The sequence below is a fragment of the Monodon monoceros genome, unplaced genomic scaffold (assembly GCF_005190385.1).
Source record: "Monodon monoceros isolate NGI ecotype Baffin Bay Population unplaced genomic scaffold, NGI_Narwhal_1 Super_Scaffold_19, whole genome shotgun sequence".
In the NCBI taxonomy this organism is placed as follows: Eukaryota; Metazoa; Chordata; class Mammalia; order Artiodactyla; family Monodontidae; genus Monodon; species Monodon monoceros.
In genome coordinates this window covers 65,950,197-66,022,285 of record NW_021703775.1, presented here as the reverse complement: position 1 = coordinate 66,022,285, position 72,089 = coordinate 65,950,197, and the positions used below count along the sequence as shown (strand labels likewise).

The 72,089-nt window shown below is 38.8% G+C and overlaps 1 protein-coding gene and 2 pseudogenes across 4 annotated transcripts; 1 reads left to right on the top strand and 2 right to left on the bottom strand.

Moving 5' to 3' along the window:
- Positions 1-22,757: 22,757 nt before the first annotated feature.
- LOC114900615 lies at positions 22,758-23,044 on the bottom strand (annotated as a pseudogene). The gene has a single exon (XR_003794892.1). The product of XR_003794892.1 is annotated as a ubiquitin-fold modifier 1 pseudogene (transcript).
- A 5,480-nt stretch (positions 23,045-28,524) lies between these two features.
- On the top strand, positions 28,525-66,148 carry PPP1CB (protein phosphatase 1 catalytic subunit beta). Of its 3 annotated transcripts, none has more exons than XM_029231515.1 (9): positions 28,525-28,594; positions 28,847-28,986; positions 47,155-47,286; positions 49,830-50,060; positions 51,927-52,031; positions 53,811-53,882; positions 58,305-58,456; positions 61,230-61,364; positions 64,323-66,148. In XM_029231515.1, the coding sequence occupies exons 2-9, from the start codon at positions 28,935-28,937 to the stop codon at positions 64,425-64,427; spliced, it is 984 nt and encodes a 327-aa protein (XP_029087348.1). In that variant the 5' UTR covers positions 28,525-28,594; positions 28,847-28,934; the 3' UTR covers positions 64,428-66,148. The 3 variants fall into 3 exon arrangements, with proteins under 3 accessions (XP_029087348.1, XP_029087345.1, XP_029087346.1); XM_029231512.1 differs by having other exon boundaries at positions 28,535-28,631; XM_029231513.1 differs by lacking the exon at positions 28,525-28,594 and adding an exon at positions 28,617-28,673.
- A 2,116-nt stretch (positions 66,149-68,264) lies between these two features.
- LOC114900996 lies at positions 68,265-71,630 on the bottom strand (annotated as a pseudogene).
- Between the last annotated feature and the right edge of the window lie 459 nt (positions 71,631-72,089).

Below are 72,089 nucleotides of genomic sequence, written 5' to 3'. Positions count from 1 at the left end.
CTTTAATTTTAATAGATAATACAAATATTTTAAAGCAATAACTTTTTGAAAATATTCAAAGTAATTATAATTTAAAATGTACATTCACTTAACTTACATTTTGATAAAAATATACTCAAATTTTAAACATTTTGAATATAATTACTTTATATTTACTTTGTTATTACTGTCGATTGAATATATTACATGAAAATCTTTAAGAACATAATCAGTGATTTTGCTGAAATGAAGGAAATGTTGTGGAATAAATGATTTATGAATTATTTAAGTCTTTTGTCACTCATACAAAATATCATTAGCTCATCCAAACATGTGCAACAATTAAATTCAGCCAGCTTGGATATTTTGCTAACTTTCTTCATATTGAGACTATAGCTTTATCAGTGTTTTGGGATTTTGTCATTGATTTGTCAAGATAGAAGGATAGGATAATCTTATTTAACAGTTTTTAGCCTTTTTTTTTTTTTTAACAGCTTTTAAATATGTGGACATAGGGTACACGGGTCTCCATTGGTGCCCTTGCCCAGTCTACTTCCTTTCCTTGACCCTACCAGGCACTAGCCTTTACAGTTACTTAGAATTTTTCAGGACTTTGGGTGGGTAGTCTCTCTATAAATCCAAATTACTAGGCTTTATTAAACGTTTTACATGCCAAAGCAGACAAACGACATACATTTTTTAAACACCCACATTTGAAAATTCTTCTAGGTATAATCCGTTGTAACGTACAGCCAGCAAAGCAACCATGACATTCCCTCATTTTCCTGACTAAATTTAGAAGCAAATATTTTCAGAATACGAAATTAAATTACAAAGGTCATAGGACAATGAATAATATGCCATGTGTGGTTAATTACACTTAGTTCTTTAAAAAAAGAAAGTCATCTTAGCCTCTATATAAAAACTGTGTGTATGGTTATTTCACTTTGAAATGTCAAAGGGTTACTTGGTTTCAAAAAGAAAATGGAAAAGCACAAAGATATTTATGTAATACTGAAAGAAAGTCTTTCTTAAGAGAACGTAATGTTTAATTCTTTATGGCTTCCCTTTGTCCTGTGGCTAGCTTACAACTATGCAGTGCACAATACTTTGTGCCATTGAAATTAAGGGTTCATGTATTTTTAGTCTTTTCAGAGAAAAGAATCAAATAATTAAGATACAGAAAAGATATGATTGTTTCCCTACAGTTACTAAATCTGATGAACCATTATAATCATAAGGTACATAGAATTACATTTAATCTATTTCCATGAGGAGATAACCTGTACTTTTAACTTCAAACGAGAGGCTGTTTCTTTCTACCCTTAATACTTCAGACTTCAAAAGTAAAACAGTTCTGAGATACTTGAATCAAAGGCAATTGTCTGCCTAATTTTTATTTCTGCCATAATTAAAGCAGGGAACTTAATTGTCAGTGAACTCATTCTAATACTCCAATAAGACAAAATAAGCAAGCCATGTTGTTAATGGCAATGATGGAAGTGATAGCTCTGGGCAGTCTAGCAAATGCTTACCTGTGACTTGGAGTGTTCACCTAAAAAAAGACACACTGAGGTCACGCTCACTTTTGGGTTTTTGGGTAATTTTGCCCTGCCATGCCCTGGGAGATCAGAGAAAGATTTTTCCTCTCAATTTTTTTTTCTTCCCTCTGTTGCCCTAGGACTTATACTCTTGTTTATTCTGATTGGTTTAACAAGTATCAGTGGACACTTACTGTCAGACACTGTGCTTGATGTTAGGAATTCAAAGATGAAGAATACAGTCTTTGGGGTCAAGAAGCCCAGTCTAGAGAATTCAGACAATGGGAATACCGTGTGATATATGCTCTCTGCTAGAGGCATGCATGAGGTTCCTGTTCCAGCCCAGCCCACGGATTTTGAGTCCAGAGGAGATTCAGTTTCTTCATCTGAATAACTTCTCTATGGTCCATTCAAACTGTAAAATGTACATGATTCTAGTTTTTTTTTGTTGCTGTTGGAGTATAGTTGACTTACAATGTTGTGTTAGTTTCAGGTATACAGCAAAGTGAATCAGTTATACATATACATATATCCACTCTTTTTCAGATTTTCTTTCCCGTATAGCCCATGACAGAGTATTGAGCAGAGTTCCCTGTGCTATACAGTAGGTCCTTATTAGTTATCTATTTTATATATAGTAGTGTGTATATGTCAATCCCAATCTCTCAAATATTCCTCCTCCGCTGCCCCTTTACTACCCACCCCCCGCCCGGTAACCATAAATTTGTTTTCTACATCTGGCTGATGACTCTAGGTTTCATATTATTTCAGATGAAGTGTTTAACAGCTACACTGATGCAGCTATAGACTTTCTCCAATGCTGATGCCAGGATCAGTCTGTCTCTTCCAGGCTTCTCTTAATGTTTTCCTTATGTTATTAACCTACGTAAAGTCCCACAGTTACATTTTATCCATGGGGGCTGGGGGGTTGGTATGCGTGTGTTTTGAAAGTGCAGCACCCCTTCAATTCACCCTCATTTGGTGGAGAATGGTTTTGTCATCTTACTCAAGTTACTTTCCACAGATTCAAATTCTAAAAGAATTTGTCTTTGATCCTTTTGAAACGAATACAAGTCTGAGACATACTCCTCTCTTCTGTTTTGGAAAAGAGAGGCCTTAAAATGGTTGTATCTCGTGATTTATTGCCAGTGTACAAGGCTGATCCCAGGCACAGGCTCTTGGCTTGTATCATCCAAGCTCATAGGGTTTTGCTGATTCAGGAATCATTCTGTTCTTTACAGCTCTTCTGCTGGCCACTTCTACATAAGGAGAACCATCTTCCAGCTTGAGTTGTAAAACTCATGTTTTGTTTTGCTTTTTTGAAGAGGTTTCAAGAAGACCCAAGGTAAAATGAGATGAATTGTAGGTCAGTGAATTTCAAGTGGGAGGGATAAGAGCTTTTTCAAACAACACAGTGCCCCTCTGCCCATCCCTATCCATCACAGCATTTGAGAATCACTGCTGTAGGGAGTCTCAATAGGAGATTAGAACCTGGAGACCAAGCTCCACTTACTTTTCTGTCACCAGCTCCCCAGCTGTTCTGTGATCCTGGTTCACCTTCTAGTCAATACACTAATCTGTTCATCTGTGTACTTTGAATTTAAATACATAAAAATTTAAAGTGATTTAAATCCCAAAGAATGAAATATATAATGAAAAAGCTATCATAGAAAAAAATATATTTAGACTGCCTACTATACTTACCCGAAAACAGCAAAGTTGGTTAAACTGGGTTCTTTCAGTAAGTCTTGTTTACCCCTCAACGAAACAGACATTCAATTGTAGCTAAAGGATCCAGTTTCAAAATGATGCCCGTTCATTCCCTGGGATGCAATTTAGGTATATTATCCAAACTCCAGGGGCAGATCCCTTTATCTAGACGAATGATAGAGCACTGACAGGACCCAGCAGAGCCAGGCAGTTACAGACCCACTGGGGGTAAGTATGTAGCTTGGAGACCTGTATGAGATGTCTCAGAGAGCCCTTGGATCTGGTACTTCCCACCGGTTACCTGAGCTCATCTCATTCCTGGCTAAAGGCATTTTCTCCTTAGCTTTCTCTAAAAGTCTCACCTTGCCCTGCCTCCCCCTCTGCTTTAGTTCTAAAAACCCCTGTTCTCCCAAGTGTCCTAGGAGGCAATAGCTCCTGTCTGGCCCCTCCAGTCCCTGTTCCCCTCTTGGACTTACCTATCTCTGTGGTTAGCAAAACCTAATGTATTTATTATCTGGCCATTTACAGAAAACATCTGTCAAACCGTGGACTAAAGTACCCATGGCTCCTCTGTTGGGGATGCGTCCAGCATAATCACTCCTGGCCTCTCATCTTCCCCTCACTCAACATCCCCTCAGGAAGTCATGTGAATTATACGACTGTTGAACTTGGGAGAAGGAACTGAGCTTAGATCAGCCCTTATCTTCTCAGAGCTAGCCTGTGTGGTCCACTCTCTGCCATGCAGTACGGAGCCAACAAGTCACTCTGCTCTAGAACTTTATCTCAGGGGTAGACTCACACTAACCCAAGCTCGCAGAGACAGCCATATAGCCAGAATAATAATTTATTCCATTTTAATGATAAATGCAACCAGCTAGCCAGTGGGCCCTCACATCAGCAGATCAGGGCATTTGCTCCCTGTAGACAGGGAAAAAAGTGATTTAAATTCTGTATTTAGAGCATCAAATCTGCATAAGGAGAAGTAGGGAGATGATTTATCAAAGGATACATTTGCTACAGAGACCTAAGAGCTCAAGTCCTTGAGCCAAGGCCCCTTCTCCCATGAACACTATTTGGGAAGCTGCTATCAACTTCTGGCTTCTTAGCTCGGGTTGTTTTTTTTTTTTGTTCGTTTTTGTTTTTGCTGTACGTGGGCCTCTCACTGTTGTGGCCTCTCCCGTTGCAGAGCACAGGCTCCAGACGCGCAGGCTCAGCGGCCATGGTTCATGGGCCCAGCCGCTCCGCGGCATGTGGGATCTTCCCGGACCGGGGCACGAACCCACGTCCCCTGCATCGGCAGGCGGACTCTCAACCACTGCGCCACCAGGGAAGCCCTTAGCTTGGGTTTTCTATGCTATAGGCTAACAGCGGCTCTGCCCACCTCCGCTGTTCATCCAGGCTTTCTCCAAACAATCAATTACCTTTACACTTGTTAAATTCACAGTCACATTCCAGTGCTTGCCATCCTGAGATTGCCCCCAAGTCACCTTGGCTGAATTTATAGGTGTTTCCAGTCACACACTGGTTATCTATCAGTTTACTCCTTCAGTTGACTTACCATATCTGTGTGTGTGTGTATATTTGTGTGTGCCTTACCCATTTAACTCCCAGAAGGAAACCTCGTTTCCTACTTCCAGTTTTCTTTGGAAGCCATTACCCCATCTACTGCTAACAAAGGCATTTTTGAGCTCTTTGGAAAGAAAACTTTCAGTATAACTTTTTATTATACTTTAAAACTTAACTACCTGAGTTCAAGCACGTAAGCAGTTTTTGCTGATTTCATATTGTAATAATTTATGAGACTGAGCTAATGATGACAAATACCTTGTGAAGACTCTCAGTGTAAGTCATCTGGTCTTTAGCCACTGTTAGTCTTACGCAATAAACTCAACACATCTTTAATATCTCTGATTTGTTTCCAAAGGAGGTGGATAAAAGTATTTGACTCTTAAGCAAAGAAATAGCTAGCTGGATGCCTTGGACAACCAGAATCAGTCTCAGATCAGAACCAGTCTTTCCCCACTGTCTTCCTTTTTCTCCTCCCCAAACCTCTCTCCTGTGTGAGGCATAGTTTGGGGCACTGTAGCTATAACCGTGAAAATATGACATAACAGATGATTCTTGACCTAATGGGGCTTATGTTCTAGTTGAGGGAGACAGACTATAAACAAACAAACAAGAAGAACATCAGCAGCTAGTTGAGTGCTACAGAAAACAAAACAGAATAACGTAATAGATGGAGGTCATCAGTTTAAGCTAAGACCTGAACAAAAAGTAGGAGCCAATTATAGGAATATGAGGGTAAAGAACATTACAGTAGAGAAGGCCTGGGACATGCCCCAAAGGAGGATTAGGCTTAATGAGCGAGGGAAGAGAAAGAAGGCTAGAGGGTGGCTGGCAGGGAAGAGAGCAGGAATAAGAATAAGTCTTCCATCCACAGCATGGGATGTGGAATGTGTGCAGGGGCAAATACGTTGACAATTTCCTCATTTAGAGGGACTGTAGAAACTGTAAAATGTTTTTTTTGCCTGCTTCATGTTTTTGTTCTATTTTAAAAATATGTAATAAGGAAAGGTGGGTGTGTAATATGGGTTGGTTCAGTCTCCGTAGCATTGTCTCTGGCCAAACTCATCTGTAAGTCTTTTCCAGATTTACCAGGTGATACCATGTTCCAAATCAATCAAATGACATTTGAGAAGAGCAAAAGGGCAAGGATGTTAAAAATTCATCACCGTGCCCCTCAAGATCTCAGAGGTCACAGGTGTTTAAAAGCCAAGGAAGGAAGACTAAGGCCCAAGTGAATGACTTTTTATGAATTGTTTTATTATATTTGATAAACTTACCCCTTTGGAGGGATGGAGATGTCAGGATTCTGGGTCTCAAAATGTGTCTTCCAGCTCAGTGATACTAAGGAAAGGATAAATCAGGCCTCAAAATGTACATTGGCCCTGAAGTTTGCAGGTTCATAAAGTCATTGTTCTCAGTGCATTCGGGAGAGAGCTGGCTCTGGGGAAGTGATTCACATTAATCAGATTTATAGTAGACTAATAAAGTACAATGCCATTTATTCATTACCTGTGAGAGTTACAACTACTGACTGAAATTCATGTTTTTGGTCAGCACACACTCTGGCTGGTAGGAAAACATATTTAAGAAATCAGATTAAAGTCAGATGGTTAAATGTTAAACATGGAAGTTGAACAAATCAAGTTCGATGTTTGGAAAGGCTATATTCATTAAGCAGTCTTTCTTTTCATTGCAAGGACATACAGCCTCGGGTGGGCAAATGATCTACTATTCAGCTGGACAGGGAAGGCCAGTGCTGGAGAAACATTGGCAAATTTTTACTCCTCGCCTCTCCTTTTTTCTAGAACTGGGTCACTGATTCCCAGAGGGTGGTCTGAAGGTCACCTACAGTAAATGTTCCTTGGTTATTTATTAAAAATGCATTTTTTCAGGCCCTGTCCCACTCTTCTGAATCAAAATCTATGGTGTTGGGCTGGGAATATTGATTTAAATTATTTTTCTGGGGAACTGTAAGCACACCAAAGTTGGTTTCTTTTTTTAATTTATTTTATTAAAAAAATTTTGGGGGGTGCGTTGGGTCTTCGTTGCTGCGTGTGGGCTTTCTCCGGTTGCGGCAAGCGGGTTTCTCATTGCAGTGGCTTCTCTAGTTGCAGAGCACAGGCTGTAGGCGTAAGGGATTCAGTAGCTGTGGCACGCAGGGTCAGTAGTTGCAGCTCGCGGGCTCTAGAGTGCAGGCTCAGTAGTTGTGGCACACGGGCTTAGTTGCTCCACGGCATGTGGGATCTTCCCGGACCAGGGCTTGAACCCGTGTCCCCTGCATTGGCAGGCGGATTCTTTACTTATTATTTTTTTAAATTTTATTTATTTATTTTTGGCTGAACTGGGTCTTTGTTGCTGTGCATGGGCTTTCTCTAGTTGTCGTGAGTGGGGGCTACTCTTCGTTGGGGTGCGCGGGCTTCTCATTGCGGTGGCTTTTCTTGTTGTGGAGCATGGGCTCTAGGCGCGCGGGCTTCAGTAGTTGTGGCTCGCGGGCTCTAGAGTGCAGGCTCAGTAGTTGTGGCTCAAGGGCTTAGTTGTTCTGTGGCACGTGGGATCTTCCTGGACCAGGGCTGGAAACTGTGTCCCCTGCATTGGCAGGCAGATTCTTTTTTTTTTTTTTTGCGGTACGAGGGCCTCTCACTGTTGCGGCCTCTCCCGTTGCAGAGCACAGGCTCCGGACGCGCAGGCCCAGCGGCCATGGCTCACAGGCCCAGCCGCTCCGTGGCATGTGGGTTCCTCGCAGACCGGGGCACGAACCCGTGTCCCCTGCATCAGCAGGCGGACTCTCAATCACTGCGCCACCAGGGAAGCCCAGGATTCGTTACTTATTATTTTTTTAAATTTTATTTATTTATTTATTTTTGGCTGAACTCAGTCTTTGTTGCTGTGCATGGGCTTTCTCTAGTTGTCGTGAGTAGGGGCTACTCTTCGTTGGGGTGCGCGGGCTTCTCACTGCAGTGGCTTCTCTTGTTGTGGAGCGTGGGCTCTAGGTGCGCGGGCTTCAGTAGTTGTGGCTCACGAGCTTAGCTGTTCTGCTGCACGTGGGATCTTCCTGGACCAGGGCTGGAACCCGTGTCCCCTGCATTGGCAGGCAGATTCTTTTTTTTTGCATTACGTGGGCCTCTCACTGCTGTGGCCTCTCCCGTTGCAGAGCACAGGCTCCGGACGCACAGGCCCAGCGGCCATGGCTCACGGGCCCAGCCGCTCTGCAGCATGTGGGATCTTCCCGGACCGGAGCACGAACCCGCATCCCCTGCATCGGCAGGCGGACTCTCAACCACTGCGCCACCAGGGAAGCCCAATTGGCAGGCAGATTCTTAACCACTGCGCCACGAGGGTAGTCCCTCAATATCTTGTAATAACCTGTAACCTGAATTTAGAAGGGAAAACTCAACAACACTGCCGAATGATAGCCCAGTTTCACAGGGTAGCTTCCTTGACTTTATAACGAGCAGTATTTTCATTCATCATTATTATGGTGACTCATTTTCTCATCTAATAAATGATGGCTCTTTCATTTCCTTCATAAATGTTGATGAATTTGTTTCAATATCATCATCAGTACTTATTCTTGTAAAAATCTGTTCAGCAATTCTGAAGGAAGCATATTCTGCTGCAACATATGATCCTCCAAACTCCGGAACTCCACACTCCAGAGGCCCTCCTTTGGATATGCTCAGCAGGTGGATTCTTAACCACTGTGCCACCAGGGAAGTCCCCACACCAAAGTTTTGAAAGCCGCTGCTAAGCTATATAACCTTAGGCAAGTTAGTTACTTAACTTCTCCAAGCCTTAGTTTGTTTGTCTGTAAAACAGGGATAATAATAGGTCTTATCTTCCTGGGCTACTACAGGGATCATGTAAAGCCCTTAGAAGAGTGTCTGGCACCTAGTAAGCCCTCAATACCTGCTTCCTGTCATTATTATTACCACCATTATTGTCATCTTCATTGCCATTAATTGGCCCACCGCATTCCTGTTTGCTCACAGATTTCATTTTTTTAATTAAGCAAAGCCAAGTTTATTGGTTACTGTAGGAAGGGAGACCATACCCTTGACAGAGTTTTAGTAGCATCTCCCATATTGTTTTTCATTGATGACATTTTAGGGTTTTTGCTTCTTAAGGCTGGAAAAGATGGTATCCTAAGCCATTTCTAAATCATGAAGCAGGATGGATTTATTTTTAGGAAAGTTTCTAATGGCATCCACAGTGTTTGAATTAAAGCTTACTTTTGATCTCAGAGTTTGGCACATCCTTGTCCCTGCCTTAAAAGTCAGGTTGCATCTTACTTTGGGGCCAAAAGTTCTGTCTACTGACAACAGCAACATATCAAGTTGTTTAAAGTCATTTCTTTAAAAGTTGTCACTCGTTATGAATTACCCTCATATTTACACCTTCCTTTAAAAAATGAACACAATGGGGACTTCCTTGGTGGTCCAGTGGTTAAGACTCCATGCTTCCACTGCAGGGGGCATGGGTTCGATCCCTAGTCCAGGAACTAAAATCCCACATCCGTGTGGCTGGGAAAAAAAAGAAGAAGAACACAATGTAGAAACAGAGTTCTCTCAACTAGTGTTGGTTGAGTGATGGTGATTCTAATTAAATCGGGTGAAATCTTGGAGGTACCATGCTAGTATGTTTGGAACTAGAGTACCACATACCATGTTTGGTAACTTGTCAGTTTGCGAGTAGAACTTAGAGCAGCACCATTCCTATTAACCCTTTCTTCTCTGAATACTTCAGAGTATTCAGAGTGGGTTATTTAATTAAGCCTCAAAACATCTCTGTGACACGGATAATTACACTAGTCATTCCCACATTTTAGACGGGCACATTACAGGAGGAAGAGGTTAAGTGAAGCTAATTCTTCCAGTTAGGCTGATTCAGCAGCAAAACCACTCAGGGAATGTTTAAGCGTTGCAATCTAAGTAGTTCTGCACCTGGTTTCCTTAAGTATAACATTTAAAACTGAGTTGTAATAGTATTGGAAGTCCTAGCCACATCAATCAGACAAGAAAAAGAAATAAAACATATCCAAATTGGAAGGGAAGAGGTAAAATTGTCATTCTTTGCAGATGACATGACATTCTAAATAGAAAACCCTGAAGACTCCACATAAAAACTGTTAGAACTAATAAATGAATTCAGCAAGGTAGCAGGATACAAGATTAATATACAGAAAAGTGTTGCATTTCTTTACACTAACAATTAAATATCAGAAAGAGAAAGTTAAAAAACAATACCATTTAAAATCACTGCAGAAAACAAACAAGCAAACAAAAAACCTAGGAATAAACCTAACCAAGGAGGTGAAAGACACATGATGAAAACTATAAAACACTGATAAAGGAAACTGAAGATGATTCAAAGAAATGGAAAGATATCCCATGCTCATGGATTAGAAGAATTAATATTGTTAAAATGGCCATACTGCCCAAAACAATCAACAGATTTAATGCGATCCCTATCAAATTATCCATAATATTTTTCACAGAACTAGAACAAACAATCCTAAAATTTATATGGAACCACAGAAGACCCAGAATTGTCAAAGCAATCCTGAGGAAAAAGAACAAAGCTGGAGGCATAACCCTCCAGGCTTCAGACAATACTACAAAGTTACAGTAAGTAAGATGTTATGGAAAAAGCCAAAAGAACTGTTTGGCCAACCCAATAGATACAATGGAATATTACTCAGCCACAAAAAAATAATGAAATATTGCCATTTGCAGCAACATGGATGGACCTAGAGAATATCATACTATTTGAAGTAAGTCAGACAGAGATAAACAAATATTACATGATATCACTTTTGTGTGGAATCTAAAAACTAATACAAATGAACCTATATACAAAACAGATATATTATATGATATCACTTTTATGTAAAATCTAAAAAACAATACAAATGAATCTATATACAAAACAGAAACAGACTCAAAGACAAAGAAAACAAACTTATGGTTACCAAAGGTGGCGGGCAGATAAATGCAGAGTATGTAATTAACAAACTACTATACATAAAATAGATAAGCAACAAGGATTTACTGTATAACACAGGGAACAATATTCAATATCTTGTAATAACCTATAATGGGAAATAATCTGAAAAACGTATGTATATAACTGAATCACTTTACTGTATACCTGAAACTAACAGAATATTATATATCAACTATACTTCAATTTAAAAAGATAAAATAGAGTTGTTGAGAAATGAATATATTTTTGCAAAAACAAAAATTGAGTCTAACCTGGTGAAGAAAAAAGGAAGGTACACCTTGGGTTTAGCCAGGGCTTAACTACTCTGACTTCCTTTATGTCCAGTCTCCCAGTGCTGGACCTCTCCCCTTCTAATCAGTATGGATTCTTGTCCCTCCCTCTCATTTCCACTCACCAGTAAACTGTGACCCTACACTACCCACTGGTCTGCAGTGGAGGGAACAGCCTGAGTTACTGACGGCAGGCATGGCTCAAACAGCTTGCTGGGAGTGAGCCATGCCTACCAGATCCACAGCGCTCCACGTGGCTCTCCCCCATTTCACTCACGTGCTGGTTTCTGCTAAACATAGCCCAGTTCCCAGGTCACCAGCTGGCAAAGCTCTGAACTATTTTTAGCTAGGTCCAGGGCTCAGGGCACTAAATCTGGATAGGAAGCTGAGATACCACTCTAGCTTTTAAAAATAATAACGTCTATTTTTCTCTCGTTACGATTTATCATGACTTCATTTTAGACTTTCTGGAAAATATAGCTGAGGAAAAGGTGAGAACATTTAAAACACATAGCACAAAAAAGAAAATTAAAATTTTCTTTAATTTTAGGGTAATACTCTTCTTTGAGGTGCTGTACCTATATCTATCTATATATACAGTAAAGCATACTAATCTTAAATACACATTGTGTAAGTATATACTTGTTTAACCCAAACCTAGATCATCATAATGGATATTCCAACATCCCAGAAAGTTCTCACTTGTCCTTTACAGCCAATATCCTTATGCTCCAGAGGTAAATCCTATCCTTACTTTTACCACTTTTGATTTGTTCTGTTTTTGATTTTAATATAAATGGAATCATATGATATATACTTTGGCAGCACCACATGCAGGATCCTAGTTCCCTGACCAGGGATCGAACCCGTGCCTCCTCAGTAGAAGCTCGGAGCCCTAACCACTGGACTACCAGGGAATGCCCTAGTATATACTTTTTATGTTTTCCTTTTTTTCACTCATTATGTCTGTGAGATTCATGCATGTTGTCACATGTAGCAGTAGATGATTGTTTCGTCTGTTTTTGCTGTATAAAATTCCACCATGTGAATACACTATAATTTATCACTTCTCCTGTTGAAGGATATTTAGTTTGTCTCCAAATTTTGGTTATTAAAAATAAAACTGTCATGAACATTTTGTTTGTGTCTATTAGTGACCACACGCACCCATTTCTGGTGTGGAACTAGGAGTGGAACTGCTAAGTCATAGGGTAGCCTTAGATCTGGCTTTTATAAATGTGCCAGTTTTCCAAACCAATTCTACCAAATTTACATTCCAAGAGCAATGTGTGAGAGTTCTAAAACATACCTTCACTTGATAATTTCAAATCTTTTAACTATTCTAAAGAGGATTAGTTGGGGACTTCCCTGGTGGCGCAGTGGTTGAGAGTCCACCTGCCAATGCAGAGGACGCGGGTTCGTGCCCGGGTCCGGGAAGATCCTACATGCCGCGGAGCGGCTGGGCCAGTGAGCCATGGCCGCTGAGCCTGTGCGTCCGGAGCCTGTGCTCCACAACGGGAGAGGCCACAACAGTGAGAGGCCCGTGTACCGCAAAAAAAAAAAACACCAAAAAAAGCCCAAGAATCTGCCTGCCAATGCAGGGGACATGGGTTTGAGCCCTGGTCCAGGAAGATCCTACATGCCGCAGAACAACTAAGCCTGTGCGTGTGCCACAACTACTGAGCCTGCACTCTAGAGCCCGCAAGCCACAACTACTGAGCCCACGTGCCACAACTACTAAAGCCTGCAGGCCTAGAGCCCATGCTCCACAACAAGAAGCCACCGCAATAAGAAGCCTGCTCCCAGCAATTAAGAGCAGCCCCCGCTCGCCGCAACTAGAGAAAGCCCGCACACAGCAACAAAGACCCAACGCAGCCAAAAGTAAATAAATAAATAAATAAAATTAATAAAGAGTATGAGTTGGTATCTCATTGTGGTTTTCATTTGCATTTCCCTGGTGACTAATGATGTTGAGTACTTTTTCAGACACTTACTGGACATTTGGACAATCTTTTCTATGAAATGCTTCTTTAAATCTTTTGCCCATTTTAAAAATTGGGTTGTTTGCCTTTCTTCTTATTGGTTTATAGGATTCGAGTTATTTGTTGGACCCTCAGATTCCTCATCTATGAAAAGAATAAGGACCATGACATTAAAGTTCTTCCAAGCTCCAGAAGTCTACTATTTTACTCAATGGATGCTTTTGGTAGAGACAAAATAGATGAGTTCAAATAAACAAAACACATAAGAACACAAAATATATACTTAAAGGAAAACACAGAATGAAGAAAATACATGTGCTCAATATATATAAATAGGATCTTCCCATCCAAAATATATTGATAAAAATTGATATAAATATATAGATCCAAATATGTATGGTCAACATCCAACTGTATTCTATAAGTAATTAAGAAAAATGAACCAGAAGTTTGCACATCTGATTATAAATGTAGTAAATCACTATCCAGAAAAATGGAGAGGCTTGTTAAAAATGCAAACTAAGGGCTTCCCCAGTGGCGCAGTGGTTAAGAATCTGCCTGCCAGTGCAGGGGACCTGGGTTCGAGCCCTGGTCCGGGAAGATCCCACATGCCATGGAGCAACTAAGCCCGGGTGCCATGCTACTGAGCTCGCATGCTGCAACTACCGAAGCCCGCATGCCTAGAGCCTGTGTTTTGCAATGAGAGAAGCCACTGCAATGAGAAGCCCGCGCACCACAACGAAGAGCAGCCCCCACTCGCCACAACTAGAGAAAGCCCGCATGCAGCAACGAAGACCCAACACAGCCAAAAATAAATAAACTAAATTAAAAGAGAAAAAATTAAGTAAAAGAGGGAATAATGTCTTTAAAAGGAGATTTACTTAGGTCTTTGTTCAATAAACATTTGAAAGACTAGATCTCTAGTCTCTTCCTTCAAGGAACTCAAACTCAGGGAGATAGATGTAATAATTATAGGCAATGTTTCTGAAGGGCTTCCTACATAGAAGGTACTATTTAAGTGCTTTAGATGTATTAACTCTTTTTTTAAATAAATTTATTTATTTTTATTTTTGGTTGCATTGGGTCTTCGTTGTTGCGCGCGGGCTTTCTCTAGTTGCGGCGAGCGGGGGCTACTCTTGGTTGCCGTGCGAGGGCTTCTCACTGCAGTGGCTTCTCTTGCTGCGGAGCATGGGCTGTAAGCGTGCGGGCTTCAGTAGTTGTGGCCCATGGGCTTAGTTGCTCCGCGGCATGTGGGATCTTCCCAGACCAGGGCTCAAACCTGTGTCCCCTGCGTTGGCAGGCAGGTTCTTAACCACTGTGCCCCCTGGGCAGCCCAGATGTATTAACTCTTAATACTCATGACAACCCTGTGAGGTGGATTTATTATTATTGTCCCCAAAGCACAACGATGAAATAACTTGCTCAAGGTCATGGCATTCCAGTTTAGGGAAGTATCATCGTTTATTTAATTAATCCCTAATCATTAGGCCCAACTGATAAGTAACAGGGCTGGGGTTAGGATGGAGGCTGGGTGGCTCCAGAGACTGAGCTCTGAACCCCTGCACCAAATACCTTGCTCTTTTTACACACAAATAATGGGAGATAAGTTCAGTAGGTACAAACTACCATGGGAGCACAAGGAATAAAACAGTAGACTTGTCAGGGGTGGAGGATGGAGGGTGGGGCCAAAGACGGGGGTAAATCAGGGAGCAGAGTTTACAGAAAAGTAGGCAGAGGCAACGTGGACGCTGCAAGACCTGCTCAGGTGTTTAGATTTTATACTGAAGATGATGTGGCCTGAAGGATATGAGTATAGGCTGGACGATGGGAGGACCGGTTGGGAGGTTTCTAAAACTGTCCAAATGAAAGGAAAGGCACATCTGAACATAGGCAGAGCCAGTGAAGAGGAAGAAGAAGAACAAAATGACCAGGGTGTGTACTCCACCAACACAGAGAAATGTGTGTATGGAATAAGCAGGCTGGGGGAGAGGGAAAGGGGGCCAAAGAGCACAAAATGACATATAGAGTACTGATAACTTCTGAAAATGTGTAGGCACACATACTGAACTCCCAGGGTGTAAACAGAGGGAGAGAATGAACCCAGACTGACGGCTCAGCATGTCCTGAACTAGGTCCTCTATGAGTGTTACTTCATTTAGTGCTCCCAACTCTGCCAGGCAGTATCATTCCCATTCTACTGGCAGGGATACTGAGAGCCCCAGAGATTAGGTGAGCTGTCTGAGGGGCATGGCTTGTCTGTGATGGAGCCACGGTGTGTGCCCTGGATTGTATGACCCCAAGTTCCTGCTCTTGCGACCCTACCATGGAATCTTCCTCATTCTAGTAGAAAACTTCATGATCCATGACGTTTGGATCAGGACAATTGAGGGAGAAATTCAAACTAGGAAAACTAATGTGTGGAAGACTAGCTTGGAATCATCACCCTCCTTCATGCCCCTGTAAATCCTGCACCACCAACTTCTGTTAACCCTGTCTCCAGGACAGTTCTAGATGTTTCCACATTTCCATTCCCAATGTCATCACCGTAGGACAGCCTGGGTCAGCCCAATCCTGCCCAGGCTCATTTACTTGAATGGCATTGTATCCTGCTCTTTCTCTGATCAAACTTTCTTTTTAAGGATTTTTTTTGCGGTACGAGGGCCTCTCACTGTTGTGGCCTCTCCCGTTGCGGAGCACAGGCTCCGGACGCGCAGGCTCAGCGGCCATGGCTCACGGGCCCAGCCGCTCCGCGGCATGTGGGATCTTCCCCGACCGGGGCACGAACCCGTGTCCCCTGCATCGGCAGGCGGACTCTCAACCACTGCACCACCAGGGAAGCCCTGATCAAACCTTTTGAGAAGGAACTCTTCAAGACTTCCTAATGAAGTTGCTTCCTAAATGGTCTTCCTGTTCCCACTCTTGTTTTCCCCACCTTCTGAGGGATTAGGTCATGCCTCTGTCCTCAGCCCTTCATGGGCTCCCATCACACTCAATATAATCCAGTGTCTCCGGCATGGCTCACTCTCTTGGGACCTTCTCTGCTTCTGACTCCTTCTCTCAACCTCTCTGCCAAGGCTATTCTTCATCTATGTCAAGCATGTTTCCACTTCAGGGCCTTTACACGGTATTTCTCTCTGCTAGAAATAACCACCCCTCACCAACCTACTCTGAGATATTTGCACGGCCCTCACTCATTTTATTCAGATTGCTACTCATTTATCATGTTCTCAGAGATCCTCCCTGACCACCCCCTCTAAAAAAGCATTTTTCTTTATCCCCAACTTCTTACCCTGCTTTAGGTTTCTTTATGACCCCTAGTATTACACAGGCATGCATGCACATTCCACCTCCTAGGAAACCAACTATTCTGCTTTGCCCAGGGGGTTCCTGGGCCAAGGCACTTTCAGTGTTAAAACCGCAGAAAGTTGGGACTTCCCTGGCGGTCTAGTGGTTAAGAATCCACCTTCCAATGCAGGGGATGAGGGTTCGATCCCTGGTCATGGAACTAAGATCCCACATGCCATGGGGCTACTGAGCCCACACGTCACAAATAGAGAGAAACCTGCGCACTGCAACGAAAGATCCCGCGTGCCGCAACCAAGACCTGACACAGCCAAAAATAAGTAAATAAATTAATTAATTTTTTAAAAATAATGTTAACTCCCCCCTAAAAAAACCCCAGAAAACAGAAAGTCCCAGGCAAACTGGGATGGACTGATCACCCTACAGTTCCTCTACCAGAATACAAACTTGATGAGCAAACACTTTACTTTGTCCTCTGCCGTATCCCCAGCACAGAACACAGTGCCTGGCACAGAGCAGGTGTTCAATAGATAATCACTGAATGAGAATACATGAACAGTTTCCTGTTTCAAACAGCATCAGGTTTAAACTCTCCTGCCCAGCATTCCAGTTCCTTCTTGACTGCTCATCTTAATCACCCCATCCTATTTCCTACCACTCCCTGCGGACACCCTCTGCCCCAGGCATTCCAGGCCCCTTATACTTTTGCAAACTTCACCAGAAACGATCCCTTCACCGGAAGAGCCCTCCCCTGGCTCTCCTACCTGAGAGTCTCTTTGTTATGTTTTGCTTTATCTTTTGAGATCTATGCCAGTGAAAAATGGAGGAGGGATGCATGTCCCTGTGAGAATTCCCTAGGGCATTGTTTGAAAATATCTACTCGTCTACTCCCAATGCTGAGAATTAGATAGGACTTCCTAAGGGGAGGAAGGGAAATCAAACATTGGTATTTTCCAAAAGTTCCCTAGATGATTCTGACAACAAACACACAGACACTTTATGTGAAAGGCACTGATGTAAACCCCACAATGCTTCACAACCCAGCTCAAGCCCCCTCAGCTGCACCAGTTGTATTATGGCCTCACTGTTCTCTCCCTCAGGAATTCTAAAAAGCTCAGGATCTGAACCACACTCCTGAGCACTACTCCTGCAGGCCTGGCATAAAATATGGACAAATCAGGGTTGCGTAAGTGGGACTGTTGGCCTGGCCCGGGAGCCCTCTCAGGTGTGTGGGGCAGGCATTCCCCACCCTCCCCCTGGCTGTAGGTGTGAATGAACCCTCCTTCCCTCTCATTCCGGAAGTATCTGCCCTACTGAGAAATCACCCAGCTTCTGCCCACTCCCATCCTGCTTTGAGCAAGCTATCCCTGCCATCAAAGCAGATTACAGCCACTGCCAGGGCCCACCCTTCTCCTCACTTCCCACTTCCTCTCACAACAGTGTCCCAGAGCTGGTCCACCGAACCAGCCCCAGTCTCTAAGTTGCGCTGCCTGGCTGTCCCAGCAGGGCTCAGAAATCAGACCAACCTGGTGACTCAAGGCACATCTATGAAAGGGAAAATACTGACCTCACAGGATTTTTAGAGGGATTAAATGTGATAGTCAGTAAAAATTCCCAGCACGTGGTACACTTAGGAACCTCCTGCCAGAAGCCTTCTTTCTGACAAAGGAGCAATGCCTGTCACCTGGGCATTGGGACACTGGCTCTCCCAGCCAGTTTGGGTTCTGTCTTAACAGAAACATCACTACTAGAAGTACCTCAAAGTCACGAGAGTTTGGGATTACTCAGTCTCATTCTCTAGGTGGTTTGTGCCAAACTGGAGAGGAGTCTGAGGGGCTCCTTTCTGGCAACTTAGAAAGTCATTCTTTGAGCTGGTGGCACTGTTAAACCACATACGGGCAAAACAGAAAACTGCTGTGCTGATCGTTGACCAGACTGCCCTGGAAGACCAGAGGATGAAAAATAGGATAAGGATGGGGTGGGGGTAAAGGGTTCTAGGGATTCCTGTGCAGGAAACAGAGGCAGATGAAAAGAGTAGGTTCTTGCACAGCATGACAGCCAGAGGGGAGGGGGAGAGGGGAGGGGAGGGATCTGGGCTAAGAATCATTAGGTCTAGATTCAAATCCTAGTTTTGCTATTAAGTCAGTGCAATGTACCCTTCCTAGATCTCAACTTCCTCAACCACAAAGGGAGTGAGATCAAAAGTAATTGCATCCACCTCATTACAAATAGCTCAATTTCATTCCTTTTTATGTGGATAGACCTAGAGTCTGTCATACAGAGTGAAGTAAGTCAGAAAGAGAGAGACAAATACCGTATGCTAACACATATATATGGAATTTAAGGAAAAAAATGTCATGAAGAACCTAGGGGTAAAACAGGAATAAAGACACAGACTTACTAGAGAATGGACTTGAGGATATGGGGAGGGGGAAGGGTAAGCTGTGACAAAGCAAGAGAGAGGCATGGACATATATACACTACCAAACGTAAGGTAGATAGCTAGTGGGAAGCAGCCGCATAGCACAGGGAGATGAGCTCGGTGCTTTCTGACCGCCTGGAGGGGTGGGATAGGGAGGGTGGGAGGGAGGGAGACGCAAGAGGGAAGAGATATGGGAACATATGTATATATATATAACTGATTCATTTTGTTGTGAAGCAGAAACTAACACACCATTGTAAAGCAATTATACTCCAATAAAAAAAAAAAGTAATTGCATCTTTTCTCTTAAAAGTTTCCAGCACATACATGTTCACTCCCTTTTTTTCCTCCTGCCCTTACATTCCCTATCCTTTGGTTTGGAGCCAACTCCTTCCTGGCAACCAAAACTCCAGACACCATGAACTGTCCTCAGCCACCCTGCCCCCTGCCCCCCTTATGAGATCAGAGGTATCAGAGCCTCACTCTCCATGCTGCCAGTCCAGGCTTTGTTTACCATTTGGGGCCCAGGTCTGCCTGTAAACTAGAACTAGAATTGCTTCATGCCTATTGCTTCAGGTAGTGGAAAAAACACTGATAGATGTTTTCCGCCATACCAAGCTGGAATCCCTCAATGGCTTTTCCCATAAACTTTGTTATACGTAATTGGTGGTTAGAGTCCATATTACCATGGATACTCTTCTACAGTTACATTAAGGATTAAATTGATTTTGCAGACGGATCTAGGATTTAACCACCACTTGTACCACAGTCTCTGTGGGAAAATATATTCTGTGTTCCAAACAATTGACCTTTTGGAGTTGATCCAGTTCCTAAGTTGGGGACAGCCTGTACAATATTATGTTACATTTTGGGTTTCATTTGTGTGTCCTAGAATCAAAGACTTGTTAGAGCTGGAAGAAACTTTGGAGATCATTAATGCAACTAATTTTGTAGGTAATGAAGCCAAGGTTCAGAAAGACAGAGAGATTTGTATAGGGGTATTCAGCTACTTTGGTCTCCCACCTTCAAGCCAATGCTTTTCCCACTATCCAAATCATTTTGTGGTCATTTTCCCAAATAGCCATTAAACCACTTGAAAGTTGGGAAGATCATGTTTTCTTCAGTACAGAATCAAACATACTAAATATTTCATAAATACTGAAACAATTCATTATTCACTTCGCTTTGGAGGTCTATTCGCTATAAGATGTCCTCAAATAATAAGTAACATTAGGGTATTTCAATTAAGAATGTATTTATAGTAGACTAGATTTGGTTTGAATCAAGATTTGAATAACTGAAAAATATTCTATTTAACAAGTGTTTCCTATATAAAAGGGTCTATTAGGGTTGATGTCACTCCAATAAATATTTTTCACAGCTCACAGACACATCTGGTTCTAGTTTTAGGAGATACATGCCATTAATTTTAATGTGGTCTTAGGGGAGAGCCACTCATTTTATAACTACATTTAAAAACTTAATATCCCTTTGTTTGTTTTATTTACCAAAGCCAACTGAAACAGAGACTTATGAAACCATTCAGAAGCAAACCTTCTCCAATTGAAAAGGTGACAAACGTAATTTTGATATACTATATGAGGAGAGCCACCTTCATTAGAAACAAAACACTTAAAACTGTTTCATTTGAAACAAACTTTCCCATTTGGTGTACTTTTCTTCACCAACAAACACATTGAGTTATTTCTTAAATATCTTTGAATGAGAAAGATAGGAGAACACTGAAAAAGAAACAATCTCATATAGGTAGATGACATGGTTTTATTGTAACAAACTAGAGAGTGACCTAAATAGACAGCCCTGTAATCTAATTAGAGGGGGGAAAAAAAAAAAAAAGAGCCACAGATCAACCCTTCAAAAATTAGTCATCCTTTGTGATAGCTGCCCTCCAACTTTAATTGTCTTATAGTTAACAGTTATACAGTTAACTCCTTCAATTATTAGGCATTTATTTTTTTTATGGTATAAGAAAATGTATTTTCACAAGATATTAATTACGTACCAATAAAGCATTTAAACTAAATACAACACTTCAAAACATCCTGCACAAAAAGTTACAGGTCACATTTATTTAATAACAAAATGTCTAGTTCTTTAAGAAAATATTTTTTAAGAACTTACTGCAATAAAATTTTCCAACCAAAGAAAAAAATATTAAACAAATTATGGTACAAGACATCATAAAACTTATCAATGTAACAAATCAGGCAGAATTTTGTGCTAGAAACAGAATGGGGGACATCTAAATGAAACAAAAATTCAGAAAATGTGTATTCATAAATTTCTGGTTAACTGAGGTTTAATGTTGTTAAAGACCAGGAGTCTTTAAGCATCAGACTTTGTTTATAAAAATAAAAAATTCCCCAAACATTAGCAACATACTACCTCAGCACAATTTTTTTTTCCCTTTACAATTCAGAATCCTGCCGTTCATTCGTCAAATATATGAACAATATCTAGTTACTTCCTTAAACTTAACCAACATTACCCTTCGGATACTGATTTGGTTGCATTATTTTTTTTCCCAATGAACCTAGAGCCTATGCACACTTAGATAAAAACTGGTCTTAGAAATACTTTATTCATGAATAATTCTACACATATTCAATGAAAGCCTACATTTTCAGGCCTAGAAAGAGCAAGACAGACACCAGGCCTGCCTACAGAGAGCTTACCATCTAGAATACAGCAAGTCAAGCACTGGTTTTCAATCACTACGAGCCTTCATTTCACCTTTCAAGATGTGCACAGATATTGATGTCCTCTCTAATGACAAACAAAATCTTCCCTTATGCCTATCATTCTTTAGATTCTCTACGGGGAATTTTGAAATCTGTATGTTGACAAGGCCTATGCTTTGCTTTCTCTGATTGCCTTCTGCTCCTTATAACAATGTCAAGTATTTTATTTTCCTTTCAGTTCTTCCCAACATAGCCTCTGCAGTTTTGTCTATCCAGTTTGGCCTTTTCTGTGACACTCTGTTACAGCTTTCTGCTCCCCTTCATTTTTGTTTCTTTCCTTCTTACTAGAAGCCTGGTCATCTGGGCTTCCCCATCTGCCTTTCCTAGCTTCTTATTCACTCCAGTAACTAATCTTAACACTTCCTTAAATGTTGGGTCTTCAGTAGGTAGAATTAGTGAGCATTTCAGTTAGCATTTCCTTGAGCTCTGTTGTGAACAACAGATCTTCTTTACAACAATACTTTCTCCCCGAACGTTATTTGGAAATATTATCCTAATATTCTAGGATATTAGGATTTCTGTTTTAAAGGCTTTTTTAAAAAGATCAATAAAGGAATGCATAATTCAGCAACTGATGCTTCTACTTTAGTCTCAAACTCTTTGGCATGGGATACCAATGTTACACATAAGGGGCTAGATCAAAAATTCAATTTTTGGCTATTTGAATTTTAAATTAAAATTTATAAGAACTCACGAAGTTTGAAACTTTAAAACAAGCTAAATGATAAAAAGACAGTTATTCATTGATGTGATCCTTTATCATAAATGATATATAATGAAGAATTCAACTATTTTTGTGTCTGCAAGTCAGATGCTATCAAGCAAACTGCCACGTATGGATTGATAAGTTTTTACATTTTTAACTCAAAGACAAATAGGAAGATTCAGTAAATTTTAATTTTCCAAATGTTCTCAGAAAGAATGATCAGAAGCATCCGCCAGTTATGATACAGGTGGATAATCCATTTACCCTCAACGAACCACCTGTGTGTGCTGTGAGGTAGTAATGTGATCTTCTATGGTGATGACACCCTCAACAGAGAAGTGTCCCCTCTTCACGTGAAGAGTGTGAACAACAAGAAGGGACAGAGAGTTACCTTTCATTACTTCATCAACTATTGGTGTTTTCATAGGATTTCAAATGCCTGACTCCAATTTTACAACAATAAAAATACCAATATTTATTCTGGAAGGGGATTTTATGTTCCAAGCAGCAGACATTAACAACTTCCAACACAATCTCTAGGAATTATTCGCAGTTCTGAACCGTGCTTTAGAAAAACATTTCCAGCAGTCTGTGCAGGATTTATTCCTATTCCATCATTGGTAATAACTGCACCTGTTGCTGCAGGAACTTTAAATTCTTCTGCTGCAAACTTTAAGACTGCTGTAAAAGGTGTACTTTCGGGAACACTGAGTACTTTGTACGGCAGCTGCGGGTCTGACGTCAGTGTGATCTTGAAGGAAACCTTCGACATGGTGCAGCCGGTCTGGACAGAAACCCCACGCTAACCTAGGCATTTATTTTGTGATCATTTCGTCTTGAAGCATACACCAGAGAGTTTCCTTAAGAGACAATGTTCCACTGAGAGAGAGAGAGACAGAGAGACAGAGAGAGACAGAGAGAGACAGAGAGAGACAGAGAGAGAGTTGGGGGTGTCAGAGCTGGAGGAAGGGGGAGGGTTTTGGCCAAGGGCAGGGGAAGAGGTATTTGGTTATACCTGGCTTTATAATTTGGGGGGCTAAAATGACTGAGGACATGCCTTATGGCTTAGCTGATCACTCTGGTGCTTGATTATTCTCTCATATGTGTATTGAAATGAAACCAAAAGTAGATCCTAAGCAAAATTCTTGGCCCTGCCTAGGTGTATACCACGTCTGGCTCTGTACTGACAGGGGTGGCCTCCTACTGATGCATGTGTCCTTGTCTGGTTTCTCAGTATCCTTGAATTAAGCTGACTACAAAAGTCTATGACATTTGATACACAGAATGGCTGCCCTCAAGGTATATCTAGTAAAATTTAGAACTTACTGCCATTTAAGACTATTAAAGACTTGATTAAGAGGAATCCTATTCATGGAAGGACAGCCTGATGAATGTTGATTCATTCATTTATAAGTTATCCTGGATTAGTCAAGGCAGAAAAGAGCTATATATCACTATCACAACCTTCACACTTTGCTACCTAAACCTATTCACTTTCACACCATATTGGTCACTGGCTAATATCAAGAGGCATATAAAACATCCCTATGAAAGTCTGTGCTGTGTTTACTAAAAGGAATCATGAGGCTGCTGTTCACTGTGTTCCAAAGTGCCTTCTTTGAGGACACTCCATAGGGACATCTTTCTGAACTCAGCACAGTGATAGTTGGGTTCCTCTGAACACTAGTCTGGCCCAGGTATTTCCTGTCAGTAAGTACAAATAAAATCATGATTTTATTAAGACCCTAAATCATGATTCCCCAAGTCCTTTACAATCAGGAAGTCCAATTTCCCTCCACAGACACTTCTGGAATTACCCAAGGATATTAACATGCATGTTATGCCTCCCTAAGCCCAGTGGTATGCTGGTAAATGTTTAACAACCAGCTTTCTGGTGGAAGAAGCTGATAGATTTGTAACATGTGCTAATTTCCTTGGTGTAAATACTGCTCTCACTATGGCCAATATAATATCACTGAAGGTAGAGTTGGAAAGAGATGCATAGCGGCACTTCATTATATAGTATTTCCACCATACAGATACAGTACATGTTAACAACCTTTAGACTATACATAATAGTAAAATGTAGCAACATAAATAGAATGTGATGAATCTTGAGCAATAATTACCTTTGTTTTTGTTATATTTATTTGTAAGTCTATATAATTTACTTTTTAAATAATGAATTTTGGCTTGCAAAATTCCCTGAAAGTTTAACAACTGGCTCTCATGAGCCAGTGTAAGCTGGCTCCCACACACCACTATCTAAAGCCACACTGGGTTGGGAGTCTAGCTAATAGTTTGCCCTTTAGTCTCTTGGATTAACAATCCTGGTCTCATCAGGAGCAGGACCTTAGCCTGATCCTTTTCCTAAGTCTTGCCACATGTCCAGAAAGAGAGGGAGGCAGTTTCCTACATGCAATCAGAACCACTCCCTGCCAGTCCTCTGCTCTAAAGTCTGCTGGTCTCCAGGCTCAGGTGCTCTACAGAGCTGCTGCCCACCACACATTGCTCCTACACCAATGGCAGCCTTCTCGTGTCCTGCTTCCAAGCTGCTGACTTCCCTAACTGACAACCCCCATTCTGCCCATGGACCACTGCTCACACTCAGGCCAAGAACTTCCTGAGAGTCAGTATCTGTCAAGTGAGGCTTCTGTCTCTTTGGTACCCGCCTACCCTTGAACCTCATGGTGGCTCTGACTGCCTCTATTGCTGCTGCTGCCTGCAGCACTGTCTCCTCTGACCTCTGGATCTCCACCTCTTACCTCTTCCTCTGCCCTCAACCTCTTATCCACATTTTAAGGTCTAAATAAACTTTGAAAACTGAGATTCACATAAATGTGACACGAAAACTCACATAACCAAGTAGGATGAAATGGAAGTGAAGAATGATCCCAATTTTACAAAATGGGTAGACATCTATCTATCTATTCCCTGCCTTTAGAAAGTTCACTGTATGCAACTTTGCTTTTATGAAAGACCTACGTGAGTATCTTTTTCCGCTAACCAAAAGAAATCCAAAGAGGATTTTCACTGTTACAAAAAAAGGCGAAAAGTAAAAATAGTGTTTAGCGTTAGTTCTGCAGCAAGCCATTACAGAGGAAATGCACACATCAAGCAGCGCCAAGTTCCTTCTCTAGGAACTATACTCAGCATCTCAGCATCAGGCTGCCATAACTTTGAACTGTGTCTGTGAGCATCTGTGCTTTATCTCGATTTATTTTGTGCACCTGTTAGCAAGATGTGTCCTAGGGTAATTGCTTCTTTGCTTTATGACATTTTGGCTTACGAAAAGTTTCATAAGAATGCTCTACTTCCTTGGTGTAAATTTATATAGACATATATATGTCTATATAAATAAATATATTTATAATTATATTATATATGATATAAAATGTATAAATATATATTCAGAAATAAAACAGAAAAGTGGTTAGCTATGGCTGGTGAAATTATAGGCGATTTTTATATTTTTCTTTGTTTTCCAATTTCCTCCAATAAATACGTTTTATTCTGGGGGGGGGAGGCTGCTTTAATGGCAACTCTGACTTGAACTGATATGAGGCAAAACGCAGTCTTTATTTACCTTACATGACATAGATATGATTCATTTTAAAGAAATTTTAAAGAAATTTTATTTTAAAGAAATTTTATTTTAAATTCATTTTAAAGAAATTTTAAAGAAAATTCATTTTAAAGAAATTCAATTTAAAGAAAATTCATATGATTTTCTTTAAAAAAAAAATAATGCTTCAGTTTATAGTGAGCTGCCCCAGAAGCTGCTGGGGTGTTAAGTAATACATAGTATATGCACTAAACTTCAAAATCTGAAGACGTCTGATTCTGAATTCTTACATAATATTTTTGGAGGGGGATCCCACAGGAAAGTTGGTTGGGCCCCTAGTGATAGAGCTCTTTCATTTTTATAATAGTCCCTTCTTACCCAGGATTCGAAGGCACTAGAAAACCTGGTGGGGTGGGGGTGAAGGGGCATCTCCAGCTGCAGGCAGTACCAGACGGTACTCAGAACCACCCTCTGAGCTCTTCTGACTCCCAGAACTCTGCTGAGACTGGCCTCTCTCTGCCCTCCTCCACTTGGGGTGATTTTCTCTAAGATGCTCACTTTCTCTCTGTGCGATCCAGTTTCCTTTGAGTGTCCCTTGCCCCTTAAATATATCTGAATATATATAAACCCTAATGGAGGACAGGGTTCAAAGTTCTTTCTCACGGGGTTCATGGGCCCCACGAAAATTGGAGGATAAGAAGACACCTTAAGTGTTCTAAACATTCTGGTACTCTTTTAGAGGCTCATGGAAGAGATTTGGGAAAGTGGCATCCAACTCCACAAGCTGGTCTATTCAAGTCTCAGTTCCAGCTCAGCCAGAACACTTACTCCACTTGCTACTCATTGGTCGCAATTTTCCTTGGTTGCTAGAAAGCTTAGAATCATATTTGTGACTTATCCCTAGCAAACCATAGGACCTTACACCATGCATTTTACATACAATACTGCTGGTTTTATCTTATCTTTCCCACTCTTGGTTTTCTTTTGTGCTCTTTTTCTCTGTACATATTTTTAATTTATCCTACTTCATGTATTTACGTAAGTTACTTTAAATCCCTTCTTCTGGAATAAAGCAGGGTATAAATAAATGGTCATTAACAAAAGAGTTTGATGAGGATCCATTTCTTCACCTATAAAGGCCCTAAGATGAACTGGTGGCAATAAGAGTCTGTGAAAACTACTCCAGACAGGATCACCATTATAGCTTGTCACCTGTTCTGTGTTCACCACCAATCCACAAGCTAAATCTTGAAATGGAGAGAAAGCTAGAAAAAAAGGGATCAGGAAATCCTATCTCTGTAAGTCATCTGAACCATCATAAAGCACTTGATTGGATAATGCTTTTTCCCCAAAAAAGTATGATTTCTGTTCTCGACATTTATGTTGTAACACATGCATATTTAAGCATCTCAGTTCACATACACTGAGAGGGAGTATATCACAATTGTTGAGTGCAGACTCTTGCACTAGGATGCCTGGGTTTGAATCCCAGATCTGCCATTTACTTGGGGCTAGGTATTTAACCATACTGTGCTTCAATAAATTCCATCTACAAAGTAAAGACAATAATAGTACCTACCTCACAGGGCTGGTGTAAGGATTAAATAACATATGCACTATAACATTTAAAACAGTGCCAGAGCACATACAGGGATCTCAAAAATGTTAGCTATTATTAGTGATATGTGAGTGGGAGAAGCACTGCCTTGAGCTTGAGACAGCATCTTGTTTGTGAGTTTCTGGACAAACACGTGAGGAATGAGTGAAGACTTTTGGTCTGACCACTTCTGAGAACAGGCCAAAAACTCTGGCTTACCTAGATCCTTTGCGTGGCTACTCTTCCTCCTGCTTTTCTAGAGGCAGAATTCTGTGGTGGAAAGAAGAGGTGGGCAACCAACCTTCCTGAGCCTCCGCGTTTCTTTGTCCCTCTCTTCTACATACCAGATACGGTAGGAGCTGCAGGCACAAAGATAAATTGGGTTTACCGTGTAGGAGCTCACGGTCGAGTGTAGGAGATAAATGCAAAAACAATTACAAGGTAGGATGATTAAGCAATATATAATGAAGGTATTTTTCTTGTTGTTGTTCAAAATGCACTGTGGAAAAGCAGTATCCACAGACTGGAAGATGTAAGATATGTGAAAGCGCTCTATAGAAGGCAGACAACGGTACCCATGTAAAATATTATTACTGCTGACCCTCCCAGGGCCCACTTTAACTTATTTCATCCAGGGACACTTGGCAACCAACCTCGTGGAACCGTAAGGTATAAAACCCCTTACGTGCAACGTCAAATTGTTCCAGCAGAGTAACCCCTTCTTGCTTTCCAAACGTGTAAACCCAGTTACAAACATAGGTAACGCAGTCCGCGTTTCCCGCTTACCGGGAACGAGGAACTACTTGCAAAACCAGGGACTGAAACCAAGAAAACAAAAGCAAGGCGGAAAGAGCACAACCACGTCTGCTCCGCGACCCGCACCCGGGAAGCTGGGAAGCAGGAAGGTCAGCGCTGCCTACGCGCGCTCTGCGTAATGGGAGCTTCCCCAGCGCAGCAAACCCTGGGAGCCTCAGGGGCGCCACCTGCGCAGCCGCGAAGATTCGGCGCAGTGGAAGTGGCGAGAGAGGCAGCCGCACCTGCGCGAAGGCAGTGGCGCGGCGGCGGCGGCGGGAGAACCGAGTCCAGTGCGATTGCGCGGAGGCCGCGGGCGAGGCGGGGCCGCGAGCGAGTGCGCCGTGCGCCTGCGCGGAGGGCTGCGTGGCGCGGTGGCGGGGAAGGGCGGTGTGAAGTGAGTGGTGCTGCGGGAGGGGCCGTCGGCGGCGCTGGTGAGCTTTGCGGAGTTGGGCGGTGCCGAGGAGGAAGAGGAGGTGGGGGCTGGGTCTGAGGCGGCCCGGTTTTTGGGGGCTCCACTTGTTTATTTTTTTCTCGTGGGTGCCTCCGAGTGTGTGCGCGCTCCACTGCTTGGTGGGAAGGGGGTGGGGGGGAGGGCCCGGGGGAAGGGGGAGTTGGAACCGGGGTCGAAACGCCGCGTGACTTATAGGTGAGGGAACGCCGAGCGGTCGCCGCAGCGTCCGCCGTCGAGAAGCCCTTGTTCCCGCTGCTGGGAAGGAGCGTCTGGTGCCGACAAGATGGCGGACGGGGAGCTGAACGTGGATAGTCTCATCACTCGACTGCTGGAGGGTGAGTCGGGGCCCGGCCGGCCGCGTGGAGGGGGCGCCTCCCTTAGCCCTCCTTGTTCCTCCGCCGCCGGAGCCCGAGGGGACCCCCCCTTCCCGCCCCGAGGCGGCCCCCGAGGAGGGGGGCGAAGAAGCTGGTGGGCCGGGGGGAGCGGCCTCCGGGAACATGGCCGAGGGGAGGCCGGCCGTCAGGGGCTGTCCCCGCAGGCAAGTAGTGCCCCAGCGGAGCTTCGGGGACCCGCACGGCGGCGCGCTGGCGGGGGTGCCGGGTGACCCTTCGCGAGGAGGGTGCCGGGATGCGTGCTCCGGGGCATTGTACGCCCGTGGGACGTGTATTTCTTCTCTATTCTCTTTGTGCCTTGCCCTTGGATGTCTCCGCTTCTTGTTACCGGAGTGAATTTTTAAAAATCTTCTCCTTGAGTCGACTGTTTGATCTGTTCGGCATTTTTACATGATGCTACAGGACAAACTCTATTCAAGGAGAAGATAACGTGAGCGGGAGTTGAGTCCCGCCCATGTATTATTTAGCTTTAAAGCATAGTAAGCCAAAAGTCTTTGACCGAGCTGAAGATGCACGCAAGAAATATGTAGACACGTTTGCTGAAGGGATTGGTTTTCGGGTTTGAGAATTTTAGCAGGTTTGAGCAGGATTTAATTTCTGCACAAACTTAGAAAAGGTCGATTGTAAAGCCTCTCTTGTGTTTAAAAGATATTTACAGGTCTTCGCAGCTTTTGAAGTTTCTGGGCCCTTCTGTTTATAATTGGATAGTTTTATGTTAGGGTCGGGGATTGAGGGAAAGGGAAGAGATGGAGAGGCCAGGGTATTATTCAGAGTCAGTCGCTGCCTTCTGCCAGTGAATCCCTTTACCCTAAAATTTGCGTCATCACTAGCTGCTTTGTGAGTGTGTAGGAAAGAAATTATGCCATTAAAAAAAATAAATTATTGTTCTCTCCGTCAGAAACCGTGGAAGGATTACATATCCATTGTTACTGGCTTTCAGATTTCCTGAAGATAATTGTTTGCCGCCGTGAAACAGTGTGTACTTACATTTGGAAAATCATCGCAGAAGAAGATTGTGTGATTGGGGGGCGGAAGGGAGAGCGCTAGTTCCTTTTTTCAGCCAAAGTGTCGGTATTTTATCAGTTCTCTGTGTACCCGTTGTGTAACAAACTACAGTATACTTGCTCCAGATGTGAAAGCCTTCCAGCAGTCTAAGACTGAGCCTCTTAAGACTGAAGAAGAAGCAAAGTTTCACCAGGAACTTGTTTGCCTTTTCCTTTACTATCAAGTTATTCTTGGGAGGCCCCCTGGTGCCTGCAGTCAATGTTCACTGTTTAAGACTTTGTGGACTCTAACAGATGTGAACATCTTACTGGGTCTGTGAGACATTCGCTTTGAAAAAGTGTATGTGTTTTTTGTAGTTACGCATTGTTATAAGAGGGAAGTGTAGCTATTTAAAAATTTTAATATCTTGTTAACTTTGGGGGAAGTTTATGCTCACCATGAACTTGGCTTGTAAACTTAAATATTTAAAAATCTGATGCTTGTATCTCAACTTCTTTATTTTTATCTTACATAAACTTACATATTTATATACTGTATAGGCATAAAACACAGCAGACTTATGTGTTTTTAAATCTTTGATATGGGATCTTTTAAGTCAGATGCACCCTTTTAAGATTATAGATAATTAAGAAACTTCACTAGTGGATTGTTCAAGGTTGTTAAGAGAAAAGATATGGTGAGGAAAATAGGCTAAGTGATTCTGTTTGTTTCTGTGAATTCAGATTACATACGTGTTGGGTTCTGGTTTTGGATGATCATTTTCCAGAGTTTTTCCCCTTTTAAATTAGCAAGCATTTATTGACCTGCTTTGTGCCAGTCACCAGGAATCCAAAAATAAGACACAGTCTCTTCACTCAGGGAACTCCCAGTCTAAACAAGTGACTTTCAGGCTTTTTCAGCCTGCTCTCTGACAGTAAAGAGTACCATTACTTGCTTCTTAATCCCGGGAAGTATGTTTAGTTTTGACTGTGCCTCCCTGGGATTCTTAAATTCTCCTCTTCTCCTTCCCTTTTCCAAAATCTAGACCTGTCCAAAGACATCCTAACAGACTTGGATTTTCTAATAAATAATTGTTTTTAATCTTCAAATAAGAATTCTTTTGTCTGCCTTGATTTTCAGTGATGTTACATGCTAATTATTAACTCAAATTCAAGTAAAGCTGCTTAGCAGAATAGCTATAGTTAGGTTTTTTGCTTGTTTGTTTTCAGTATTAAATGAAAGTATTGTACAAGGGAGGGGAAATCAGCAGGACTTGATCTCATTTTAAAATGTTGACTGTAGTTCCATAACATATTCTTGATTTTTTTATTACATCAGATTGCTAGTCAGCTATAACCCTTTTAGTAACTTTTACTACCAATCAGCTATAACACTTTTAGTAATTTTATGAGTTTCTTTGTGTTTTTTAGGTGGTCAAATGATGTTCACTTCCAAAGTGCCTTTTACGTTTAAATTTTTTGTTATTATTTAATGCAAAACAGTATACTAATTTATTGTTTGGATAGTGCATGTTCCTTCAGTATATTTCTTTCTTTCTTTTTTTTTTTTTTTGGTACGCGGGCCTCTCACTGTTGTGGCCTCTCCCGTTGCGGAGCACAGGCTCCGGACGCGCAGGCTCAGCGGCCATGGCTCACGGGCCCAGCTGCTCCGCGGCATGTGGGATCTTCCCGGACCGGGGCACAAACCCGTGTCCCCTGCATCGGCAGGCAGACTCTCAACCACTGCGCCACCAGGGAAGTCCCAGTATATTTTCTTGAGTTAAGTTTTACTTAACCACAAAGCCAAAGATGCCCACTTTAGTGATCCTGCTACCACATTCTTGTTGAAATTGAAGCTAGTTCCTATGGGTATCTTGGAAAATCCAGTAAAAGCTTTTTACTTTGATCAGCAGTTCCAAAAGGAGTTAGGATGGCAGTGGGAGTATAGAGAAATCACCTAGGGAGCTTTATTCAGACTATAAATGTTGAATTTATTTTGGAGGACTTGAAAAAGTTTGAGTAGAACCTGCTTGTTTGGGAAGAGGGTTGTGTGGAAAACTGCTTCCCGATGGTTGAGATTGTGCCAGCTCTGTTCCCAACAGTTTTATTGAGATACAATTCACATACCGTACAGTTTCACCTATTCGAAGTGTATAATTGAGTGGTTTTTAGTTGTGCAACCATCAGTCACCACAATCAACATTAGAAAGTTTTCACCACCACCACCCTCAAACACAACCCTGTTTTCACTAGCCAACAAATCCCTTTTCCCTTCACCACTCCTCCCAGTACTTGGCTACCCCTGATATACTTTCTGTCTATAGATTTTGCCTGTTCTGGACATTTCATCTGAATGAAATCATACATTATGTGGTCTCTTGTGATTGGCTTCTTTTAACGTTTTGAAAGTTTATCTATGTTGTAGCATGTGTCAGTATTTCATTCCTTTTATGGCCGAATAATATTTCATTGCATGAATATACCACATTTCATTTGTCCATTTATCACTTGATGGACATTTGAGTTGTTTCCCCTTTGTGGCTATTGTGCATAATACTGCTATGAATGTTCATGTATAAGTGTTTGTGTGGGCATATGTTTTCATTTCCCTTGGGTATATAGCTGGGAGTGAAATTGCTAGGTCAAATGGTAACTCTGTTTAACTTTTTGAGGAACTGCCAGACTGGTTAAAGCCTCTTTTCTGATTAAATTGTTTAATTATGACCCAGCAGTCTAAAGATTAGGCAGTTTGAAGGAAGTGCTAGTTGATATTGGCAACCTCAACTTCTGCAGGGATAGTGTTGTTGTGTAGACCTAAGGCCAGGTCTGTTAAAAAAGAGCAGGTTGAGGAATAGGGGAGATGGTCTTAGGGATACTTTCTCTCTTCTCTTGCTTCTTTTTAGATGAGAAGCTAGAGAAGGCATAAAGATGCTACATTGTTCAGAGATTCAGGGATTAGGTTGGTTGCTTGCTTGCTTGGTTTTCTTGTCAGTTCCAGCAGGTGAGGGAAATTTTGACAGTTTGAAGAAGTAGTCCAGAGTATTTTTATTTTATTCGAAAATACAGAGCTGGAGCTTTTCTGGTAAATGTCTAAACCAAGATTAGGATTTATTGGGATTTAGAAATCTATTTACATTTGAGTCTAGAGACAGGATTATATTAAGATTTAGGATTAGTGAGGTAAAGATAGTAAATTTTATCAAGTAGGTTTTTTGCATCTTAAGTCTTATTATCCACATTTATCTTTTAACAGAGTATCCATTCCAGTAGTATACGTTCTCAAACAACTCTTAACAGGTAAAGTAACGTCAGTGTTAAGAATGTCAAGATATTTAGAAATAATTAAAATCTCAGTTTCAGAAACAACCTTGATCCTGGAAATCTTGGACTATAGGGATGCAAGAAGAAATGGTTTGTAAATGTCAGTAGGCTTAGCAGTGGTGTGGTGGTGGAGGATAGGGATTCCCAGTTTAATCTTCTAGGATTTAATTTTGAGTGAATACAGATTTATACCCTCAGGCAGCGATCACTGCTCCTCTAGCAGCTGTAAGTAGCCATTTCAAGGCTTATTCTTTCTGGGAAAATAGAGGATCAGTGAAGATAGGAAGCAGAAAGAGATTAAGGTTACAACTCTTCTTTCTTTTTGTAAACCCTCCACCTTCCCCCAAGATTGAATATGATTACCTTTGAAGTCTTGGTTATTGGTAGGTGAAATGTAGTTTTTTTTTTTTACACCTCGTTCTCTGAAATACACTGTACCTCAGAGATTTTCCATCTTTAAGATAGAATGAAAATGCTTTAATAGAAATTGTCTTTATTCCACAATTAGAAGTAGGGGACTAAAAATGCAGAAACTCATTCTGAAGTTAAGTAAGTACAAATAACTAGTTGCCAGTCTTTTCCTAGTTTAATGGAGGAATTCAGTTCCTGGTCTAGGTGGGTACTTGTCATGCAGTAGAAAAAGTAGTAAAAGGACAGGGACAATTGTCCTTTAATCTGCCTACCCACTATTCACGTGTATAGCAAAGTGATTTATGAGGACATACATAACCTTCCTAATAGTCACTGACCTCAGGGCTCTCCCTTCCCAAATTTACCCACATCTGTGCAAAGACAAATAGAGGTATTTATGTTACATACGCAATCTGGTGGGAATGTTGCCTTTGGGTCTTGATATATGCTGGCACTGCGTAATTTGGAAGTTTTGACACAGTTTATTTCCCCATAAAGGAATTTAATCCTTAGAATGTTCATCAGACTATGCCTGAGTTCCCATCTAGTCAATTTCCAAACTATTGATCAAAACATTTTCTTGCTTTGAGTGCTTGTCTAACACCATTTTAACTTTCCCCTTAATCCTGCCTACTATTTTCAAGATTTAGAGAAATCAAAAGTTACTTTTCATGGGCTTCCCTGGTGGCGCAGTGGTTGAGAGTCCGCCTGCCGATGCAGGGGGCGCGGGTTCGTGCCCCGGTCCGAGAGGATCCCACATGCTGCGGAGTGCCTGGGCCCGTGAGCCATGGCCGCTGGGCCTGCGCGTCCGGAGCCTGTGCCCCGCAACGGGAGAGGCCACAACAGTTAGAGGCCCGCGTACCACAAAAAAAAAAAAGTTACTTTTCATGTTTAAGGACATCTATTATATAGCTTTCTCTAATATTTAGCAATTATTATGGCTCTTTTTTATTTTAAATAGTAAACTGAGAGGGAAACTTCATAGGTACTTGTAAGTTCATCTGTGTTGTTTGAATATGTATCAAATAATTGAGCCAGAGTAGTGAAAGAAAATGACCAGGCTTCTGGAGTGAAAGTGAGAGAAAGATCTAAGTTATATAATGACAGAAAGGAACATATTTTATGAACATCAGACCTTAACTGCAATAGTTATGTGAATCCTGAATGATAACAGATATATACTCAATTAAGTGTTTATTCAAGGTAGTTCAGTAAGTATTGATATAGTGGGGGACCATGTTTATACTCGCTAAAGGTACAGGTTCTGCATGTATTATAATTTCAGCTCTTCCTCAGTTTCTTCTGCATTTTGAGGATGATAATCGACCTGCTTCATAATGTATCTGTAACAATTAAACTGGTAGAATGCTTAGACCATAATAAAAGCTCAGAAAATGTTATCTACTGTTATTGTTTAGTATAAACCTGAGTGTAAGGTAATAGAGGGCTTCTTATGCTACTGAGCCCTGGACCCTCCTCAAAGGAATTTTTGAGAAGGCTATTTCTTGTGAGGATCTAACAGATGTGCCCTCCACATTGTTTGTTGCATACAACCACTCATACATAGTATGTATGTATGTATGTATGTATAAAACATTTCTTTCCTGTTCCCATTATTCAGAATTTATAATCTGGTTTGACATATTAATGTTAGTGCTGAGGGGGAGAGATATTTTTAGGCAGAATTAAATGGTGAAAGGTGATTTAAGGAGATTTGGTGTATGCTTTCTTTTGGCTAGGGGCTAGAGAGCAATGGGTTTCAAACTTTGAATCTTGGGACGACTATGTACTCATAAAAATAATTGAGGGGCTTCCCTGGTGGCACAGTGGTTGAGAGTTCGCCTGCCGATTCATGGGACGCGGGTTCGTGCCCCGGTCCGGGAAGATCCCACATGCCACGGAGCGGCTGGGCCCGTGGGCCATGGCCGCTGGGCCTGCGCGTCCGGAGTCTGTGCTCCGCGGCGGGAGAGACCACAGCAGTGAGAGGCCCACATACCGCAAAAAAAAAAAAAAAAAAAAAAAAAAAAATAACTGAGGACAAGAACTTTGATTTGTATGAGTTATTTATCAGTACTGTGTTAGAAATTAAAACTAAGAATTTAAAAATATTCTTTAATTCATGTAAAATAACGATAATAACCTATTCATTTTACATAATCAGAGTTTGTTTTCTACAACAATAATAGTGATAAGCACATGTCTTTAATGTCTGGTTTTGTAGAAGACAGCAGAATTCTTATATCTGCTTTGCTTCAGTTTACATTGTTTTGGTTGAAGTATATGAAGAAAATCTGTACTTTTACAGATACAAAGTTGTAAAAGGAAGGAGTATTTCAATAACCTTTTTAGATAATGGTGGATATTCTTTAATATTATACCAGAAATCGACAGTGATAATTTCTTAAAGGTTAGTTGTAATGTAGAATCTGAAATATTGTTCTCTTATATTAAAATCCATTTATCTATCTTGCATTTTAAATGGATCTTACAAATGACTTTGTAACATGCATTGGTCGTTTTGAAAATACTGGTTAAGCTGATTTATGCAGATGTTCAAATGTTGACACATTTTATACAACATCAAAAAATTCACATTTGTTAATATTCCAGCAAGATATCAGAAGAGTCCTTAAGTATGAAGAAGCTGTCAAATTCATGGTGTTGGATACAAGGTTTCCAAAATTTTAATTTTCACTAGCAACAAATACTGCCAGTTGTTTTCTTTGAAGTGACAGGCTCACTTTGTTTATTTTCAGGAGTATCTGTTAAATATCTTAAGTGTGAATAACCATAGTTTGTCACTTGTGCTTTCCAGTAAAAGAGATGGTCTGTGAAAGTAGCTAGATCAGCTTGGAACTAAAACAGTCATACAAGTGCTCTTTTTGAAGACAGCCGTTGTACTCTGATACGCAACAGAAATGCTTCATGGATACTTTCATTTCATCATGCAGAATATTAAAAAGATGTATACTTGTTGGTGGCGATGTAAGAAAATTGATTTTACTGCTTAATCAAGGGCAAGGGCATTTTTAATTGCAACTGGACCTTTTTTGTTTCGCTGTGTGTGGCAATTTAGTGCCTCTGATTTGGTTTCTGCTGAGGTGTCGGTGTTTTAAGGTGTTTTAATCACCATTGCTTTTGCACCATGCAGATGTCAACACAGTGAAAAAGGATCACACTCGTGAGAACCACAGGACTAGGGCTCTCCCTTCTTCTGTTCCTGAAATGTCTAGTCCTCCCCTGTATCTGTTCATTTTCTTCTTTACTCTTTTTTCATTATCTGTTTGTTTACTAGTTTACCTGGAATGATTTTTTTAACTTACGGCAATACACAGACCGCTCTGAGAAATCATGAAAGCCCCGGACTTATCAGAAAAGTATACATGTGTATGTGCATATACAGTATTACAGTTTGGGTTTTTATACAGAGCTCCTGAAGGCCATCTGTAGGCTCAAATCACATTAAGCAGGCAAACTTAAGATAAATTGAAATTATGGCAGTGGCTTAATTCTTTCATTTAAAACCAAAATTCCCCATTCTAGCCAACTGTAAAAATTTTACTTTTTTTCCTTTTTTGTGGCTTAAAGTAGACTCATACTAAATATGGAGAAATTGCTGTTTCATCTTAGAAAAAAAATTTAGGAAATCTGGATTTATGTTAACTTTGCTGTTGATTAGTATGTAACCTTGAGTGAATCTTTTTGGTAGGGTAGAATTTAAAATGTTAAAGGTTAATGAAGATTACTAAGATTTCATGTGGCAGATGTAATAGTGGAATTAGGTGTTTTTTTCTCCTTGGCATTCTTTCTGTTTTAGAGAAGGCAGTTATTAGTAAGAACTTGCTGGAGAAAATAGCAGATGGTTATTGAAAGATAAAATTTAGTGTATACACAACACAGACATATATAACACACAGCATTTGTAATTTAAAAAACAAACCTGCATTGAAAAGGTTTTTACATGAATATGAAATTTGAAAAATAATGATGGAGTATAATTTTTTGTAATCATGAGAAGAAGGGACTTCTTTTGGGGGAAGAGAACATTTTGCTTAATTGAGGTTCAAAGTTAGTGTTCTATATCCTCAAAATCAACTGGAAGTGTTCATCTGTTAATGCTGATCTATAATGAGATTTTATGTATTTCATCTTGGAAGGTGTCTTAACACAGATAGGTAGGTACTACTGAAACTATTATCAATCCAAAAGCATGTGGTTTTAGTTAAGTGATTTTAGTCATCACTTGGAAGGTATTTATAGAATTTTATTAGTCCTCTCTTAATATTTGCCTTTTATCATGTGATAACATTGCACATTAGTCAATTCCAGTGAGAGGTTAGGTGGAAGCTCCTCACCTGCACAATTAAATGGATTTTGATTTATTTTGCACTAACACTGAGGTCTAAAGAATGCTGTAAGAACTATGGTTTGAGCTTAGAAAATAGTGTCCAGTGCAAATCTGTGAGGGAATGAAGATCTCACTTGTTTTAACATTTGACAGCCCTGGAACTGTGTAAAGCAACCTGACATTTGCTTGTGATTACAAGCAACATTAGTTGTCAGAGTGACTTTGCATAGTGTATGTTTCACACGTAAGTATTTTTTCACATTTTAATTTTAGGTTGAATTATTAAGAAACATTATCAGGTTTGCAGCAAGATCTAATTTATAAAACCTACTCAGTGCTCGATAGTAGTGATTCAGGGTGATTCTCATTCAGAAAAATGTCAGTATTGGCCCTCAGCTCAAAAAAGTCACAATAAAACTTTATCACTATTAAACCATTGAACTGCTGTGTGGTAGGGCAAGTCAGGATATTCAGCTTTTGTTTCTGACAAACATTTGTGTAACTGACAATGGTTAAGTTCATGAGAGCTAATGAAGTACACCATTGATACCACTGGTTCAATATTTTTCCACTGAGTGATTGCACCATAAGCTTTAAACACCTTCAGTTTTCACAAGCTTTATTAAATTGTCCAACTAAGTCTTTTCCTGCTCCATGAGTATTTTTACCTCCATCATGTTTTGGGTTTGTTTCTTTAGCTTCTTTGAAAGTATTCTTTTTATTTATTTATTTATTTATTTATTTACTTTTGGCTGCATTGGGTCTTCCTTCGTTGCTGCGCACAGGCTTTCTCTAGTTGCAGAGAGCGGGGGCTACTCTTCACTGTGGTGCGCGGGCTTCAGTAGTTGTGGCTTGCGGGCTCTAGAGCGCAGGCTCAGTAGCTGTGGCGCACGGGCTTAGTTGCTCCGCGGCCTGTGGGGTCTTCCCAGACCAGGGCTCGAACCCGTGTCTCCTGCATTGGCAGGCGGATTCTTAACCACTGTGCCACCAAGGAAGTCCCTTCGGAAGTATTCTTGCCTGTGGTTGTCCCACACAGACTATTCATAGAGGCTAACTTTTCAGTCATTTCAAATTCAGCATTGGCTCCTCAAGTGAGCAAAAGCTAAGTATTGGCAATATCTGTGAACTCATCAAGAGCCAAGGAAACCACTCAAAATCATTTTTGTTTTTTTAACTGATAATCGACGTTGTTTTCAGTGCCCTCAACCTTCAAGAACTGTCTTTACGGAAGGACTAATATATAGTCTTAAACAAGTTTATAGTCTCAGGACATACTTCTTTGGCTTTTCCAAACAAATATGATTTAATTAACTCACCATTAGTAAATGGCTTTCCTCGCTTTCTAATACATGAACCAGTTGGAAGCTTACTTTCATTGCAGCCTCATTTTTATTTTTGTGAAGAAATTCTGCTGTGATGAGATTCCATTTACAATTAAAAAAATTTTTTTTGATTGTTACTTTCCTATGAGATGGGAATGTGATGAAGTGCTTAGTTTCCTAATGTGAACATTTTATTCTTTTAGCACAGCTATAATGTCATAAATACAATGCCTAGTCATCTAATTCAATAACAAAATAATCCACACTCCACTGGGCCTTAGACATTCATATTTCAATTTTCTTCCTTTGACATGATGAGTATGCACTGGTAATAAAAGTAAAATAAAATGTTGCAGCACAGCAGTAAGTAGATGCTGAAGACACTGTTGAGTTATAACTGCATCTCTGCAATTTCTAGTACCCTGGGAAGCAGTGCGAAGCCATGAGGGAGCCCCATGTGGTCTCTATGGCAGCTACTCAACTCTGCCATGGTATCGTGAAAGTACCCATAGGTAATACGTAAATGAGAGTGGTTTTGTTCCAGTAAAACTTTACTTATGGACGCTGACATTTGAATTTGATATAATTTTTATGTGTCACAGAGTATTGTTCTTCCCCCGCCTCCCCCTCCAACTATTTTTAAAAGTATGAAAGTTACTCTTAACTCACAGGTCACACAGAAACAGGGATTGGACCAAATTTGACCCTCAGGCCTTAGTGTTTACCCCCTTTTCTGGTGTAAACATGATTGTGCAGAAAGATTATTTTATCAGGAGCCAGGAGACCTTGATGCTTCCACCTAAGTTGAATGACTCATTTGCTGAGATGGCATATGAGGTTAAGGCCAGTAGTGTCTAGTCCTTGGCAAGGTATTCCTGAAAATTCTTCATGTAAGCGTCTGAATTTCTAGTGTGTGCCCAGTGATCATATTTTGTGTACTTCTCTGTTTTCACTTGAGCAGCCACTCCACTGTTGAAGAGCAACCAACACAGGAAATTTTTGAGGGTTTTGATCTGTAAGAAAAGGAAAGCACCAGTGTGTTCAACAGTCACTCCTGGAGGCATAGGGGAATAGACTCCAAATAAAAAGTGGCAGTCTTACTGGACTAAAGAGGAGAGGTGGAAGTCTGGGGCAACTAAAGCAGTTGAAACTTAAGTCCAAAAGAGGAGAGAATCACATAGACTCTAACCTCAAAATCTGCAGTCAGGTCCCCCTAAGCTCATTGATTTTTAAGATACACACGTGCAAGGGAAGATTCTAAGTAAACCAGAAGAAAACAGTGTCTGGGAAGCTAAAGATATGAGCAGAGATTCCAGCATCCCCCACAGTACCAGCATGGCACAAGTTGAAGTTCAGTCTTTATGAAGTAAGAGAGGCCATATTATACCCTGAGTTTTCCATTGAGACCCCCATCATGGCCACTCTCCAAGATTGAGGGCAAAATGAAGTAGACCAGCCCTCAAGAAAATGTGGGTGAGGGGCTTCCCTGGTGGCACAGTGGTTAAGAATTCTTAACAGTGGTTAAGAATCTGCCTGCCAATGCAGGGGACACAGGTTCGAGCCCTGGTCCGGGAAGATCCCACGTGCCGTGGAGCAACTAAGACTGTGTGCCACAACTACTGAAGCCCATGTGCGTAAAGCCCATGCTCTGCAACAAGAGAAGCCACCGCAATGAGAAGCCCGCGCACCGCAACAAAGAGTAGCCACTGCTCACCGCAACTAGAGAAAGCCTGCGTGCAGCAATGAAGACCCAACACAGCCAAAAAAAAAAAAAAGAAAAGAAAATGTGGGTGAGTCCTTGGTACTCTGCTGCTAAAGGAAGCAGCCCTCCATGGAGGAAGATGTCATATAGAAATTGTAGTTTTTCATCCATAATCAAATATTTCATTCAGTGAAATACTACAGGAATGCTAACAGGATTAATGGACCAAAATATCAAGAGGAGAAAAAGGTATAAATCCACAGAATTCACATATTAGAGTTATCACACAGACTTGAAGATAACTGATTTAATATGCTCAAGGTAAAGAGGAAAAGAAAAATTTTATCAGACCTGGGAACTGTACAACTAAAAAAATATATTAACTAAAATTAAGAATTTGGTAGTGCATTTACTAGCAAATTAGAAACAGCAAAATAGAGTAGTAGTAAACTAGGGGAAAAAAAGAGTTGAGTAGAAATTATGCAGTGCTGAGAGAGAAAAATAGAGGGGAAGTACAGAAAGAAAGCAACAGAAGACAATGGAAGGGTTTAACATGTGTAATGGGATTCCCAGAAGGGCAAGAGATGTGGAATAGAGGATATATTAACCAAGAATTTTCCAAAATTGAGAAAGATACCAAAACAAGATTAAAGAAGGTCTCTGGCTTCCAAGTGGGAATAATGTAAATAAAGTCATATTGAGACCCATCATGGACTTAACTCCTAAAATCAAAGAAAAAAAATTTTTTGAAGCTCCCAAAGGAAAGAAGTCATTACCTTCAGGACAATAATGAGAGAGATGGTTGATATATCACCTGAAACTACAGAAGCCAGAAATCAATAGAATGACCTCTTAAAGTGCTAAAAGAAAAAAAAAGAATGCTAACCTACAATTCTAAATCTAGTGAGCATATGCTTCAAAAGTGAAGGCAAAATAAAGATAGACTAAAACTAAGAAAATTTGTTGATAATAGATGGCACTAAAAAATGCTAAAGAAAGTTCATGTTGAAAGAAAATGATCGCACATAAAAGCACAGACCTGCAGAAAGGAAAGATAGCAATAAGGATAAATGTGTATAAATATAAATTAGGACTGTTTAAAATAGCAATTGTGACTTGGGTTTAAAATATAATGGAGCAATATATGACAACTGTACAGCAAAAGTCTGGAGAGTGGTAAATCAGTCACAAGTGCATATGTTCTCTAGAGTAAGCGCCAAAAGAAAAAGAATATATAACTAAAGAGCTAATAGAGGAGAAAATGGAATAATAAAAGATAAGCAATTACTCCAAAGAAATGTAAGAAAAGAGAAAGGAATAAAAAACAGATGAGACAAAACAAACGACAGGATGGTGTACTTCAACTCAGTTTTCCCAATGATTATGGTAAATGTGAGAGGAGCAAACACTCCAGACAAAGCTCAGAAGACATAACCATATACTGTTTACAAGGGACATATTTTAAATTTAAGGGCACAGATGGGTAAGTAAAAGAATGAGGAAACTACATTATGCACATACTAACCGAAAGAAAACTGAGTTGGCTATATATTTATGCCAGAAAAAGACTGTAAGGTAAGAAGAATCACTAGAGGGAAAGAAGAGCATTGCACAATTTAAAGGAATAAATTCAACAGGATGATATAACAATCTTAAATTTTTTAGGTATGTAATAATATAGGTCAAAAACACAAAAAGGAAAAGTTGATAGAACGAAAAGTTTGAAATAGACAAAACTACAACCATGGTAGATTAATGCACCTTTCTCAGTAACTAATAAACAAGAAAAAAAATCAGCAAGGATCTAGAAGATTTAAACAACACAGTAAAATTGACCTAATTGATACACATGGAATGCTTTACCCAGCAACTGTAGGATATTACATACTTTTCAAGTATGTATGGACACTTACTAAAATATACTGTACCATAGAGCAAATCTCTAAATTTGAAAGAAAGAGATCTCAGATATGTTCTCTGAATTCATTGGTGATAAGCTAGAAATCAATAGCATATAACTGGAAAATCCTCAGGTATTTAGAAATTAAGTAATGTAAATACTTTCACATGTCTTATTGGCTAAAGAAGAAATAACAGTGAAAGTTATAAAATACATTGATCTAAATAATAGTGAAAATATGTGTTAAAACTTTTACAGTTACAGCTAAAAGTAGTGCTTAGAGGGATACATATAGCTTTAAATGTATATATTAGGGAAAAAAGGCTGAACATTAAACTATTTCAAGACAACAGAAGAATAAATTATAACCAAAAAAGGTAGAAGGAAAGATATAATAAAAAAGAGCAGAAATCAAATAAAAAGATGTATGATTTTTTTAAAAATGAAATCCTTAAAAAGATTGGTAAATTGATAACCCCCTAGAAAGACTGATAATGTAAAAAATTTTTTTTAATTTACCAGTATCAAGAAAGATATAGGAGGGCTTCCCTGGTGGCGCAGTGGTTGAGAGTCTGCCTGCCGATACACGGGACACGGGTTCGTGTCCCGGTCCGGGAAGATCCCACATACCGCGGAGCAGCTGGGCCTGTGAGCCATGGCTGCTGAGCCTGCGCGTCCGGAGCCTGTGCTCCACAACGGGAAAGGCCACAACAGTGAGAGGCCCGCGTACCGCAAAAAAGAAAAAGAAAGATATAGGAGATACCACTATTAAAGGAGACTAAAAAATTGAACAAATAATGCAATAATGTAATCCTGGATTGAATTCTGTACTGGGGAAGAATATGCTGTAAAAGACATGATGGAGACAGTTACTAAAATTGTAGTACATTCTTTATTTTTTTTTAATTTTTTAACTTTTTTATATATTTATTTATTTTTGGCTGCGTTGGGTCTTCGTTGCAGTGCCCATGCTTCTCATTGCCTGGCTTCATTGCGGTGGCTTCTCTTGCTGTGGAGCACGGGCTCTAGGTGCATGGGCTTCAGTAGTTGCAGCACGTGGGCTCAGTAGTTGTGGCTATCAGGCTCTAGACCACAGGCTCAGTAGTTGGGGCGCAAGGGCTTAGTTGCTCTGCAGCATGTGGGATCTTTCCGGACCCGGGCTTGAACTCTTGTCCCCTCCATTGGCAGGCAGATTTGCGCAACCAGGGAAGTCCCTTTAGTACATTCTTCAGATTAAAGATTGGTGTAAATATTAAATTCCCTGAATCTGATAACTTGTATTGTGGCTGTGTAAGAGATACTATCGGGGAATAATACTAATGTATTAAGGGGTAAAAGAGCATGATGTATGCAGTCTGTTCTCAGATGGTTCAGAGAAAAGTTTTAAATATATGTATTTTAAGCATAATAAGATTCTAAATAACTTAATGCTAATAAATTTGATAATTTAGATGAAAAACTAACCTTGGCAAAGTGACACAAGGAATAGAAAACCCGAATAGAATAGTCTTGTATCTGTTAAAGAAAATGAATTTGTACTTAGAATACTTTTCAAAAAGAAAATTCCAGACTCAGATGGTTTCACTGGTGGCCTAAACATTTAAAGAAGAAATTTTACCAATTGTATAAAGTCTCATACAGAAAATTAAAAAAAAAGGTAACACTTCCCAACTTGATTTCTTAAGCTAGCACAACCTTAATACCAAAATCTGATAAATAACAAGGAAAGGAAATTACTGGCCATTCTCTCTCAGGAATATAGCCACAGAAATCCTGAGCAAAATATTAGCAAATTGAATCTTGCAATATACAAGAAAGATAATGTCATGATTTGGTGGGGCTTATTCTAGGAATCCAAGTTCAGCACAATCAGTATAGGTCATTAACAGAATAAAGGGGATGAAATTATGATTATCTCAATAAATGAGATAGTGTATTTGACAAAGTTTAAAGACTCTTCATGATAAAAGGTCTTAGCAGACTAGTCGAGTATGTACAAAATTATAGCTATCATACTTAATGGTGAAATAATTGAATGTTTTTCCCTCCCAAGTTCAGGAACCAGACAGGGAAGACCATTAGCACCACTTCTATTCAACATTGTCCTGGAGGTCCTAGTCAATTCAGTGAGGAAGGAAAATAAAAGATGTAAAGATTGGAAAAGAGGTAGAACTGGATTTTCACAGCTGACATGATTGTATATATTTGGAAACTACAAAGGAATGTATAAACTGTTAGAATAGGAAGTAAAGTCGGTTTTCAAAAATCCGTTATTTCTATATGCTAATATTAAACAATTGGAAAATGAAATAAGAAAACACATTTACAGTATCAGCGCCCCTCACCTCCCATCAATTTAATGAAAAATTTGCAGGACTGCCACACTAAAAACTGTAAAACAGTGCTGAGACAAACATGACAACCTAAATAAAAGGAGAAATATTATGTTCGTGGATTGGAAGACTCGGTATTGTTAAGATATCAATTCTCCCTGGACTTACATATTCATTCCCAGTTAAGTTAGGGTTGAAAGGGACAAGCCAGTTTTAAAACATATTTGAAAATGCAAAAGGACCTAGATTAGCCCAGGAAATCTTAACAAAATGAGAATGATTATATTACCTGATACCAAGACTTTATTAAAAACTATAGTAATTAAGATAGCATAGTACTGGGACTTCCCTGGTGGTCAGTGGCTAAGACTCCGCACTCCCAAAGCAGGGGGCCTGGGTTCGATCCCTAGTCAGGAAACTAGATCCCACATGCCACAACTAAAAAAAAAAAAAAAAATAGCATAGTACTGATGTAAAAATAAACAGGCTAACGGACTATGTAGAGTGTTTAGAAACAGACCCATTCATGTATGGTCACCTAATTTTTCTACCAAGTTAGCCGTGCAATTCAATGGAGAAAGGATGATCTTTACAATAAATGGTGCTAAATCAGTTTATGGATAAAAGTGAACTCATACAACTTAACATGAAAAAAAAAACCCAATTAAAATATGAGCAGAGGACCTGAATAGACATTTTTCCAAAGACGATATACAGATGGCCAACGGGCACGTGAAAAGATGCTCAACGGGCGGCCTTGATTTATTCCTTTTTATCAGTTGACTGATAAACTGAGACCCAATGCAGCCAAATAAATTAATTAATTTAAAAAATTTTCATACCAAGATTAAGAATTGTTCCTATTGCAGATCATTGAATCTAAGCTAGTATTCTAGATACTTAGTGGAAGATACAAAGTTAGATGTGTTTTTTTCATCTTAAAAAAATTCAAATGTTTATGGGAAGTAGGTAATTGATGTTTAAGAACTAGTACTAATGTAGAAGTTATGCTAAGTTCTTATAATAAAGGCAGTTCTGCTGATAATTGTTTTGAATTTCAGAGATGATCTTATTAACTGTCATATTTGCTTAAAACGCATTTCAACATTGGCTCTGTTTCCTCCTTGTTACTTATATATTACTATACTTATGGAATATATACACGAATAGGCTTTGAGGGGGGGGGGACGACTTTTTTTTTAAAGCCTCTCTCAGCCTGACAAAGGAATCAGCAATTTTTAGCAAGAAATTCATGGACGTAATTGTAACTGGGAAGTGATAGGAGTATATAGAAGTATAGTCTCTGTTTCCTTTTTAAAATGAGATAGAATGGGAGCTAGCAGTGTATCTAAAGAGAAAGAGCCAGTGGAGAAGGTAATGATGAGAGGAAATAATTGTTGAGTTCAGTAGGGCAAATAAGGAACTACCCATGGACCATTCCTCTCCACTCCATCCCAGAAGTTACTGAGAACCATATTAATTAATGAGTCTTAGTCACTTGGGCTGTGAGGCTTTAAGTTGGCCACTGGAGAACAAAGAAGACGGCATTTCCATGGCAGCAGCTTTGAGGAGCGTCAGAAACCACAACAGTGGAGATAGAGAAAAGCCAGAGGTCATGGAATAACCTTACTGTCAGCCTTACTGTCAGCCATAGGACACAACAGGATATCTGGTAGTTTGCTGCCTACGTGACTCTTCTGATCTTCAAAATATGGGCATGACTCCTTTTTAAGAATTATTATTTTATGGATAAATTTTAGAAAACTGACCATTTTATTTATTGTTTACCAGTACGAGGATGTCGTCCAGGAAAGATTGTGCAAATGACTGAAGCAGAAGTTCGGGGCTTATGTATCAAGTCTCGGGAGATCTTTCTCAGCCAGCCTATTCTTTTGGAATTGGAAGCGCCACTGAAAATTTGTGGTATGTAAGTGGGTAAAGTAGGAAACAGTCTCTTTTGAATCCTATATTTACATTGAAGATGATTGAGGAAACACCTAAAAATTTTTGTTAAAAAAAGGATGGCTAGGTTTTATTACATTAAATTATAGAAATTGAGACTTTTATAAAATGACAAGTTAGAGACAAGAAGAACATGTTTGCTGTATATACAATAGATTAAGAGATTGCTGTTCACACTATATAAAGCGTTCTTAGAAACAAGCAAAAGGTAATACGATAAAATTTAAGGGGTGAAGGCAGATTGTAGAAGAAATTCAAGTGGCCAGCAAACATAAGATCCTCAGCCTCACCAGTAATCAGTGAAATGCAATTTAAAAATAAATCTGGGGGCTTCCCTGGTGGCGCAGTGGTTGAGAGTCCGCCTGCCGATGCAGGGGACACGGGTTCGTGCCCCGGTCTGGGAAGATCCCACGTGCCACCGAGCGGCTGAGCCGGTGAGCCATGGCCGTTGGGCCTGCGCATCTGGAGCCTGTGCTCCACAACGGGAGAGGCCACAACAGTGAGAGGCCCGCGTACCGCAAAAAAAAATAAAAATAAAAAAAATAAATCTGGAACTCTGATCAGATTGAAAAAAAAAAATGTCAAAAATTGATATCTATTGTTGTCTAGGATCTGGAGAAAGGGCATTCCAGTACACTGGTTAGAAAAAACAGGTATAGAGTTTCGGAGGTCAGTATGGCAATATCCATGGTTTTCTAACTTAGATGTGATCATTTTAATTTATTTTGAAGATTATATAACTTTATACAATTTGTATTTGATCTTTCAAGTCTTACAGTGGCTTTTGGCCAAAAACTAAAACTTTAACCTTAGTTAAAGTTAACCTGGGGCTTCCCTGGTGGCGCAGTGGTTGAGCGTCCACCTGCCGATGCAGGGGACACGGGTTCGTGCCCCGGTCCGGGAGGATCCCACATGCCGCGGAGTTGCTGGGCCCGTGAGCCATGGCCGCTGAGCCTGTGCATCCGGAGCCTGTGCTCCGCAACGGGAGAGGCCACAGCAGTGAGAGACCCGCGCACTGCCAAAAAAAAAAAAGTTAACCTTAGTTGAGTGATTGCATTTTTTTTTTAAACATCTTTATTGGAGTATAATTGCTTTACAATGGTGTGTTAGTTTCTGCTTTATAACAAAGTGAATCAGTTATACATATACGTATATCCCCATATCTCCTCCCTCTTGCATCTGCCTCCCACCCTCCCTATCCCACCCCTCTAGCTGGTCACAAAGCACCGAGCTGATCTCTCTGTGCTGTGTGGCTGCTTCCCACTAGCTATCTGTTTTACATTTGGTAGTAGATATAAGTCCATGCCACTCTCTCACTTTGTCCCAGTTTGATTGCATTGTTAAAGCTAGAAAAACTGTTGGCACAGAAAGCATTTTTCTGTAGTTCACATAACATGGGAAGTGGTATAAATGCTGTATTACACTGACTTTTGGTTTGATAGTGCAGTTTTTCTTCTAGTAGCTGTATTTGTCACTTAGCTTTTATGAACCTAACCATCAGCTTTTGTTCAATCAAGGATTATTTGCTATATGCAGACCTTTTCATTCCCCTGCGTGTTTTTAGTGATCCACGTTCACACCATGTAACCTGCAGGTGCATAGTGTGCTCTTTAAATACTTTTTTCCTCTTATGTGGCTTATTAAGTCATGTACTTGGTGTTCCTTTATACAGTGCGTAGCAATTAAGAGATACTAAGTAAATGTTGAATAAATTAATTAGCTTAGAGTATCACCTGTAAGTAAGAGGTGGTAGTTGAAATTCTGTGGAAATGAAGCAAATTATGTCATCTTAAAATTAAAGTGAGTCATATTCTCAACAAGATACTCAAATGCTTTAATACAGGAATAATTTGTAGGTAGTAGAAGTTACTTATACTAAATATTTCTAAGTTTTTGCTGTTTGCTCACTACTAGGTATAAAAAAGTGGACCTAAGTTAAACTACCAGATAGTGTAACTGTATTAGCATAACAAATTACCCCAAAACTTTGTGGCTTAACAACATTAATTTATCATCTCATAGTTTCTGTGGGTTAAGAATTCAGGCACAGCTTAGCTGGGTCCTTTGGGTCTGAGTCTCTCACAGCCTGTTAAGGTGTCATCTGGGTCTGCAGTCATCTCAGGGCTCAATTGTGAAAGGATTCAGTTCCTTATGGGCCAATGGACTGAGGACCTCAGTTCCTAATGAGTTGTTGACCAAAGGCCTCCTTTAGTTCTTTACCAGATGTGCTTCTCCATTAGGTGGCTTCATCATCCAGCATGAGAGAAGGCAAGAGAGAGTGCAAGCAAGATGGGAAGTTACAATTTTTTGTAACTTTATCTCAGAAGTGAAAGCCCATCTCACTTTTGCTGTATCCTCTTTGTTAGAAGTAAGTCACTAGCTACGGCCCACATTCAAGAGAAGAGGATTACATAAGGGTATAAACATTGAGAATCATTTCATAGAAGCTGTCTGTGTACCACAGTAACCATAAATTTTCTAAAACTGTTTTTTTCTATTTTTAGGAGATATTCATGGACAGTATACAGATTTACTGCGATTATTTGAATATGGAGGTTTCCCCCCAGAAGCCAACTATCTTTTCTTAGGAGATTATGTGGACAGAGGAAAGCAGTCTTTGGAAACCATTTGTTTGCTGTTGGCCTATAAAATCAAATATCCCGAGAACTTCTTTCTCTTAAGAGGAAACCATGAGTGTGCTAGCATCAATCGCATTTATGGATTCTATGATGAATGTAAGTAAAAATAAAAGCTTATTTCTTATTAAAGGAAAAATTCCCTAATAGTTTTCCATTTCAAAAGAGTTCCTTCAATTCAGAGTTTTTAAAAATGTGGTCTGTCAAACAGAAGCCCAAGAAGAGAGCCTTACGTAAAAGAGGAACCTAAAACTGGGAAACATGTTATTAATTAAATTGGTTCCTGGGGATCTCCTTGGTCATGTTGTTTCAGGTTAATTGCAGCTTACTCAGCTGAAAGGCCCTCTTATAATTAATTTATATAGTAAAAATATCCAAGTGGAACAGAGGTCACTATAGACAGTAGCCTGTGGTTTTCTAGTCTCCATTAAGGTTTTAACTCTCAACTTTCTTGTGATATGACAGAAACTCTTATTGACCCTGTGTCACAAAGAATATTGAGAAGTTCTATAAAATTATTTAAACGTTGAAGTTTATTAGAATTTTAATCTGTGCCTATAAAACTAGAGAGATAAGGATATTGAATACTCTGGATGTCCTTATTTTGTTGTACTCTTTTTCATCAGTAAGAAATCACTGATTCGCTGTTGTGTGGTAGTGTTTCCAAGTGTTAATTACTGAATTACCCTACTACATTTGACTTCGGTGTTTTGCTTTTGTTAGAGTATGGGAGTGAATGAACATGTTTGGTTAATTAAATTTAGAACCAATTAACAATGATTTTCAAATTGAATTTTTTTAATGCTGAATTCTCCATTAGAATCGCTTTTTGCTTTTTTCCATCCTTAATTATGGTAGAGTCCTTTTAGAACCCTTATCTTCTTGATTCATGTAATCGTTTATTTGACAAATGTTTGATATTATATGCCAGGTACTGTTCTAAATACTGGGAATGCAGCAGTGCTCAAGAGAGATGATCTCTATTATGGAGTTTATATTCTAGTGGGAGTGATTTTGTATTTGATTTTACATATTGCATTTTTATTTCTAACGTGTACTGTTACGGTTTCAGTTGTTTAAATCAGACCAGTAGACAGGAAGTGGATTGTAGTACATCAAGCTGCAACCACTTTTCTAAAGCTACATTAGAAATAGAGGTATATTATTAAAGGATAAAATATGGACTTGAATATCCTCAAGGATAGAAGTGACATCAAATGAAATGTATGTTGAGAGCAGCTTGTAAACACTTTGAGTTATACTTGTTCATTGAGGGGCCGGTTATGGCATAAAAGCATAGGAAATTAGTGCTTTGTGTCTTTTTATCCCTCCGTTGGGTTAGTTGTTGCAACTTACTGCCAAATTCAGAAAAATCAAGTAACTCCAAAAAGGTGAACGTGCACTTGAGATTGTGCTTGTTGTAGCTCTTTATGCTAGACTCCAGGAAAATTATAGCCTTTGTGTCTCTACTTATACTTACTATGGTGCCAAGTAAAAATTTACTCAGAAGTGAATGCCAGTTAAGCACCTGGAAATTCTCCTTTCTTGGCAGTAAGTTTATGCCGTGTTACCAGTGCATTAGAGTTAAAGCGGACAGTCTCCAGAGGCACCCCTTTCATTTCTGCTTACTTACTTGGCTAGGTATTTAACATTTTGAATGGAAAAAGTAAACTAATAGTCTATTAGATTGTTTCAAAGTTGCTATATTATAGTGACCTTAAAAGGCAAAAGTGTTTGATTTGTTTCATAAAACACCTGGCACTATATTTGTAGTCTTTGTAATTTTACTGAAGGTGCTGAATGTTTATTATACTTATTACCTTTTTAAAAGTATACAAGTCACACTCATTATAGAAAAAACAAGTGCTAAATAAACATAAAATTGGAATCATTCATAAGTCTGTTGCTGTTAGAGAACTAATGAGAACAGTTTTAGATTTATTCTATTCCTTGTCCTTTTTATAGGCAAACGAAGGTTTAATATTAAATTGTGGAAGACCTTCACTGATTGTTTCAACTGTCTGCCTATAGCTGCCATTGTGGATGAGAAGATCTTCTGTTGTCATGGAGGTAAACTAATAAATTCACCTTATGGGTTTTTCTTCTTTTTCTTCCATTATTTAGAAAAGGCCTATAATAATTGAGATGCTGTGGAAAAACAAAGCAGTGCTTATTTGAAAACTCAAGTGATTAAAACTGTTTTAAACATGGCTAAAATGTCTTTTAATAACTAGAAATTTGTGGTTATTTACATGATGAAAATGCAAATTTAGTACTTGTCTTTAAAGAATTTCACATATGAGGATAAACCAGAGTTTTGCTTGAAAAAATGTCTTTCCTTTGCCTCAGTTTTGACAGAAGGATACCTCTACTATCAGTAAAAATGAGAGGATCATGACCATTTTCCCATCTTTATTAAATACTTTTCATCAGAATCCAAATATAATATTAAATATATTTATGTTATATAAATAAATATATAAATATAACATATATATAATATTAAACTCAATGTTTAATGTTCTCACATGCCAAGAGTTCTAGGTTTTATGTAATATGTCTGCTTTAGTCCTAAAAATAATTTTTTAGTAGAATGATAAATTATTCTGTATGACGTGTTAAATAACCTTGAATATATGAAAGTTCATTTGAAAAACTAACATGTGTCTAGCACTTGGCTAGATGCCGTGCAAATATATAGATAGGGTATGATCTGGCTATCTTGAGGCATTTAAAACCTATTGATAAAACATTTTCAAAACAGATAATTGCGTAATGAAAGGAATTTAATTATGTGTATTTGTTGAGACAGTAATTATAGTGAAAAGTCAGGAAAGGTAGAGAATTGTTGGGCAAACATTTACAGAGGCATGGGTTTTGGAGGTGAAAAGGACTTGAGACAGTCTTTCTAGTTGAAGGAATGTGTGAGGACTGGCCTAACTAGAATGTCAAATATATATGGGGAATGATGGGATCAGATTATGGAGGTTTGAACACTGAGCAAATGAGTTTTTTGAATGGTTTAATAGCCATATTGGGTTTTTGTACAGGGAGATAGTTTAATGAAAATACTATAAGAAAATTAGTTTTTCATCTGTGTGCAGGAAGAATTAAGGTAGAAAAATGCCAGAAGACAGATAGATGCACTTATCTAGGCTTGAGGTAATAATTGTTTATTCTCTGATAGGACATAATTTACTATGTTAATTGAAACATTTTACAGTAGATACTAAACATGGAAGAAATTGTAGCTCTTGCACATTAGTATAGTTAAGAATGGAAATGTAACAATATGAATATGGAATGTGAGACTTGAATTGTCTACCAAAGAGAAATACTAGGTTACTTAAAAGATTTCTAAGTATTTTCATGTGCCTTTTGTTTATCTTTCTGATCAACAATTATGCTTTTATGTAAGAAATTGAGCATGTTGGAGTGGGATGTAGGAAGGTCTTAATGGGACATGGTGAGCACTTTAAGTAAACATGTTTAAGTGGTAAGAAGTGGCAAAACTTCTTAGTAGGAAGGATTGGAATTGAGTGCGTTCCTATGAAGAGCAGGGAATGATTGGAAAGAAAGAAGAGTGGTAGGAGTTTTTTTTCCTTGAAAAATCTTTTGAAATGAAAAGTTTTATTCCCCTGTTAGGGAAAAATGGAGAAGACCTAATGGTAATGTTCTGTTGTATCAAACTGGGATTCTATTTAATAACCCAATATATTAAAGATAACATTGAAAGGAACACTTGAAGTATCTTTAATTTCACATAGTAAATCTACTTTGATTAAATGCTTTTTATTTGAGTGAAAATTTTTCCGATGTCAGTACTATGAGTCGTCTTTTCATTTATAGGACTGTCACCAGACTTGCAATCCATGGAGCAGATTCGGAGAATTATGAGACCCACTGATGTCCCTGATACAGGTTAAGTATATAGAGAAGTTTAATCAACATTTAATGTAAAATGTTGGCATATTTGAACTTAATTGTATTTAATGGAAGTAGGATTGTATTGTGTAATAAATAATAGAGCTTTTTTTATAGTCAATAAACTAACTACAGATTACTTGGAATAATACAAAATATTTCACTTTCCACTAATACTCCAAAGTACAGACGTTTTAAATTTTATATGTAACCATAATATGGTTCTGTCAAACTTACTTTTCACAAAAGTTCTGCTATTGAGTCCCCTTACCTTCCAGTCTTTCTAAATTCCTTTATTCATATCAACATTGGTTATGTTCTTCAAACAGTTGTTAAAAATTAGTCGAAAGTTTTTAAATTAAAATAGTCTTTCTTAGCCAAGGTTACAGTTACCTTCTTTTACTTTATCTGGTAGTTTTCTGTTATTTTCTGTATCATCTATATTTCAAAGTTTTAGAGCTCTTAAGGCTCTTGAGACAGAAGGCTCTAGAGATGTGTGGTTAATGTTATGAAAATTGTGAACATTTATGTGAAAAAAATATGAAAATTGACTATGCAGATATTGAGAATAACTTTCAGATTTTCAGTAAAGCAAATAAAACAGAAGCAAATAAGTTCCAACTGAGGATAAATTGCTGTGTTGATTAACAAATAAGCCTAATGTAATTTTATAAATAAATGTTAGGTACAGTTGCCACTTACCCTGACTTTTCTGTTGGCTTTTAAAGGATAATTATTCATATTTGAGTACTGGTATATGTACTAATTATGGTGTTCATATCATAAAATACCATGAAGACCTGTGAATTGAATGCAGTTAGTGTGTTGTTTCCTCAGTTCAACTTTTGCTTAAAACATCAGTACCTTTCTGTGTGACATTTTCTGACAACCAGTGTGTGCAGTTTTTCCATACCACAGCCAATTCTCCAATACCATGTGGGTATCTGGCAGTTCATTTCAATTCTGACACTAACCCCTGAAGTTAGCCCAGACCCCACAGGTTAAGGGCTCCATTCCACAATTCTGCTCCCACTTCAGATGCCAGCCTCAAGTGGGGTCTCCAGGAGAACCACACTTCTGCCTGGCAGACTACAAATTCAGAGGTTCCCACAACCACTTCCTCAGATGCTTTACTTAGACATGTACCAGTTTATTATAAAGGATACAAATTCAGGAACAGCCACATGGAAGAGATACACAGGGCAAAGGTATGGGGAGAGCCCCGTGTTGGTAGGTGAACAGCTTCTATACCCTTTGGCATCAGCATGTTCACCAACCTGGAAGCTACCCAAATCTAGTTGTTCAAGGGTTTTTATAGAACTTCGTTTCTAGCCCTCCACTCTCACCCCTCCCCAGAGGTGGCGGGTACAGAGTGGGAGGGCTGAAAGTTCTAACTCTCTAACCATGTGTTTGGTCTTTGTGCTGACTGGGTCCCATGGTGAAGTTTCTGGGTCCCCCCCAACCCACCTAGGTCCCCTCATTAGCCTAAACTCAGGTGTGATGGAAAGGAGGCTCCTTACGAACAACAAGACACTTCTATCAGGAAATTCCAAGGGTTTTAGCTTTGTGCCAGGCATGGGAACAAAGACCAAAAGTATTTTTATTATGTCACACTGTCATACTGTTAAAAGCATTAACAAAAGCAAAATTGCCCTTTCGCTCAGTTTCTACCAGGCTTTTAAAAAAAAAAAACAAAAAAAACTTACATTATTGGATTAATTGTCCCGTTATCTGTGTAGTCAGACCCACCGTATACCTATTGTATTCATCAGTTCTCAACAAACTTTAGTATCTAAAATGAGGATTGCCTAGAGCGCCATAGGGTCTAGAAACCCTATTATACATTAGGAACATTATATATATATGGAGGGGAAAGGTCTTTTAGCTTACTGATAAGAGAATTATTTATTGGTAATTTTGTAAAGGAGAATTGATTATTCATCAAATAGGGTTGGGCTGGATGGTACTAACTTCATTTCCCACTCTTAAGATCCAAAGACTATAGAAAAGTAAGCATTAAAAAAAATTTGTGAACCAGTGCCTGAGTAAACCATGGCTAAACCTCTAAATTGGATTGTTAATAACATGCATCTGGTTGCTTGTTTTCAAGTGTGATTGTACTGTTTTACTCAGTGTACTAAAGTATACTGAAAGTGTAATGATACCACTCAGAATGCTACTCATGACTATAAAGCAACCGTTATAAACAGTTGTATAGATCCTCTGTTATCAGTAAGCCACCAACATACTGAATATTGCGGTAAGTTGTCTAATAACTTACTTGAGTGACACGATGTTTTTGTATTGATTATAAAAAGAAAACATGCATTTTTCCAGATTTTGATTATAATTATAGAATATATTTGACCAAACCTAATAGAAACTAGTATTTAAATAATAGGGTATTTATTTAAAATAAGGTACAATATAAATATCAAGTGATACCATCTTCAGAGTTTCTGTTGTTGGTATAGTTCAGACATAAATCAGTTTCAAGGATGGCACGTTAGGTTTCTCTTTTTATCATATTTTAATGGGAAGTTTCCGAGATGCTAAAAACAGTCATTTTGAGCTTTCATATTCTCTGTAATCTTTAGAAATTTAATTTATAAATTATGTTTTTTGAGACAATAGCCTAATGATTATATTGCTTATTCATTAGGGATTGGATTATAAACATTGAACCTTGACTCTGAGATTCTTGTCTCAATCCATTAAGATTAAGGAACGCCACATTGTTGTTGCTACAATTATTTGATTTTGTATGCATCTAGGCTGTTGCATTTTCCAGATAATTCCAAAAGCAACTACATTCTAGTTTTATTGTCACATTAAAATTATAGAATAATATTTTGACCTCACTGCTTCTTCTGTGGAAACAGACTGGAAAGTATGAGCATTATAGAGCAGTGTGTGTGTGTATTTAAAGAATCAGCTTCTGATTCTTTAGAGACCAGAAAGAGCTTTTAAACTGAGACCATCCCAATGGATTTTGTATGCTGGTGGATTTCTTAAAACATCATGACAGGAGTTTAGGAAATAATGATAGAAATTAAGCGAGCATTGCCACGATTTCTACAGGGTGTTTTAGATACTTCCCCTATCAAGATAAGCTGTACTGTGACTCAAAGTGAAGATCTCCTTTCGTGATAAGCTATATTATGAGGTATATGGATTATCAAAAAAAACCTTTAAAGCTGACTCATTCTAAAACAGTCTTCCCTTAGTACCATAGTTCTTAGAAAACTAAATATCACCATCTCAACATCCACCCTTTCTTAATCTCACTACAACTTGACTTTACCCTCTCTCTTCCCCTCAACCATCAAGATATTGCTTTCATTATGGTCTGATAATCTAATTGTAAATAGCATAGGTTTTTGTCCTAATCCACTTGTTCATTGTACTTGAAACTTAACCATTTCCTACTTCTAGATAATTCTTACCCTTTCAGGAGATCCTACTATTCTAATCTCTTCCTTTTGTTTTGACTATTCCTTCCCAATACTTTTTGCTCATTCCTTCTGCTTGCTTCTGATTTTGCTCATTCATTCTGCCTGCTTATTAAATGTTTGATTCCTGTTCATTTACTGGTCTTCTTACTTTACATTCCCAAGATGGTCTCAGTCCCTTCTAAGATTTACACTACTATTAGTAAGATGAAGATACTTAGATAAATATTTTTAGCTCTGACCTCTTTTTTTAAGCCCAAAACATTCTAAAGTCAAGGATCTGATCTGATTTTGTTCCTCCATATACTTTATTTAAATCCTCCAGGCCTTTGTAGAAAATGTTTTCTTCCATCAAATTGATCTATAGATCAAATTAGTTCCAATGAAATCTCGATTAGGTCTACAGAATTTGACAGACTGATTCAGAGGTTTATATGTGGAAGAACAAAGAATTAAAAGTAACCAAGACAATCCTGAAGAAAAATATTAAGCAGGGGGTAGGCCTACCAAATAGGAAGATTTATTTAAAAGCTCTAGTGTGTTATTGGCTCAGTGTTAAATAAAGTAGATTAATGGAATAGACTACAGCACCAGAAACAGGATAGTTAGCTCTGTAAGGAAAGGATGAACTATTCAGGAAATGCTACTGGGTCAATTGGTTATCCATACAGAGAAACTATAGACAGAAGACAAACAACCTTTTCCAATATATGCTTTAGAGTGAGCCATGCACACATGTCTTATCTGTGGAAAGGGTTGGTGAGTACTGCTTTAAGTCGGGCACAATTGTATTTGCACGGTTACTTTAACAAAAAATGGCTAAGTTTGATAGGCTGGGATACTAGGGGGCAAGTGATTATTACTATTATTAAAGGGTAAGAGGACAGGAGAACAAATGTGATGTAGATATACTTTATTTTATAAATTTTGTTTTGTTTTTTCATTGCTGTGTTTTTATTCTTTAAAGGGTTGCTCTGTGATTTGCTGTGGTCTGACCCAGATAAGGATGTGCAAGGTTGGGGAGAAAATGATCGTGGTGTTTCCTTCACTTTTGGAGCTGATGTAGTCAGTAAATTTCTGAATCGTCATGATTTAGACTTGATTTGTCGAGCTCATCAGGTATGAAATAACAAAACTTGGATGTTTTGATGTTTATTAACTTCACCCAGGTGTATTCCTTTTATTTTTGAGGAAATTGAGATCCAAGAAAGCTAATTATACAAGGAAAGCAGTAGAAGAGGTAAAGCCTATACCTTGATCTCACAATTAACAATCTAATGATTAGTTAACCCTTTCTCACCCTCTAAGGGGAAAGGTTTCAAAGGAATATATTTTTGTAGTGTACTGCAATACTAACAAATTTTTCAGTTCTTGTCTGAAGCTTTCTAGAAATATTTGACCCCATTTTAATATGATAGTTACATATTATAGATAAAAATCAAATGAACTGTGTGGATTTTGATAAGAACAAACCACACTGTAAAGAGACAATTGGGGAAATTCGATTATAGGCTAGGTATTAGATATCAAGGAGTTGTTGTTAATTGTTTTAGCTCTGTGATGATACATATTGCTATGTAAGGATGTCCGTATTTTTCGAAATGCCTCCTCAAGTACATAGGGTAAGATGATGTATCTAGGGTTTGTTTTAAAATAACAAAAGCAAGATGCAGACATAGAGAATGGACTTGAGGACACGGGGAGAGGGAAGGGTAAGCTGGGAAGCAGTGAGAGAGTGGCATGGACATATATACACTACCAAATGTAAAATAGATAGCTAGTGGGAAGCAGCCACATAGCACAGGGAGATCAGCTCAGTTCTTTGTGTCCATGTAGAGTGGTGGGATAAGGAGGGTGGGAGGAGATATGGGGATATATGTATATGTATAGCTGATTCACTTTGTTTTAAAGCAGAAGTTAACACACCATTGTGAAGCAGTTATACTCCAGTAAAGATGTTAAAAAAATAAAATAACATCAGCAGAGAAAAGCAGGGGTGGATAAATGAAGTAAATGTAGCAAAGTCTTGGTAATTATTGAATCAGGTTGGTGAGTAAATGGGAGTTTATTGAACTCTCTCTAGTTTTGTGTATATTTGAATTTTCATTGAAAAAAAATACATGTACAATTTAGGCGTATTTGGGGGGTTTTTGTCCTTCACCGATAGATTATATACTCCACGGGCCTCTCACTGTTGTGGCCTCTCCCATTGCGGAGCACAGGCTCCGGACGCACAGGCTCAGCGACCATGGCTCACGGGCCCAGCCGCTCCGCGGCATGTGGGATCTTCCCGGACCAGGGCACAAACCCGTGTCCCCTGCATCGGCAGGTGGACTCTCAACCACTGCGCCACCAGGGAAGCCCAGATTATATACTCTTTAAGGAGAGAATTGTGACTTGTTGGCCTTTGAATATCCATTGCCTTGTGAATTTACTGACATATTGTAACATGTAGTTAGTGTTTGTTAACAAAAGCTTATTTTAACAATATATCAAGTCCTCATGCTCTCTAGAACATAACTAATTTAAAATACATTGAAAAGCATTTTTTAAAATCTTTTTTTGCTACTTTTTTAAGTATTTGAAATTTGTAAGTATAATACTTAAAGATTCCTTGTTATTTCTTCGTTAAGGCAAAATTTGTTAATTATATGCTATTCTATAGTACTCCCCTTTTTTCTGTGGTCTTGCTCCCCATAACCCTTGACTACTTCTACCTTCTTTATGTGATCCTATGTGATAACAAAGATGACAGGCTTCTCATTTTCTGCACATGTTGTATATCAAATGCCTTTTTTTCTATTAAAATTTCCTAGTTCAATTAAGTGAAGTTATGTCCCCAAATCCTTTGCTTTTGGCATATTTTTTAATCAGTGAACATTGTATTTATAGTTTAGGTAAATTAAAATAAGTCTTCCACAAGATAACAGGGCAGAGTTGCTGAGTTTCCTAATAAACTATCCACTGATAATCAGTTTTTTCAGCCATAGGTCTCTATTCATTTGTCTTTTCAGAAATAGTGATGATTTTTAAAAGTCAGGTTACTGAACTACCTTAGTTTGCATGATCTTTTTCTAGACACCTCCAAAATCCTGTTCTGCTTATTTTCAAACTTACTGTCTCTAAAATTAAGAGATTTATGATGGGAAACAACACAAACTACAGATATTTCCTTTTTTAAAAACCCTGTTCTTTTAGTAAATATGTGAATAAATAAACAAGTGAATGAGCAAACTAAGAACTAAAAGGACATACTGAGTGCCAAGCAGTGTGCTGAGCTGGAGTAGATAAGGTGGACAGAGTCTTAACAGAAAAGGTTAATATCTAAATTTTACCATGAGGTAATAACAACCAGCACATGTACCTGATACTAAAGTAGGAATTATATAAAAACGTAAATAATTGTGGAAGTGCTTTCTCCAAGTATTGTAGGATAATTTTGCTTAATCAAAGAATACCTAGAAGACTTTAGAAAGTATTCTTGCCTACTACAAATAAATAGAAAATATTTACATGTCATTGCATACCTCTCAAATCTGTAGACTGGGAAACGTGTTGTTTAGTTCACTCAGGAATTGACAACAGATTCTAGAAGTCATGTTGAATCATTAAGGAAAAGAGTTACACACAAAGAAGTGTAATCTATAGGCAGCTAATTTTTTGTAGCGTGATCTGTGTACAGTAAGCTCAACTTAGTAAAGTTTTCAGTGTGTGGCTATGTAATACTAATAGGAAATTAGAAAGTGGAACAAAAATCAAGCTTCCAAAACAAAACAGGGTTTTGTTTTTTCTTCAGGTCTTTGTCACATTAATCTTAATTAGTATTAATGGTTGAGAATTTCAAAGAACACATAAATAAGTGTGTTTTTTCTTTTGACTTTTTCTTTGCCAGGTGGTGGAAGATGGATATGAATTCTTTGCTAAGCGACAATTGGTAACCCTATTTTCAGCCCCAAATTACTGTGGCGAGTTTGATAATGCTGGTGGAATGATGAGTGTGGATGAAACTTTGATGTGTTCATTTCAGGTATGATACAATATATCAACTTTGAACAGCTAGAAATCTCTTTTTTTGTTTGTTTTTTTGTTTGTTTTGTTTTTTTGCGGTATGCAGGCCTCTCACTGTTGTGGCCTCTCCCGTTGCGGAGCACAGGCTCCGGACGCACAGGCTCAGCGGCCATGGCTCATGGGCCCAACTGCTCCACGGCATGTGGGACCTTCCCGTACCGGGGCACGAACCCGTGTCCCCTGCATTGGCAGGCGGACTCTCAACCACTGTGCCACCAGAGAAGCCCCTCTTTTTTTTTTAATTGAAGTATAATTGATTTACAATGTTGTGTTAGTTTCTGGTGTAAAGCAGTGATTAAGTTATACATATATATGTATTCTTTTTCATATTCTTTTCCATTGTGATTTATTACAGGATATTGAATATAGTTCCCTGTGTTATACAGTAGAACCTTGTTGTTTATCTAATTTATACATAGTAGTTTGAATCCGCTAATGCCAAACTCCTAATTTATCCCTCCGCCACCCCTTTTCCCCTTTGGTAACCAAAAGGTTTTAACAACTAGAAATCTAATTAAAACTATTGTCAGAAGAATTTTCTTTCAGATTGTGTTCTTTCCTTCAGTTAGTGTAGAAAATCAGTTTTGTTCAGAAGTAAAATCACTCATAGACTCCTTTAGAGATTTCTGTTTTCATTCACAAACGCTCCAGTCTTTTTGGTATATAACCCATAATTAGAGTTTTAGGAAACCTGAGTCGTGTCAGTCATTCTTGATGCAGACGTTTAAATTGTTAAATTCCTGTATGAACCCTTAGATAGTGGCTTACCTACTAAAAGAATGTAAATTCAGTGAATAATTTACATTTTGTTTTCTTCTGCAAGATGAATAGGTAGGACAGGCGTTGAGTGGAGAGAGTTATATTATAAATTTCGATTAAAATAATGCAGAATATTTACCTAAGAAAAACTTTCCTAAGAAAAACTTTACAAATAATCTTAAAGTATCGATTTGTGAATATAGAGACATTTACATTTTAAAAAGAGACCAGGGCTTCCCTGGTGGCGCAGTGGCTGAGAGTCCGCCTGCCGATGCAGGGGACACGAGTTTGTGCCCCAGTCCGGGAAGATCCCGCATGCCGCGGAGCGGCTAGGCCCGTGAGCCGTGGCAGCTGAGCCTGCGCGTCCGGAGCCTGTGCTCCGCAACGGGAGAGGCCACAACAGTGAGAGGCCCATGTACCGCAAAAAAAAAAAGAGACCAGCTTTAACTTTAGTGTGCTCCTTAAAATCATTCTTGTTCGTGGACTTAAGTCACTTTAATACTTAGCTTTTTGCAAAGGTTATTTTATGTCCTTAATATCACACACTGTATTTCTCTTTTTAAATGTAGAAGGGGTTTGTTTCTATCAGTTAGTAGACTTGAATGCTAAATGTTTGATTTCTCATTTTCAGTTTAAACATAGTAACCAGGCCTTATCCTTCAACAGTTGCCATAATCGAGTTGTATTAATATATCCCGCCCCCCGCACCGGGGCACTATGACAGTCTGAATAAAAATGCTTATGAGTCTTTTCTACACGTTTTTTATGTAAATACTGAAATTCTCTACCTGAAATGTAGGTTAAAGCTCTGTTTACACCCAGAAGAATAAACATAATTTTTAAATGTCAGATAGTAACAAGTATTGGTGAGGATGTGGAGAAGTTGGAACCTTATGCATTGATAGTGGGAATGGAAAATGGTGTAGCTGCTTCGCAAAACAGTTTGGCAGTTCCTCAAAAAGTTAAACATAGAATTTCTATATCACCCAGCAGTTCCACTCCTAGGTATATACCTGAAAGAATTGAAAACAGGTACTCAAATACATGTATATGCATATTCATAGGAGCATTATTTATAATAGCCAAAGGTAGAAATAACCCAGATGGCCATTAGCTAAAGAGTGAATAAACAAAATTGGAATATCCATAAAATGGCGTATTGTTGGCAATTAAAAGTAATGAAGTACTGGGAATTTCCTGGTGGGTCCAATGGTTAGGACTCTGCACTCTCACTGCCAAGGGCCTTGGTTTGATCCCTGGTTGGGGAACTAAAATCCCATAAGCCGCGTGGCATGGCCAAAAAAAAAAAAAGTAATGAAGGACTAATATATGCTACAACATCAAAATCATTATCTTAGTGAAAGAAGCCAGTCACAAAAGACCACGCATTGTGTGGTTTCATTTATTTGAAATAGCCAGAAAAGACAAATCAATAGAGAAGGTAAAGTAGTGATTGCTTGGAGTTGAAGGGAGTTTTAGGGAAGTGGAGAATGGAAATAGGGAGGGAGTGATTGCTTATGGGAACAAGGTTTCTTCCTGGGGTGACAAAAACGTTCTAATGTTAGATTATAGCAGTGGTTGTATAGCTGCAAGTATATAAAAAATTGTTGACTTGTTACATTTTAATGGTTGAACTTTATGGTATCTAATATATATAGCTTTTTTAAAATAAAAGATCTGTGTACACATAATAAATTAAGATCTGAAGAGTTTGTGACTAATTACCCTCTAAATAGTAGAAGAATTATGATGAGAACCTAGATGTTTTGACTCTTAAACTAGTATTCTTCGTCATAGAGATACGCTAATTTGAAGATTTTTTTATTGATACTTAAGTTTAAGGATTGGGTAGTTGAAGGGATTTGTGTACTTGAGCTTTTGTACAGCAGAAAATAACACAACATTGTAAAGCAACTATACGCCAATAAAAAATAAAATAAATAAAATTTTAAAATTATCAATGGAATGACCAGTAATAGCAATATTCAGACATTTACTGTACTCTTTAAACGTGAGAAATGTTTGTGGAACTTTGCTGTTTTCTTCTACAGTTTTATAATTGATGTCATTTATTGAAAGGCCCACTATTGTAACAGTAATTTCCTTAAACTTATTGTACTTGAAAAAATAACATTGTTGCTAAATTATTTACTTTAAGATATTGAAACCATCTGAAAAGAAAGCTAAGTACCAATATGGTGGACTGAATTCAGGACGTCCCGTCACTCCACCTCGAACAGCTAATCCACCGAAGAAAAGGTGAAGAAAGGAACTCTGTAAAGAAACCATCAGATTTGTTAAGGACATACTTCATAATATATAAGTGTGCACTGTAAAACCATCCAGCCATTTGACACCCTTTATGATGTCACACCTTTAACTTAAGGAGACGGGTAAAGGATCTTAAATTTTTTTCTAATAGAAAGATGTGCTACACTGTATTGTAATAAGTATACTCTGTTATAATATTCAACAAAGTTAAATCCAAATTCAGAATTGCCCATTAAATTTACATCTTCACGTATCACAGTTTTTAAAGTTGAAAAGCATCCCAGTTAAACTAGATGTGATAGTTAAACCAGATGAAAGCATGATGATCCATCTGTGTAATGTGGTTTTAGTGTTGCTTGGTTGTTTAATTATTTGGGGCTTGTTTTTGTTTTGTTTTGTTTGTTTTTGCTAAAATAATGGCAAATTCTTTAAATTTTTTCCCAGACATTTTAAAAAGTGAAATGTGGGAAGAGCTTTAAAGACGTTCATCGACTATTAATTTTCCATTGCTTATTTACTTATGTACCTGTTTGATCTTACTAAGAAAACTTATGCCTCATTACAGTAAAAAGGAATTTTAGAGATATTTTTTAAAAATATGCAGACTGTCCAGTCGAGTGATTTAATCAGTTTGGGCAAACATTACAGCTGACAGTGAATATTTTGCTTTATACAGAAATTGCCACTGATTTGGATTTGTGCACTCTAATTTTAACTTATTGATGCTCTATTGTGCAGTAGCATTTTCATTTAACTTTAAGATAAGGCTCATTTAGTATACCCAACTAGTTGGTAATGTGATTATGTGGTACCTTGGCTTTAGGTTTTAATTCGCACGAAACACCTTTTTGGCATGCTTAACTTTCTGGTAACACCCTCACCTGCATTGGTTTTGTTTTTTGGTTTTTGTTGTTGTTGTTGTTGTTGCTGTTGTTTGTTTTTAGATCCACAGAACATGAGAATCCTTTTTTGACAAGCCTTGGAAAGCTGACATTATCTCTTTTTTCCTCCCTCTGTACGAAGGATGTATTTAAATGAATGCTGGTCAGTGGGACATTTGTCAACTATGGGTATTGGGTGCTTGACTGTCTAATATTGCCATGTGAATGTTGTATACGATTGTAAGGCTTATGTCACTAAAGATTTTTATTCTGATTTTTCATGATCAAAGTTCATATGATATTGTATAGACATGCTTTGTAGTGAACTATAGTAGCAATAATTTCTGTACATGATCAAGGGTTTATTGCAGCATTTCTTTTCCTGTTCTTTTTTTTTTTTAAGGGTAGTATTAACAAATGACAGGAATAGAAAAGTCAACATAAAGATTTTAGAAGGAGAACTTACAGGACACAGATTTGTGATGCTTTGGATGCAACACTTTTGGATGTGATTCTCAAAGCTTTTATTGAGCGTTGTCAAATTTGTAAGCTTCATAGGGATGGACATCATATTTATAAATGCCCTTCTATAAGTGCTACCATAGATGTGAAATTCTTGACCTTAATATCGTCTTTGAAATTGTTAAATTGAGAATTCTGTTAACTTACGTTTTAAGAATTGGCGTATTGTATTACTGCAAGAGATTTGATTTTCAGCACAGTGCAACGTTCTTTCAAATGCATATGTCTTTTTTTTCTAATTCCATTTTGTTTTAAAGCACATTTTAAATGTAGTTTTCTCATTTAGTAAAAGTTGTCTAATTGATATGAAGCCTGACTGGTTATTTTATTCCTTTTTTTTTTTTCCTTTACAATGAGACATTTAAACACACATTTTATTCAAATAGATTTTAATGTTTTTGACGCATACTGAATTGGTTTTTTTTAAAAAATTGTCCATGTACTGCATATGATGTATTAGGTTAGGTCACACAGGCTTTTTATCTAATGTGATTTAAATATCTTCCTAGCTGAAGAGTAAGTTGAGCAATTTTTAATAGAATTTTAGATGTATTCTTAGCAGCGTAGTGTGAAGGGGGTCTAGAAAATAAGCCTTTGGCAGGAGACAGGGCAGTCTTTTATTAATCTTAGTAATAGTCAAAACACATTAATTTGGATCCTACATATTGGGTTTTTGTAGTAATTTAGCCAGGTCAGTACTGAATATGAAAAAATAGTCACTAATTAAGCAAATTAATATTGGTCGCTGAATTTGAAGAATAGAAATTTATCATGTTTTAAAATTATTCAAGCAGTCTTAAAATACTTTAACAGCTTCTATTCCTATAATGTGTTCATTACAAATATTATTTGCTTGGCTCTGCTACTTGAAATAAATAAAACTTTCTTAGCAGAAAAATGTCCTATAATTCTAGTGTCACTAATTTGTTCTTCCCTGTTGCTAATTTATATCATTTTTCCTCTGATTTTTAATAATTTTCTATATTCAAATTTATTCTAAACATCATGACATTCAGAGTCATTAAACACACTAGATAACTGTGATAATGTGATGGATCCACATGGATTATTATGGTTCATTTCTGTTCTTGAATGGAAAGAATCAACTACAAATTGCATTTGAAGCTTTACCATTCATTATTTTAATTTTGCCCGGGGACCAATTTTAATCATGATCAGCAGGACAGGTTTGTTCAAAATGTTGAGTCAAAATACCTGCAAGCAGAATTTTAAAGTTTAAAATGTGGCTGGTTGGAAGTGGAAGAGGTTATAATAGGCCTTAAAAAAAAAAAAATTTGTCTAAGGGAAAACCAGGAGCATCTTGAGATGTGTCCCTTAAGAGTATATAAAAGTGTATTATATCGAGCCAAGGAACTTAAGTATATCTCCATATATAAGTTCACGTACATTCCTGTGTCTGCTTGGCAACTGTTAACTTCGGAACCAAAAGAACAAATTTTTTTCTTTCACATCTTTACATTAAAAATGTGTTTAGAGAAGGAAAATAGGCTTACTTTACTCTTGCTGCCCTGACTCAATCCACCTCTTCTCTTCCTTGTAAATCCATCCCTGAATAAAAGCTGTGCCTGAGAAAACACTTAATAGCTTGACTATACCAGTGCCTTCACGTAGAAATACTCTATCCCTTTTTTGCTAGTAGATTTCAGTGTTTTATAATTTCCTTAAACAGCTAAAAAGTGGTTAAAGAGAGTTTAAAGTGACAGGGTACCTTGCAAAATCAACAGCAGTTCAATAAAACATAAATTGATTCCCTATAAGTATATGATGAAAGTTTTATTATCTTTATTCTCTTTATAATGTTTCAACAAAAGTGAAATTTAGATACAGTGTAGAAAGTTTGATCTCTTGTTCAGTTTTACCTGTACTTTTGAATGCCAGAATTTCTAAATAAATCCCGATTAGAAAAAAAATTTTTAATAAGAAATTTTCATTATTTTCCAATCTTAGTGTAATTTAACATCAAACTCCAGTTTACATGGACCTAATGCAATAATATACTTTGTTATGTCCACATTTCAAAACATGAAACATTTGCAAGACAAAAAAAATCATTCTTTTTCCTTCTCCATCATTTCTATATATTTTGGGGGTTTTTTTGTTTTTTAAAAAAAGATACAATCATGAAGTTTACCTTTTTGGACTTAAGGCATAACATGAAATTGCACGTTTTGAAATGTGCACATTTTGAAATGTGAAAGCTTAATTTTGAAATGAATTAGTTCTATCAAACCCTGTTTGCGTTTACATTATTTAAATTATATAGTATTTTATTTCTATTCTTGCTGTAAATTCTAATGCTGTTCATGGATTGTGCATTTCCTGTGCAGTCAGTCTTGCCTGTTGACAGTTATTAACAGTGCAGTATAGAATCCAGATACCGAGCTTTCAGTTTCTTAGTTATCATTTCAGTTCAAAGCATGCTGCTTAATTGTGTGGAAGATCCAATCAATTTTTGTTGTCCAGCCACCATAGTGTGCATCATTGGTTTTATGAAATATTCCAAAGCCTCTTGCTCAGTTTTATCTAAAGCTAGAATCTTTCGAATGTATGCAGTATCATGAAAAGATTGTAGTTCTGGCATTCCAGAGCCAAGCATCATTGAGAAAAGATTTATGAAGAGATTGACATGCTGCCGAATAGCTAGATAAGCCTTGTAACACATCTCCTGAAACCTCTCAGATTCTCTTATCTTTGTGCATTCTTGGGCTCCTTTACTAATCACTATTAAGAAATCTTGGGTCAAAACAAATGGTACACGCTCTCGTTTATAACCAAATTTTTTCTTCTTGTGATCCAAAAAGTTTCCAAAATCTGTATGAAACAGTTGTCCATCATCTTTAACCATGATGTTACTATTGTGACCATCTCCAATTCCCAAAATGAAGATAGCAACACAATACCCAGCACATGAACATGTAAACAGATCGATGGCTGCATATTTCTCCCTTGTTCTTGTCTTTGAGCCACTGATGTAGTGTGTGGCTGTTGAACTGCAGGGCACCTTTCAGGCCTCCTTTAGACTGAATTTGCATAATAGTGTGAATTTCTCACCACCTCAGTAAGTCCCACACAGTCACCAATTGACAACCATAAGGTAACATTTGAAAATCAAAACCTTGATTTTGTCAGATATTTTCCATAATGCAAATAATTTGAAGTGTTAGCATATCTTGCCATAAATCATCACCATTTTAAAAAATCTCGTTCTGAAAAAGTAATTCTGACGTGATGTCTGGGTTCTCCCAATTCAACCACAGTGGCCTTTTTGCAGAGGACATAATTCGACACTCTTCAAGCCTGAGATTTCCCAGCTGATAAGCAGGGTTTAGAGGCAATAGAAAGCCCTGAAGAGCATCAATGAAATCTGGTAGCCGCATTTGCTCAACTAAAAACTTCATCTGCACCTTCTGTGTTTCATCCTTCTCTTGTTTGAGAATGTCAGTTAAGTTAATGAGCTCTTCCCATAGCTTCAACCTGCCTGTTCAGGTGTTTTAGATACACCCCACATGCACAGCAATAGGACTGGAAAAGCAGGCCAAACCTGTTTTATGGTGCATCTCAGATTTTAAATGCCAAAAGAAAAAGTGCCTAATCCTTTGATTAGTCAATGCTTTTTTGAGTAAAAATCTCACAAGTAGGTTATCCAAATACTGTTCATAGTTTAGGACCTGTACTAGCAGAATTAGGTACTGAGAAAGTTTGTCATCTGTTAAATATTTTTCTAAGCATTGAACAGCAAAACCTTGAACCATGGGATCTGGGTAATTGCAGTCCAGAAGCTCCATAGCCTGTTGAGGTTTGATTGGAGGCCAGTCTATTTACCAAGCACTACATCTGAGCTACTTCATCGCTAGAATTCCATTTAACAGACAGAGTTAATTTGGGTAGAATTTCAGGGATAGTTACACAAGTGTCTGTGGCTCCACAGAAAATCTCTTGGTGATTTCAGATAGAGGATCTCGTGTACAAATTGCTTGGAGCTGTTAGCATTTTCTCAATTCATTGTCTCTAGCTAGCCTGTTACTCAGTCCTGCATGGGAATAACTAAATCCTGCTTCTCGGGATACAGACCAATTGGCATGCTCTTCAATCACTGACATATCTGGAAACCTCACCACACTGCCAAACCAGTCAAACTCCAACTCTAAACATGGAGTTTCTTTATTTGGATTTGATCCAGTAACACCAATAGAGTTCAGCAAATCTTCAAGTCCATGAGGTACTGGCGAAAGATGCAAAGCCATTTTTCCAGATACTAGAGTATCTGTGTAATCAAACAAGTTTATATTTCCCCAGCCCAATGGACAGTGTTCCTCCTTAGCACCCTTTCGGCCTTTAACAGAACAAATGGAAAGGCAAAGTCGAGCAGCATGAGGAAGATCAGGAATGTATATATCTTAATTCAGCCATTCATTCCACGTGGGATTGGAACAAGGTACTCTTTGAGTGTTCACATTATCACATAAGCGTTCTCCTCCATGGTAGATACCTGTTCTAACATAGATCTTGTCAGTGTCTCGAATATTTACATTCACATAGGTTGCACAAAGAATTTTTATTCTGAGTGCACTATTTATAACCCAAAGGGATTTTGTAGATGTTTCTCCATTCGTATATGGTGTAGCTGTGGAGATGCATCTGGAATAAGATGGCATTGTAAAAATCCATTGGCAGTTGAGCGTAGAGCCTTTCTTTAGCCATCAGCATCAAACTGGGCATCCTCCCAAGCATTATACAGCTTCTTATATACTTACACTAAGGATATTTTTCTAGAAAGTATTTGTCACATCCACACACTTTTTTTTTTTTTTTTTTTTTTGCGGTACGCGGGCCTCTCACTGTTGTGGTCTCTCCCGTTGCGGAGCACAGGCTCCGGACGCGCAGGCTCAGCGGCCATGGCTCACGGGCCCAGCCGCTCCGCGGCGTGTGGGATCCTCCTGGACCGGAGCACGAACCCGTGTCCCCTGCATCGGCAGGCGGACTTTCAACCACTGCGCCACCAGGAAAGCCCCACACACTTTTAAAATATACTTGCCCTGATACTCTAAAACACAGAGTTTCAGTTGTTCAGATGATAGCAACATACTTTGAATTTTTTTCCTGATCACTTCAGCAATTACTTGTTCTGGCACACAGTCATGGTTTGATCGTGGTTTGATTTTCAGAGTATACTTCTGCTTGTCATTTGGAGAAACTATTACCCAAATCACCACTATTATTTGCCCTTTATCCAATTTATTATGTATGCGCTTTGGCAGTTCTCGTGAAGATTCTACATTTGGAGGATAGACATACATTGCTCTACCATGAGGTGAATTGAGATCCGTAAGATCCACAGCTTTACAAACATTGAGAATATTTCTTCGAAGTCCTGTACTTCTGGATCTTTAACCATATCGAATTCACACACTGGCATGCCAACGGCAAAACCAGTTTCTCGGTTGAGGATCTTTTCTTCATGGTTGCCTAATGGTTCAGTTACTTTTTTAAAGGGTTGAAAAAGCGTAAGGTCACAAAGTCGTCTTGTTTCATGAAAAAATTCTTCCCTTTCTGCTTCTTGGGTAACACAAAAGGTAAGAACATTCATCTTGAAGTTGATGGCGAGGGTATTTTCTCGCTTCTTTAAATAGTTCATGTTTTATAGTTATTAGTGTAGCCTCACGGAGGCATTCTGAAGTTACTATCATCCCATTTGGTAGTAAACATTCTACTAGGAGTCTTGGCATCAAGTGGATGCCCCACAGTTCACCTGATGATGGTCTTGGAGGCATTGTTCTGATCCTTTACAAGTTTTACATATAAAAGTACTTTGCAGAATTAGATGCGTGGCTGTCCCAAGGCAGAAATGCTCGGAGCTCCTAGAACCTAACCGCATCGGGTCCGGCGAGGTCCCAGCCCCGCAGGCGGCACAGCCCCGCCTCCCGGCCCCCCTGCCCTGCCGCTCCGGAGCTACCCGGCCGGGCCTGAGCCCTGCCTCGCCAGCAGCCCGGTGGCAACAGCCCGAGACCTCAGCGGCCGCCTAGAAGATTTTTAAAGTAAAAACTTCCTTCAGCTACCACCTCTTACATTGGTTGACATTAAATCATAAACTTATTTAATTTCTTATTATTTTCTTTCTTGTACAGATTGCCAGTGTTTTTATTAAACCTTATTTTTACAAAAGTGGCTGTAAATCTTTTTTCCTCTTAGGGATCTTTGCCAGCTAATGTGGTTACAAAATCTTACTTGTA

Coding starts and splice junctions, on each gene's coding strand:
- PPP1CB (XM_029231515.1), top strand. CDS start 28,935: ATGGCGGACGGGGAGCTGAACGTGGATAGTCTCATCACTCGACTGCTG. Junction 50,061..51,926: donor TTATGGATTCTATGATGAAT/GTAAGTAAAAAT, acceptor TCCTTTTTATAG/GCAAACGAAGGTTTAATATT. Junction 53,883..58,304: donor CACTGATGTCCCTGATACAG/GTTAAGTATATA, acceptor TATTCTTTAAAG/GGTTGCTCTGTGATTTGCTG.